The sequence below is a fragment of the Sminthopsis crassicaudata genome, chromosome 2, assembly GCF_048593235.1.
Source record: "Sminthopsis crassicaudata isolate SCR6 chromosome 2, ASM4859323v1, whole genome shotgun sequence".
NCBI lineage: Eukaryota > Metazoa > Chordata > Mammalia > Dasyuromorphia > Dasyuridae > Sminthopsis > Sminthopsis crassicaudata.
In genome coordinates, this window is record NC_133618.1 from 224,667,237 (window position 1) to 224,739,325 (window position 72,089).

The 72,089-nt window shown below is 41.3% G+C and overlaps 1 protein-coding gene across 1 annotated transcript; it reads right to left on the reverse strand.

The window, feature by feature from the left end:
* Window positions 1–16,553: 16,553 nt before the first annotated feature.
* Window positions 16,554–46,300, reverse strand: FOSL2 (FOS like 2, AP-1 transcription factor subunit). Its single transcript, XM_074288293.1, has 4 exons — window positions 45,598–46,300; window positions 32,949–33,200; window positions 21,811–21,918; window positions 16,554–17,626 (listed from the first exon to the last, which is right to left on the reverse strand). Exons 1-4 carry the CDS (start codon window positions 45,697–45,699, stop codon window positions 17,111–17,113), a joined length of 978 nt encoding a protein of 325 aa, XP_074144394.1. The 5' UTR covers window positions 45,700–46,300; the 3' UTR covers window positions 16,554–17,110.
* Window positions 46,301–72,089: the final 25,789 nt, after the last annotated feature.

Consider the following 72,089-nt stretch of genomic DNA (forward strand, 5'->3'; position numbering starts at 1 on the left):
CAATGTATCGCCTTTTTCGGTTCTGCAAGAGAATTTTTGGAACTGTTTCAGAGGCTCTCAATGCCTAGGTAGAGGGAGAAAAACCTCTGAAGGTAGGAAAGGTACAATGGAAAGAGAACCAATTTTGAATTCCTACAGTCATAATTCTTGACATCCTTTGGGGTCCTTAGGGAAATAAAGGGCTTACCCTTTGGGGGCTTCAATTTCCTCAATGGTAAAATGAGAGGATTGGATTAGGAAGTCCCTGGGGGCTGCTCCAGCTTCAGAGGTAGGGTCCTACTTTAGCAGGGGACATCTGACCCTACTGGTTCCACTGATCAGGAGAATCCCTGACCATGGAACTCAGCATGTATTCTAGCCCCTATTGAGGGACCAGTCCTAGTTAGAAGGTCAAGGGATAGAAAGTTCTTTAAAAATGAAGGAGTATGAGTGTGTATGGGGCAGGGAGATGTCCAAAAGATAAGAAGTCAATGGAAGGTTTCCACAGATCCTAGGAATTGTAGACAGTTATCTCCAAGACAACTCAGCCCAGTCACTAGTAGTCAACAAATATTTATTAAATTTCTTCTACGTGCTAGGTCCTTTGTTAAGCACTGAAGATACAAAGAAAAGCAAAAACAAAACAAAACAAAATAAAAACAAGGAAAAAAAACCAGTTCCTGCTTCCAAGGAGTTTATAGTTTAATGAGGATAATAACAACAATAACAACATAATTATAATAATAGCTGGGACTTATATATTGACTTAAGGTTTGCAAAGAGCTTTTACAAATCTTAACCCCTCTGTGGCAGCCTAACCTATCCATATAACTCAGCAGTGGTTTAATACACACATGCAGCTCCATGCTGCTCCCATGTCATTACTCTCCAATGTCCCAACACTGATAGTTAAGTCATAACACTCCCCAATAGGGCCTGATTCTTTCCAAGGAAGGAGGTTGCTATGGGTCCTTCTCCCTTGGAACGCCTCCTAGAATTGAACTGTAATGTCCTTGGCAAGCACAGGCTGTCCCACTCAAAACATGATCTCTTTACACAACACCCAGTGATGTCAATTTTTCTCAGAGCTAGAGAATATGAAATTCAGTGCAGCAAGCATTTATTAAACCATCCACTATGTGCTGGATACTAGGGACACAAAGTCCAAAATATCAGTCCCTTCCCTAAAGGAATTTACATCCTACTGGAAGTCATTGATTTTGTTTGATCATTCATTTGTTCAATGTCTCAGGCAAGCCTGGATAGTTATCCTTGTACCAAGATCTTGGGATATAGGAATATGAAAGGAGAAGGCCTGAACCCTTCAAGGAACTGTAAGGCTGGTTCATGAGGTATCAGATGGTCTCACATGAGCCCAAGACACTAAGAAACAAATTTTTGTAGGCCTTCCTTGAGGTTTTCCCAAAGGAAGACTGAATTCCAAGCTTTTTTCCCTTCTGATTGAGCCATCAATGGGTGAGGGAGACAACCTTTAAGTAACTTCTTCAGGATGTGGAAACATGTTCTTGAAAATGATGATGATGAATGTATGCTTTTTCTCAAAGCAAGAATTGTGTTTTACCTTTCTGTGAAGCCTCAGGGCTTAGAACAATGTCTGGAACCCAGTAGGTGTTAATAAATGTTCATTGACTGACTGACTTAACCAAAGGAGACAGCAGGTTGGGATAAGAGATTGAGGTCAAAATGTAGTGTAAATCTAAAATACTGAGACAACTCTTCTTCCACCTTTTTATATTTAATATCTATCTCTATATGTCTATTTCTATATCTTTATTAGATATCTATTATTATATTATATATATAGATATCTAACAAATCTAATTATATACATGATATGTATATATATATATACATATAATATAGATATATTATGTCTATCTTTGTCTATTTCAAGGGAAAGAGAGTGTGATAATGGGAGAGAGACAAGAGAGAGCAACTAGTTCTCAAACTACAGAGTAGCAGGTCCTGGAGTCAGGAAAACTCATCTTCCTTAATTTATATCTGGCCTCAGATATTTACTAGCTGTATGGGCAAGACACTTCACACTGTTTGCCTCAGTTTACTCATCTGTAAAATGAGCTGGAGAAGGAAATGACAAACCACTGCAGTATCTTTGCCCCCAAAAAACCTCAAATGGAATCACAAAATTAGACATGACTGAAAAATGATTCAAAAAGACATTTTGGGGACACAAGGAATATTGGATCAAGCCTGGAATCAAAAAGACTCATCTTTGAGAGGTAAAAAAAAAAAAAAAAAAAAGTCTCAGACATTTACTAGCTGTGTGATCCTAGGCAAGTCACTTCATCCTGCTTATCTCAGTTTCCTTATCTGTAAAAGGAGGTGGAAAAGGAAATGGTAAATTACTTTCATATCTCTGCCAAGAAAACCTCTAATGGGATTGTAAAGAGCTGGACATAACTGGAAAAATGACTAGAAAAAAGGATAGGAGAAAAATGGAAATTTTTTTATTCCCATTTAAATCATACTGGAAACTGAAATCAGCTCTGAGTTTATGACAGGACTTAGTTCTGATTTTGATGAGGCTGAGGCAGGGTTTCCCCTTTTTGGGAAAGTAGACTAGCTCCCTCTCTCCCAAGGCATCATGACATTTCAATTAAACAAGTATTTGTGAAGCAACCCCAAAGCTAAGACTGAGGGAGATGCAAATTTTAGATAAGACTGGGCCCCTATGCTCACTAAGTTTACCAAGTAAGAGATAAGGAGGATAATAATCAGAATAGTTCACACTTGAAGAACATTTTAAGGTTCATAGAAGTGCTTTGCATACATTATCTCATTCAATCTCTGCCACAATCCTAAGAAGTGAGTGCTGTTATTATTCCCATTTTACAGACAAGGAAATAAAATTCTGTGAGGTTTGGTGATTTGCCCAGGCACACAGCTGGTAAGCATCTGAGGTGGGATTAAGGGCTTCTCTCATCCAAATGCTGCAGGCCATCCCACACAGAGAACATATACATATATAATGAGCATGCAAAGTAATATGTGTTGGGTGCAACCTAGAGCTGTAAAACCAAGTGGGATCCAAAACAGGAAGGTTGCTGACAAAAGGAAACAGACAAGAGATAGCATTGAAGTTGGGCTTCAAAGGTTAGTTAGAAATTCAGTGAGGAGGGAGAGAGGTATTCCCAATAGAAAGCACAACCTAGACAAAAGTGGGAGGCTAGAAAACTCAGGTCATAGTTAATTGTAGTTGTCAAGCTTCTTTCCCTTAAATGGAACCTAAATCTGCCTTTTCTATCTTCTATCCATTATTCTTAACTTCTTCCCTCAGAGGTCTGCAGAACAAATATTTTTTTCTTTATTAATTTTTTTCTGTTCATACATATATATTAACTTTTAAAATACACATTTCTTTTTTATTAAAGCTTTTTATTTTCAAAACATATGCATAGATTATTTTCAAAATTCACCCTTGCAAACTCTTGTGTTCCAAAAATTTTCCCTCCCTTTCTTCCCACCCCCTTTCCTAGATAGTAAGTAATCCTATATATTAAATACACATTTCTTTATGAATCATATTGGAGAGAAAAATCAGAACAAAAGGGAAAAACCACAGGAGAGAAAAAAGAAATGAACATTGCATGTGTTGATTTACATTCAATCATCATAGTTCTCTTTCTGGACTCAAATGGCATTTTCTATCCAAAGTTTATTGGAATTGCCATGGATTACTGTCCTGCTGAGAAGACCCAAATCTTTCATAGCTGATCAATCACACAATCTTGCTGTTATTGTGTCCAATGTAATCCTGGTTCTGTTTGTTTTGCTCAGCATCAGTTGATGTAAACATTTCCAGGCCTTTCTAAAATCAGCTTGTGCATCATTTCTTATAGAACAATAATATTCCATTAACTTCATATACCACATCTTGTTCAGCCATTCCCCAACTGATGGGCATCTACTAGTTTTCCAACTCTTTGTTACAACAAAAAAGTTGCTACAAACATTTTTGCGTATGTAGGTCCTTTTCCCTCCCTGCAGAACAAATCTAATTCTTCTTCAAATACTTGAAACCAGCAGATTATGCCTCTTGGTCTTCTCATTCCTGGTATTTTCAACCCCTCCTCACACGGTAGGCTCTTATGGTTTGCAGACAGAGAGAAATCCATTTTGACCAGAGCAGTATGTGATAAGACTAGTAAGTTAGGGCCTGGGATACCTGGAAAAAGAAATTAAAATTTGTTTTGCAAGTAAAAGGGACCAATTGGAGATTTTTATGCAGAGGAGTAATACAACTAGATCCATGCATAAGAAAGATTATTCTGATTGTGGTAAGAAGCATAGTTCAGAAAGGGAAAATTTGTAAGGTAGAAAGACTCATTCCTTAACTGTTGCAATACCCCAAGAAGTGGTAATAAAGGTCTGTACTCCAATGATTTGTATTGAGAAAAGCAAAAAGGGATGGATGAGGAAGTGATTTCTAGGTTTTCTGACTTCAGGGCCAGGCCTACCACTAAGCCAATCTCTTTCCTGGCTCATTGTTCCAGCCATGGCCCCTAATAAAGAATTGGTATCCCCCAACTTTGTCCCTGCCAAACCCTAAAAGAGAAGTGTTAATAAACCCCAGGTGGTTTTCTATTCCCAGCCAAGCCAAGAACTTGCTATACCAAAGTGGGGCAGGAGGTAGAAGTGACTGTGGAAAGTGCTATTTTCTCTTCCTGGTACTTAGGTTCCCCAAATCTGGGAGAGGAACTATATTACTGTACCCCCATCCCAATCAACCAACTGCCTCTCTCTTGCAGAGTAGTCAGGATTCCAAAGCACAGTTCTCCTTGGTGATCCCCAGGTACTTAGGTACTTGGGCCTAGGCTGGGCCTAGGTTTTTCTAATTAATGTGTCAGGAAGTATTTATTAAAGTGCCTATTCTAAGGGTTAAATAGGTGGAAGCCAGGAAGAGGTTCAAATGTAACTTCAGACATTAGGCTGTGTGAATGACTAAGCAAATCACTTAATCCTGATCACCTTCAAAAATCAAACCAAAGGAAAACAAATGTGTATCAGGCATTGCACTAAGAAAGAGACAAGTGAGAATCCCCACCATCAGGAATTTAAGCCCTAATAGTAGAACACACTAGGGGCAAGTGAGGAATTTTGATCTAGAGTGTTACAAAGGTTATGAATGGAAGCCTAGGACAGTAGATAGTCAGCCTCATCTCTCTGGTATGCCATGTTGCTTTGAGTCCTGTTCCTGAGCAGTAACAACAGGGGGAAGTCTGGGGAAAGGGGCACATGCTGGACAGATAGCAAGTAGATTCTGGGTAGATTCTGATTTACTGGTGGCTGGCTGGCGAGGGTTGCCAACCCCAGTTTACAAAGAATTCAGAGTTGTGAGTAGGTACCTGTACAAAGTCTAGCCAGTGGATCCCAGCCTGTGAAGGCACCCCCATACATTTTCCACAACAAGACTCTTTTTGCTAGAAATCTTAATTCAATTCAAGGCAATCAAGGGTAACAAGTATTTATTAAGCACCATATTTTTTTTCCTGGCACTGTGTTAAGTGGTAGGAGTTTGAAGATTTTAAAACAGCAGCCCCTGCCCTCAAAGCACTTACAGTTTTGAGAGAAGTAAACACAAAATAAATATAAAAAGTTTCCAGAGGGAGAGCAGTCTAGGGTAGGAGACCAAAGCCTTGAAGGAATGAGGCATTCCAAAAGGAGGAGGGGAGGAAGGGAGAGTCCAGCCCAGGTTGTGAACTGCCCTTACCACATCAGGCAATAAGTTGTGACCTCTGTGCCACTTAAAAGGATGGGTTAAGGTTAGAAAGGGTGAATGATAGACTGGCTGTATTATGGATCCAGAGCTGCCAGGGACCTCAGAGGACATTTAGGTCAAACTCTCATTTTATAAGGCTATGTGAGTCCCCACCCTTATTCCTACCTTCAAGAAATGTCACCAATCAGGCCTGGCCTCATATTAATTACTCACCTTTATATAGCACTTTAAGGCTTTTTAAAACGCCCTTTCCTCAAAACACCCCTGCAAGGTAGGTAGTATTATCCTCAATTTATAAGGGATGAGGAAAACTTAGATTGATTGACACTTGTGGTTGGTAAGTATTGAAAGGCAGGATTTGAATACATATCTCCTGAATCCAGGCCCACTGAGGAGCATCCTCAATGTCAGGATCAGTCCACCACACTGACCATCCAATTGAAATGCTGAGGGCCTATTTAGCCTTCCAATTATACTTTAATTCAATAAGCATTTGTTTAACACCTATTGTGTACTAGACTAGCAAAATAAAAAAAGGGAAAAGTCTCTGTATAATAGACCTTATGGATAAGAGTAAAAATAAAAATTAATATTTGGATAGTACTCTAAGGTAGAATTATGGAGTCAGAGTCAGAAAATACCTGAGGATCAAATTCTACTTAAGCAAGGTCCCCACATATAGTGAGAACCAAAGACAAGATCTGAACACATGTTCTATGAATCTGGAGCCAGTGCCCAAATAATTTATTCTCTTCTCCTATTTTCATTGTGAATGGATATCCTTGATGCATTTGTGAATATTTCCCAAAAAGATTTTAACAGAGATTAAAAAGTAGGGATGCGGATTAATGTGGATCATTGCCAATGATCCCTCAGGAACCTTTTGGAGTAATGTGAGCACCCTACAATGTATATATTTCCATATAGGAACAAGAACTTTTAAAGAAAGGTCATGTCAGCTGCCGAGGTAGTTGTACAAAATAAGATATTGAGCCACTGAACTGATAAACTGATAAAAAATAACCCAAAACAAGAAGTGGGTGAAAGGTAACTGCAAGGACTTTGTTAATTAATTAATTAATATTAACTTCTCCTACCCAAAGGAAGAGTTTTCCACTATTTTTGAGTATGTGTTGTATAAGGGAGAGGGAACATATCAAGGAGACACATTCAAGGAGTGGACTAAGAAATCTGTTAATTTCATCACCCCCAGTTAATTCGGGGATGAGGGAGGCACCTTACACTTCAGGACAAGTTTCTTGCAAGAACTGGAAATAAATCAACTTACTTCATACACTCCTGAAACCTTTTTATCTTTGCAGCATTTTTATAACAAACAATGTGGCTTGTGATTTTTTTTTTCAATCTTTTGAAATCTTTCCCTCTCTTAGATATCTCAAGAACAGACCCTTCACAGAGTCATAGAATTTTAAAATCAGAAGAGGCCTCAGTGGGGCCAACTAGTTCAATCCTTACCTGAAAAAGAGCTCCACAGCATACATCTAGATCAGTGGCTATCCAGCCTCTACTTAAACAAGTCCAGTAATTTAGCCTAAACGTAAGGAACAGATCCCTCCTAATCAGGGCTATCCAGGAGTAGAGTGAGGTACCTCGGAAAGTGGTGAGTTCCTCCTCCATTAAGGTCCTCAGGCTCATTGAAATGACTGACACACGGTTGACGAAGAGCTGAGGGATTTTACATCTAAGGCAGTTCCCCTTCCCACCAAGAAACATGGCTCTGGGTTCAAGTGTTTGGAATACAAAAGAAGTACAGCTTTCCTTATATTTCCTAACTAATTATACTTCAATAGGAAAGCTATTGGTTTTCTTCATCACAAAAGAAATACACCAAAAAGACTCATCAGCATACATAGGTAGATACTTAAATCATGATACAATGATTTGATACAATACAATACAAAACAGGATACAATAACCAATTGCTCCTATTATACTTTCCCAAGAGATTGAGAATTAAAACATTAAAGTATGTATCATTTCATGGGATTGTAGAGCAGGTATTTCTCCTTTGCCTTGACACTGAAGTTGGTGTGAACAATTTATTCATATTCCAACTAGTGAGAAAATTAATGTTATAATGAGAAGTGGGCCTATCTTCTGGCAAGGTGGAGAATGATATGGCCTCATCTTCTGAAAATGATCATATTCCCCTTTCAGAAGATGTTTTAGAGGCTCACCTACTGTGTGGCACCTGACACCCAGATCCAGGAGTTCCCAACTTAAACTCACAAGGTTATCACTAAGGCTAGAAACTCCCATCTCAGGCTCTGTGCTCAGGAAATAGGACAGAGGAAAAAGGCAGCTAAAAACTAGAGGTAGATAGATGACGTGGCTCTCTTCAACAATGAGATGATTCAAACCAGTTCCAATTGTTTAGAGATGAAGAGAGCCACATACACCCAAAGAGAGGACTGTGGGAACTGAGTGTGAATCACAACATAGCATTTTCACTCTTTTTGTTGTTGTTTGCTTGCATTTTATTTTGTTTCTCATCTTTTTTTCTGGTTTGACTTGGTTTTTCTTGTGCAGCAAGATAATAGTATAAATATGTACACACATATTGGATTTAACATATACTCCTACCATGTTTAACATATATTGGACTATTTGTCATCTAGATGAGAGGGTGAGAAAAAGAGGGAAATTGAAACACAAGGTTTTGCAAGGGCTAATGCTGAATAATTGTCCACACATATGTTTTGAAAAATAAAAAGTTTTATTAAAGGAAAAAAATTAAAAAAAAAAAAAAGAAAAACTAGAGATAATACAAGAAACCTCTTTTTTGGGGAAGGGAACTCACATAAATCTGATCTAGACACACTCTCTCCTACTGGATCTTCAAAGGATTTTGAAGTATTAATGTTGTTCTTCAGTCATGTCCGACTCTTTATGACCTCATGAACCATACTGACCATGGGATTTTCTTAGCAAAGATACTGGATTGCTTTGCCATTTCTTTCTCTAAGTGAATTAAGGCAAACAGAATTAAGTGACTTGCTCAGGATCATACAGCTAATAAATTTCTGAGGCTTCATTTGAATTCCGATCTTCTTCACTGCAGACTCAGAGTTCTATCCACTGAATCATCTAGCTGCTTCCCAGAAATGTTATATGAGGGGCAAAGGTAAGAATTTAAAATGGAATTACCAACATAAGAAAGAATTTCTGTAATCATTTAGAAAAATCTAATCTGAATGCTCAGTTTCCTGGAACAAGGGTAGGCTAAAAAGGAAAACTAGAAATACTTTGTATGATGTTTTAAAAGTTTGAAAGACATAGTTTCTGGATAATTGATCATTTTATTAGTCATGCTAGTATATAATTAATAAAAGAGGTCAGTGACATTGTCAGATACAAACGACTCCTCATGAAATTTACTGAACATTTGCCATTGGAAAAGAAACTTGTTATAATAAGAGGTGGGCCTATTCTAATGAGGACTTGAGGTACATGATTGATCACTCAAGTCTTGGTCAAAAAGACTTATCTATATTCATATCACCCCCTTACAAAAGGGAGAATCCACATTTTCCCAGACCTGTCTAAATAAAACACAATAGAATGGAATTTACCTGAACAAAAATTTCTTTATCTTTTGAATAGATCTGAGTTCTCCCGGTCAGTATCAGCCCTACACTTACTTCAAAGGTTGCCTGAATTACCTAAAGGGGCTGATTTATGAATAAGGAAGTGGAAAGGGGGGGAATTCTGGTCCTAGTTCAATAAATACTTATTAATACAAAAGACAAATAATCATTTCTTTCATTAGCTGGGGGTATTTTTGTTGTTTTTGGTCTGTTTTTACTGTGATTGCATCCGTGATGATGGGGGCTTTTTAGAAACCTTTTCTTTAGCGAGTTACAGTGTAGCTTTTAGCAAGATTATAATGTAATCTCTTTGCCTCATAGTTCCGGGATAGTTCTCATCCCACTGAAATTAGAAAGCTCTCCGGTTCAGATCCTTCTGCTAACCCTCTGAGAACCTCAGATAGCTTTCTAGGATTTATCTATTAAGTCCTAGATTTGGTTAGGGTGGTGCATTCATATTTGCTTATTCTTCCCCTCCCTCGCCTAGGTTCAAATCCTGCTAACCCTCTTAAGAACTTCAGATAGCTTTCTAGGATTTATCTATTAAGTCCTAGATTTGCTTAGGGTGGTGCATTCACATTTGTATATTCTAGCTAGAGCCTTTTTATCAGCTTCCCCACCTTCTATATCTCTCCACTCCACTGCACTTTCCACATAGATACAAGCTTAATCTTCCTCATACACAAGTCTCATCACATCACTAACCTGCTCATAAAATTTCAATGGTTTCTTGTTCCTACCTGACTTCTTCTTAATCAGTTCAACTTTAATCCCTTCTTCTTCCTTGTCTTTTCCATCCAAAATGAACCATTTATAATCCAGTTCATGCTTTTCTCCTCCAATCCCTTGCTGTTCCCTCCTCCTAGAATGACCTTCCCCCTCCCCATCAGCCCACCTCAAATGCCCCTTTCTCCATGTAACCTTCCCAAATCACAGCATCCAGAAGCATCTCCTTTCCATACCAAAGATTAAATCACTTTGTTTGCACTACTGTGGCATTTATATGTTCTATCTTGCATCAGTATTACTGGCATTAGTATCTTATCTCTTCTCCAAGAATTTAAGGTTTTTAGGAACCAGGCCTGTGTTTATGTGCCTTTGCATTCCCCTCAATCCCTAATTTGAGACCTTCCTCCTAGCAGTAACTTAATAAACATCTTCCTGCCTATATAAATACAAGTATTTGATTGTGTACTCTAGGTATATCTCAACAATAACAACTGCCTCTTCTGAGAAAGCCCTACACTTAGATCCAATGATCTTTTCAAAGTGAAAAGCTATGAGAAGCTAGATGATACAGTGGATACAGAGAGCAATGACCTTGGATTCAAGACTTGAGTTCAAATCCAATCTCAGACACTCATTAGTTGTGTGGCTCTAAGCAAGTCACTTAACCCCATTGCTCCCCCCAAATAGTGAGTGTGGAGAGGAGAGGGGGGATTTCTAAACACTGAAAAAAATGTGGGGAGGAAGAGCAGGATAGCAGAAGATATGATCTGAGAGGGGCCTTCAGGTCCCAAACATCTTCCCTTAGTTTCATTTCTTTGCTTTTTGAAGTGAACACACACACACACACACACACACACACACACACACACACACACACACACACACACCTCTAAGCTTAAATTTAGCCTATGTTCATAGTTTTGCTAATGGCAGACCCTGCAAGGTATCCCAACTCAGATTCTTCCAGCATATAACATGCTCTCCCTCACCTCCAGCTATTATAACCCCTGGTTTCCTCCAAATTACAGCTCATGGACTACCTCCTATAAGAAGTCTTTTCGAATCCTACCCTATCTAGTTGTTAGTACTTCCTCCTTTTTTTTTTTTTTTTTCCCTGAGACAATTGGGGTTAAGTGACTTGCCCAAGGTCACATAGCTAGGAAGAGTTAAGTGTCTGAGGTCAAATTTGACCTCAGGTCCTCCTGACTTCAGGGCTGGTGCTCTAACCACTGCTCTGCCTAGCTACCCCTACTTCCTCCTTTTAAATGATTTTCTATATATCTTACATCTATTTATTTGTTCAGATGTTGTTGGAATCCCTTTGAGGGTAAGAACTATACGGGTTTTTATTTTCCTATTCTTTAGGGCTAGTACATTGTCTAGCACATGGCAGATACTAAACAAATGTTTACTGAATTGAATTGCTGAATTTTTGCTGTCTAGTTTCTAGTCCATTTATACCAAAGATAGACTACTTTACCATGGAGAAAGAATGTATAAAACAAAACAAAACAAAAAACTCTACAGGCAATACCAATGGCATGAGGAAGGATGGAAAAGAAAAAAAAAAAAACCCGACATCAAGCTCTTCAATCTTAATTAATTTTATTCTACAAAATGCTACTCAGTTTAAATTGAAAAAGCAAAAAACAAAACAAAAAACTTTTCAATATGTTCTTTCTTCCATAGCAGCAAGCTTTTTCTAACAAGCTTTCTCTTTTCTTATTTTTTTTTTTTTGTTTAGTGCAAATACTGTAGGTTTGTATTACAGTAAAATAACAAAACAAAAATCATACACTGCCAGAGATGTTTCAGGCTGAGCTAGATCCTGATCTTCACACTTACACAAAAGGCAGCCCCAGGCTCTGCCTTGGGCCTCATCTCAGGCAAAAAAAAAAAAATAATAATAATAATAATAATCACTATCAATTTAAGAAGGAAGCAAAAAATAAAAATAAAACCCCAAACTGATGCTCAAGAAATAATTCAATTTCCCATAAATCTGTATTACTCTTCTTTGACTTGTTTTGCCTTTCAGGGTCTTAAAAGCAGGCTTCATTCTCCATCAATGACATATCTCTAATACACAATGATTTATTACTTTGAACATATATCAAAATATATACAATTTCTTTCTCCTCCCCCTGCCAAAAAAAGACACCCTGAAACCTATTCTCTATACACAGACGAGTATTTTCTTTTTCACTATTAATTACCCACAAACTAGAATAAATGGAATTGGCTTTTAAATCACACAGGGAGAGAAAACAATTTCTAGGGAACAGGGCTCTGCTGGACTTCTTCCTGACCTCTGCCCCCAGAGGAATGACCATCCATTTTTAGACACAAAACCTCTTTGTACATTTTATACAAACACAAGTCACAAACTATTTTAGAAGGAAAAAAAAAGCATCATCAGCCTTAAAAAAATCTTAACAAAACAAAAACAAAAACAAAAAACCCAGAACTGAGTATTTTAATGCTTTCTTTTTATAGTCAGGTTTAGAATAACACAAAGAAAATGTAAACATTTTAATAAATAATGAAATAAATGTAGATTTCATTCTCCCTCCATCCCCCAATGTTTGACCCAAGACTTTAGGATCCTACTGTTGCTAGCATGCTAGAGGATTTGGGAAATAAAAACACACAAAATAACCTCTTTTTTAATTTTTAAGGGGGAAAAGGAGCATGGGAAGTTATTGTTAGTGGTGGTTAGATTGGGTTTTATTTGTTGGAGCAGTCTCTCTCTTTCTCTCTCATACACACACACACACACACACACACACACATATACACACACACCTGCCAATAAGATTTTGGCTTTTAAAAGAGAACTAAACAAATGATGAAGGCTACAGACAGGTTTGGTTAAGCATTTAAAATAAAATCAGCCACAAACCGTCTTGCCCTGAATTTACTACATGTCCTAGACTATTCCAAGCTAGTCTTGGACTGTACCCCCAAAGTAAAGGTGCTAAGAGAAGGAGAAACAACAATATTATCATATCATAGATTTAGAGCTTGAAGGGACCCCAGAGACCAGTTATTTTATTGTTTTGCAAATTAGGAAACTGAGGCCTAAGGAAGTTGTGACTTGTCCAAAGTTCACAAAGGTAATAATCATGACTGACTTCAAAGCCACTGTTCTTTCCAGGAGATAAAGCAAAGTAGAGGGATGAAAATTGTCAACTTCAAGAGAAGTAAGCAGAGAAGAAGGGAGAAACAAGGGAAAGGAGGAAGAGGAAGAAAATCAGAGGATCAGAGATTTGGGGTTGTGAAGGATCAGAGAGGTCATCTACTTCAAACCTCTCATCAACAGAATGTGGAAGAAGGATGGGAGGGGGAAAAAGGAGTTGAAGGGGGAAGACAAAGACAGCAGGTACTGTAATGATAACCGTTTCATTTCTGACAAACTGATTGACCATTACTATGGAACCCTAGCAGGGCACTATACTATTCCCCCAAATCTAATCTCAGGAAGAGTTAGAAAGTAAAAGGAGGAAACAGGCAATCCTGAGGGTTTCTTGTTGGCGGGGAGGGGGAAGGAGAAATACTAGCCAGCAGTAAAATCCAGGAGACCTTAGCAGCACTGACTGCTCTTCAAGAAAAAGAGAAAAAACCTTTCACATCTCTCCAGCCCACAAGCTATGGGGAAGACTGCAGCCCAAGAAGGGGCAAAGCCTTCATGGGGGCAGAAAAGAGAAGTAAGCCTTTGCTTAGCTTTGTTTTTTTCAGAGAATGACTCAAGATGGGGGACCAGAATGGATGTGCACAGCCCTCCAGGCAGGCAAAAGAAAATGTTTATTTTTTCCCCAAAAAAACAAAAACCAATCTTCTTTTCTTGGAACTGACCCTGGCAATTTTCTAAGCTTCACCTAGATCCTCCCTCTCTTCCCTGTCAGTTGGCCCTCCTCAGTTCAGCCAGAGAATAGTTTGTTCTCAGAGAGGTCAGCCAGGCAGCAGAAAGGACTGGGCGTTCCAGAACCTGGCCAAAACATGGATCGGCCTTCTCAGAAAGCTGCTCCCAGCCCAGTCTGACTCCAGACTCAAGAGCTGTCTCGTTGACCCCAATACCCTGGGAAGCCGTGAAGTCCCTGTCCCAACCAACTCAATGCGCTTTACTAGCACTAAATCCTACTTGGAGAAATATGTGTGATTCGTGTGTTAGTTGCATCAATCTCTCTGACTGTTCCCCTGGAAGGAAGTGGTCAGAAAACTGAAGATATTAATCATCACTTAGGTGCAAATTTCATCTTCCCTGAATAAAACCATTATCTTTGTGAGAGCTCCCACAGAAGAGAAGGTCCTGAGTGGAGAAGGCCTCAAGAGATAAAGGCCTTCTGAAGATGTTATATGAGTCACCTAGCTTTAGCTCACAAATGGTCCCAAAGTCAACATGGCTTTCTGCTCAATTCAACAAACATCCCTGAAGGCAAGGACTGTAATTTTTATCTTTGTACCTCCAAGACTTAATAGTGCCTGGTACTTAATAAATGTTGCCTGATTGATCTAAATGTGAAGAAAGTAAGCTCCTCCAGGTCAGGGACCCTTTTTGCTTTTCTGCTTTTGTATCCCCAAAGCCTAGTGGGTTTTCTGGCACTTAGTAGGTACTTAATAGATGCTTGTTGAATGAATAAATGAAACCCCAAGATTCATGCCTATTCATTGTCCAGGGTAGGCTCAGTGGAACAGACTTTGACCAACCTTCAGGTCAATCCTGAGCAAAGAGAGGAAGTAAAGGAGATCTTTTAAGATCAGGAAAAAAGCAGCTTCTTTTAATATATATGTATATGCATATAAAAGCAAAGGGCTCCAACTTGGATTCCAATGCAACTAGAGATGATTAACCCTTTAAGAGGAAAGCATACCTCATTCACTTTCCACCACCTCATGCTGGGTCTCGGTTGACTCAGGAAACCTTTGCTTAACAGGAAATCAGAAACCCAAAACATTCACGTTCACTTAAGGGCTCACCTTCCCAGAGCCTCCTGAGCCACCAGGAAGGAGTTTCCAACAGGGCCAGGGAATGTGGAAATGAAACTGGTTTTAAAAGCATTTTGCACTGGAGTGTTTTGTTTCAAGAAAAATGTGTATTTCAATGAGATCCCATCATCCCCCAAATCTAAGTTTTCTCATCATCGTCAGTGGCAATCACACACAGCGCCGCAGATGGAAGGGACCACTATGTCAGATTTCTAGGTGACCAATGGCTGTTGGCTGCTCAGTCTGTATTAGAGACAGCCACATGAAGCAATCTGGGCGAGAGGATGGAGCAGCTTAATGTCTCCTTGCCCACTCCAGCGTCTAATTTAGAAAACTTGCCCCCGCTGGATTTGATTTAAATGCTTAAAAAACACCACCTGATCTTTGGAGCCTAATTGCCAGCAAGTGGATGTCCTTCAAAGGAATGTCTTAGTAGGAATGGATTTAAACCAAAGAAAAACCTGCCGGGGTGGCGGATTAATTAGTTACTAGTCAGGAGGGTCAATAAGAACCAATAAGTCAATGAACCCAAAAGAGGATCTCCTACCTGAGCCTAGGACCAGAGGCTTTAGTTAGAGGAATGAAGGAAAGTGGGGGTGGGGGTCAGACAGAAGCTGTATTCTCAACGGGGAACTCTTCCTACAAGTCAGACGAGGCTCCCCACTCTCCAACAGCAGCCGGAGGAATTAGCAGTCAAGGGACTGGCCCCAGCTCAGTGACCCCCTACACATACTCATCACCCGGCTGCCTGAGCCCGAAGGCTGGGGAGAAGGGAGGCTAAAGTGGAAAAGCTCTCTCTGGGCCAGGGAGCAAACCGCCCGCGGGGACAGGAGCTGCGGTCGGAGACAAGAGAGGGCAGAAGGGCCGAGATTGGTCTGCGGGAGCTGCAAACAGCCATTCCCGCTGCTACCTCTCTCTCCCCCCCGCCCCCCATTCCCTTTTAATCCCGGGCCAAGGCTTGAGCTCGGTGTCTGCCCTCAGTGTGGGGAGGGGCCGCCCCGGCGGGGATGGGGAGAGTTGGCCCACGCTCATTAAAGCTCCGTGGGTGGCGTCACTCTGAGCGTCTGTAGGGGGAGGGTGGAGCCTGCAGAGGGCTGCCTCGATTCCCAGGGGAGGCAGGCGGGCAGGAGGGAGAAGGGTCCCCGGCCCGAGCGGAGAGGCAGTAATTATGGGAGACGCCCTGTTCGAGGCGGCAGCGGAGAGGGGGAAGCCGGTGCTGGCAACCTCCCGGCTTTGTTGGCGCTATTCCTGGGTTGGTAATTAAGCATTTTGCAAAGCCAGCTCTGACTGCACGCACACGGGGGCTGGGCTCCCATCTCCTGCCTCTGCGAGCACCTTCTTCCAGCGGCTGCATCTCCCAGCTCTGCAGAGGGTGGGAAAGGCCAGGGGGCTGCCTGTCGCAGCCCCGGGAGGCAGGGTCGGGCGAGTCTCTGGGGGAGCGTTCGGTGGCCTGTTTCCTGGCCCAGTATCCCAAGCCACACACTTCAGACTCAAGGAAAATCATTTACTCACAGCCCTACCTCCAGAAACAAATAAAGATGTTTAAGGGAGTCTCAAGTGCTGAGACCGCCCTCGTGAAATGTCCTGGAAGGGTTAGGAATAAAAAGGGAGAGAAATGGATATAAGGGGAGGAAAGCTGAACAGGAATGGTCTGAGTGGGAGGGAAGGCACCAAATGTGCCCCCCAAGGGGAAAGGAAGTCAAGGAAAGAAACCATCACTCCAAGATACAATATCAGAAGAAAGGGAAAGCAATGTCCAGACCAACTTCAGGGAGAGATGCGAGTCCACAAAACAGAGTCCTCCCAAGTTTTGAAGGTAACAGGAACGGCCCCTGGGATTAAGGAGGGAGCTCCCACTTGATCCATGGGTCTGCCCTGAGCTCCTCGGTCCTCCTCATCGCCAGAGTCCCCTTCATTCTCCCCAGAGCCAAGCTCTCCTGTAGTGTCCCTCTGTCTGCTGTCACTCATTGCCAGTGTGCTGGTCCCTAGGAAGGAGACAGTGGAGAAGGTGGAGGGTAGCTTCCCTTCATGCCCCTCCAGAGCTGGGTTACAAAGCCAGGAGAGTGGGAGAGTTCAAGGAATCTGAAGACTGGTCCCCACTGCTGCTACTTCTCCGGTGGGCCTTGGAGCAGGACTCAGAAGGGGACGCAGGGGACTCCTGCTCCAGCACGTTGGGGTAGGTAAAGACCAGGTTGGAGGTGCCCGGGGTGATGGCTGGAGTGGAGTTCACCACGATAGGGGTGTTGAGGGGCTCCTCCCCATAAAAGCCCCCAGCAATGTTGATGGGCTTAATGACGGACCGCTGGGCCTTGTCCAGGGCTGAAGAGGAGGAGGATGGGATCTCTTCTTCCAAGGGCTCTTGTTTCACCACCACAGTACCTACCCCGCCACCGGGGCGCATGGACTGCAGGCTGTGGGACGGCGGGGTCCGACGCTCTTCGGGGCTGATTTTGCACACAGGCCCGTGGGCCACCAGCATAAACTCTAGCTTCTCCTTCTCTTTCTGCAACTCAGCTATCTCCTTCTGCAACCCCGACTTCTCTTCCTCCAGCTCTTCTGTTTCCTGTTGAGAGAAGACAAATTAAGTGAAGCCAGAGGCAGGAACCTCCATTTTCCCTTCTCTGCTCTCTATATAAGACTAAAAGGACTAAAAGAGAGAGCTGAGAGGTCATTTGGCCTAATCTTTTTATTTTACAGATGAGAGGACTGAGGCCCAAAGTCACATGAGTATCAAGAATCAGGACTGAAATTCAGGCCCCTGATTCCAGAAGACCACCATACAATGCCTGACGTCCAGGCTCAGGAGTGTCCCCCAACCATTTTTGGAGAGGCACACAGCTGGGAAGTGTCATGTGCTAGTAGTAGCTACTATATCTCAAGCACTGTGTTAAGTGCCCTACAAATATTATCTCATTTGATCTTCACCACAACCCTGAGAGGGAGGCACTATTATTATTATTATTTCTACTTTTACAGTTGAGGAAACTGAGGCAAGCAGGTTAAGTGACTGGCCCAGGGTCTCTCAGCTAGGAAGTGTCTGAGGCTGGTTTTAAACTCAGGTCCTCCTGACTCCAAGGCCAGTGCTCTATCCACTGTGCCATCCACCTGCTCCACGTGGCACTAATAATTTCTCTGAATCCAGATGCAAAATCTATCAAACTTGGATACATAAAAGCTAGAAGGAACCCCATGAAGACATCTAATTTAACCTGGAACTGAACAAGACAGACCACATACTACTAGTTCTACCCTCTTTTTCCATCTTTGTCTCATAACATTCCTCTTGTGTCCTAAGACAAAGTCCATTGCTCTCTAAGCATCCTAACACACTATTCCTGATGCCTAAAATGTGTTTCCCTCCCCTCTTTTCCCATTGAATTCTTACTCATCCTTTAAACTACAATGCAAATGCACTTCCTCCATGAAGCCTACCCTGCTCTCCCCATGGGTAATGATAGCTCCCCAAGATCTCATATAGCACTTTGTTTGCAACCTTCAAATGAACTTGTCATGTCACTATTCCAATTTTCTGCATTTGTACTTTACAAGGCTAATATCTTACTAGATTATAAATTCCCATCATAAAGAATTAGGCTGGATAATCTTGATGTTCTTCTGTGTTCTACCTCTGTTATCCTTTATTTTATGATCCTATGTTTCAATTAAGCTTAGTTCCTCTCTCAGGGCCTAGCCCACAGTAAGTACTTAATTAAAGTCCTTAGGTTGAAGGAACAAACATATAAACGAATAACAATACCCCACCTCACCACCTTGGACCCAAAGTTAAGAATTCTAAAACATTTGGAAGATAAGATACTTCTGGTCTCTATAGTCGGATCCAGGTTAGCACACAACATGCAGAAAAGCGTATTTGGAAAATGTTGTCTCCTAAAATAATCACTGGATATTCATTGCCCATATGTGGGAATGCTGAATGAGGTCATAGAATCATGTCTTAGATATGGAAGAAGTCTCATAGGACCTCCAATCCAATCTTCTCATGTTACAGATGAGGAAACTGAGGGTGTTCAACTTTCCCAAGATAATATTAGCAATATACATCACAGAGGAATCTCCAGTTCAATGTCCCAAGGTGCATCACCAGCTCAGCAGATTTAAAATGAGAACTGGAAATCCAGAATCTCTTGGAAATCTCCCCTTTTCTTTCTATGCTCCATTCCTCCCTCCCAACTGCTATCCTCAAACCCAAACTCGACTTTTCATTCAGGCAGCTGACATTTAAAAACCAATATATCCAAAACAGAACTCATCTTCTAGAATTAGTAATATGTACATGAATTGTCTTAGCTAGGCAGTGCAGCAGATAGAGTGCTGAGCCTAGAGTCTGGAAAACTGAGTTCAAATTTAGTCTCAGAACCTTAGCTGAGAGACCCTGGGCAAGTCACTTTATCCATTTGCCTCAGTTTCCTCAACTGTAAAATGGAAACAATAATAGTGCCTATCTCTCAGGGTTGTTTGAGGATTAAATGAGATAATACTTGCAAGGCATTTAACGCAGTGCCTGGCATATAGTAGGTACTATATGAATACTTTTTTTTTTTTCAAAAGAGTACCATCTTTATTTGACATGGAAAGGTTTATGCAGAACAAAACAGTGAAGAAAGCACTGCCAAAAGAACATATATGAATACTTATACTCTTCCCTTTCTCTTCATTTCTTCTCCAATTCCACCAAAACAGAGCTCAAGATTTAGGGGGTGAATGTTTGTTCTTCACTTTTAAAAGTAGATCATATAACCAGATAAGGTATACCAAGAAATTTCTGAGGGAGTAAATATCAATCTACTGTTCTCTCTACACGCTGCCCCCCACCCCTCCTACCCAATGCAATCTCATATTTAAGGAAGAGTGGTAGACAAGAGTCACAAAGCAGGATGTGAAGGAAAGTTACAGGAGAAAAGAAAAGTTTCCATCTCCCTCAAGAGCTTGACAAGCGTCATGGGCTTATGAGAGGTTTCCTGTGGAGGATGTGGCCGAGGGAACTGTGAGGGGAAGGGAGGAGCGAGGTGTTATGGCCTTAAAGAAAAACATGGGGACTTTGTAAGGTTTTAGTCTAGGCTTTGGAGGGACAGGATTTTCTAAGGATCAGGAGAATATAAACTTTTTGAGGGCAGAAACTGTTTTGTTTTGGTCTTTGCAGCCTCAGTCCCTAGCAGGTGTTTAATTAATATTTGTAAAATTGAATCGATGGGGACTCAGGAGACAAGAGACACCAGGGCTTAAATCCCACTCTTGATAATTACTACCCGTGACCTTTGGGAAAGTGGCTAATCTCTCTGGCCCTCAGTCTTCTTATATGTAAAACCATGACCCTAAGGTTCCTGCCAGCTCTACATGTATGCTTTTATGAATTCAGTGAATTAGGTTTAATGGGGAAAGACATGGTTGCAAAGTGGAAAATTTTCAAACACCAATAAAAATACTGTCTATATACCAAGATAAAAACTAATCACTTCTGCTTCCCATGTGTCCTTGAGCAAACTACACAAATTCCTGTGAGCCTCAGTTTCCTCATATATCAAATTGGGGTTTACACTCAATGACTTCTGAATCTTCAAGCTCTGGAGCATCAATCAAATGATCCTAAATTACATGTTTTCATTCTTACCTCTTCACTTTTTCCACCCCTCCCCACCCATTTCTGTGGATACTATTATCATGGATTTGCCCAATCACATAAGAGTTTACAAAAAAAAAAAAAAAAAAAAAAAAAAAAAAGTATCCTTGTGCAATCTCTGACAATAGCCCCACTATCTAATCTTGTAAATTCAACACTATAGAATTCACTTGGGAAAGAGTCATTATTGAAAGGCGCCAAGGACTCCAGGAAGAGATAGGGTATTATAGGAGGGAGATGAAATCCTAGATTTGGACTCTGGACATGGGTTTACAATCTGATTCTCCCACTTCTTAGCTCTGTCATTCTGAACAAGTGCCTTCTACTCTCTGTATCTAGGCTTTCTTATCTGAAATGAGGGGATTGAACTCCATGAACTGCCTGGTCCCTTCCTTTGTTTCCTGGCAAACTAAAAGAGAATTGTTCATGTAGAAGGTGGTATCTCTGATACCAAAAGAGATGTGCCCAAGATGCACTCTCCTTCCCATAGACATTTTGGAATGAGGCTAGAAGGATTTGGGCCCAATGCAGATCCTCTATTCTCTCTATTTTGGGGGTTGAGTTAAGAGGCTCTTTAGCTAGGATGATGTTGAGACTGGTCAGACCAAGGGTCAGGGAGGGAAAGGTCATGGACACCCAAGAGCTTGGGGTGATTAAGGAGCTAGAGAGAGTGACTCACAAGGACAGAATGAAAGAGCCAAGACCACAGAGAAAGGCTCATTTGACATGGTGTGTGGTGAGGTTAGGAAGTTCATGCCAGCAAAGGACATGAAGAATATAAGGTGCACAGTCATAGAATATGACTCATCTTTGTCAAAAATGGAACCCAGACTAGGGAGTTTAGGGAAAATATCTTTTTTAAAGATAGAGCTCTAAGAGAGAGGTAGTCCCTAATGCATGTGGTATTTAAAAATGGAGGGACCTGAGTTCTGGAGAGTGGGCTGCCTGTGGCAGACCAGGCTTACACTGGCTCTTGAAGGCCAGAAGTTTTCATATTAGGGCAGATCCCTGCCATCACCTGCTTTTAGGATTGAGGGATTCTAGAGGTTAGAGAGGGCACGGTGTCGGAGCAAAGCCTAGAGCCCTTCACTACAAGCCATAGTTCTTACCGCTTGCAGCTTCTCAGTCAGCTCCCGGCGACGGTTGCGGCATTTGGCTGCAGCAAGCTTGTTCCGCTCTCTCCGAATTCTTCGCTTCTCTTCTTCTTCAGGAGATAGCTGGATGTGTGGACAGAAAGGAGAGGAGAAAATAAACAAGAGACAAACAGTAAGAACTGAGCCAATCTTTAGATTGCTTTTTTCAGAAGGCAACATTTTAAACCAGCTCAGATTGTAATTGTAATCTGGGGATGAGATAGAAGTTGTATAGGAAGGAAGCTAGCCTGGGGTAAAGAAGGGAGAGAGATTTCACTTCAGATGTGGTTCAAGCTGCTTTCACAGTTAGGAGTGAGTAGCTCAGTGAGCAAAGACACATGAAGGAGGAGATGGCCAATACTGACGAAGAGAACAGGGTCTGCTCTCTCTGAGGCAGAAATGTACACTGGGACTTGCCAGATGTGGCAAGATGACATATTTTGTCATGTCAGCCCCTGATTCTTTGCCAAGAACAAAGAGTAAAAGCTGGGAATGCATACTGGAAAGATTTCCACTTCTTGCCTGGCCTGACCCCACCTATATAAAGCAGCTTCTTCCAAACTCTAACTAATTATCCCTCCCAGCACCTATGTCATCCCTGGATTCATTATCCCCATTTGGCAGATGAGGAACCCAACCCTGGAGCTCCTGAAGAAGCAACAATAACAGGAGTCTCTCCCAGTTCCAGTGGGGTCCAGGATGATATATTGGGACAGTCAGAGGGGATCTTGTGGCACTACTAACACTTAAACCTTCCTTAGACCCTCACCTGAGTGGATCTGTCACTGGCACTGAAGGAAGTCCTGGAAATGAATGATCCAATTCCAATGAAGCTATGTGGAAGAGTGGGGAAAGAGCTTTGGGTTTGGAATCAGTCAGAGGCAATGGGAACTAGATCCATGATTCAATTACTGCACACAGATTAATGTTTCTAAGATGTTGAGGTGATGAAGTGGATAGAGCAACAGGCTGGCAAATCTAACCTCATACACTTATTAACTAAGTCTCTGGGCGAGTCACTCACCTGGCTTGCCTCAGTTTCCCCATCTGTGAAATGAGCTAGAGAAGGAAATGGCCGACCACTCTAGTCTCTTTTAGTCTCTGCCAAAAAAACTGCCAATGTGGTTATAAAGAGTTGGAAATGACTAAACAACAAATTTCATTAACATAATAATAATAATAATAATGGTAATACTAATAATAGCTGACATTTATATACTTCTTTAAAGATGACAAACTGCTTTGCATGTATTATCTTACTTAATCAACAAATATTCACTGAGTAAAATGCTCTGCTAAGGTTCCAGGCACTGTTGGGAGGTTACTTTCAAGGAATCAACATTCCACAACTCATGATCTCTAAGGGAAAGCCTGAATCATCTCCACTGGGCACTGGATGTGTGAGGCTGTTGCCCACCCCTAGGAAGCAGCTGGAATCAATGGATGTAGGATAGCACCCATTCTGACAGCCATCCCTTTGACTTCTTAGACAGCTAGTGTATCATCTTTCCACTTTCCAAAAAGAAGTGGGTGGACCACAGAAGCAGAATCATGTATACGCTGTCAGACACTCAAACTGTTTTTCTTCATCATGGCAAAAGGTTTGATGGGAAAAGGGAAGAGGAACATTTATAGAAACGACTGTGATCTAAAAGCATTCAATACCCCTTTTGTTGTTGATTTGATCAAGAATATAAGCTCCTTGTGTACAGGGAATTCGTTTTGACTTTGTATTCCCAGAATGTACAGGATTTTGCATATATTTGTTTCTTCATAAATGTTTGTTGATTGAGTGACCATGCTAAATGGAACATCTGGCTCAAGGCTCAATTCCCAGAGAGTTAAGAATAAAAATAGAAAAGCCTGTGTCCCCACAACTGACTGGATTCTTCATTCTAGGGTCCCCTCAACAAGATCGACCAATGCATCAAAGGACCTAGCCAACTAACTGATGATCCCATACAACAAATTCAATTTATCAGACATTTAATGAGCTTCTGCTATATGCCAGGCACTGCAACAGGCACACAAAGACAATTCTGCTTCTCTTTACCTGAAGCTTACATTCTACTGCTCAGCCTATGACCCATATGTATGATCTTAAAATCCTCACTCAGGTGAAGTACTGTTGGTACTAGACTGCATCCCCCTTTAAGCAAAAATGTGAGGTCACTGCCTGGACCTAAAGGCACTCTGGGGGTACAGAGGAAGGTGAAGAGTGAAACACCCAGTGTGAGGAGGAGAGAAGAGATAATACTAACATCCCCAGAAGCCCCTGGGATCCCTTGTCCACTGAAGCTTCCTCAGACATAGGGCTTGAGGGGATGCTTTCTGACTTGACTCTCTGGCTCTCTACCTACAGGGGCAGCAGATTGTGCAGTGGGTAGGGCACCAGGCCTGGAGGCAGGATACCTAAGTTCAAATCCAATCGCAGATCTTTAATGGCTGCATGACCCTGGGAAAGGCACTAAAACTTGTTTGCCTCAGTTTTCTCATCTGTAAAACAAGCTGGAGAAGGAAATAACAAACCACTCCAGCATCTTTGCCAAGAAAACACCAAATGGGGTCACCAAGAGTCAGACATGATTGAAATGAATGAACAATAACAACAAACTTTGACTAGGGTTTGCTATGACTAAACTGTGCTCCAACTCCTACTTTCCACTTATAATTTTGCTTCTGTCAAAGTAGCAAAAATTTTAAAGCAAAAAATTCATCCCTTAGCAGGCAATCCAATGATGAGCCTCTCCAAATAAACTGCCAATGGTGTCTAACAAAAATGATGATAATAAAAATAGTAATAGTTATAATGTCTTATATACCCCAGCTCAGAGGCTCATAGATGTACAGTAGAAGGAACTTTAGTTTTCTAATCTAATCCTTCCCTTCTTTGTACAGATGAGAAGACTGAGACACAGGGATGCAAAGGAACCTGCTCACAGCCACTTAGCCAACAAGTGATAGGATATGAGTTCAAATCCTGACTTCCAAACCAAAGCTCTTTCTATTGTACCACACTGCCTCCTCTGTGTTTAGAGCATCTTAAAGTTTTCTATCAAGGGCTTCTCATCTGAGGTCACTCCAACCCTACCAGGCAGGTCTTATTATCCCTATTTTATAGACAAAGATATTAAGGCCAAGTTAAGTCAAATGACACAATCGAAACCAGATCTAACTCCCAGGTGGGTTTTTTTCCCTATGTGGTATGACCATTTGGAATTTTTCCCCAGCCATCATTCTTTTGGTCTCTCGGATTCACAACCTCAGTGATATCCTAAAACACCCTGTTATCCTACACACCCAATCAGCTACCAGATCTTGTTGATTCTATTTGTTGTTCTCCCCTCTCTCAATGGATACAGCCGCATCTTAGTACAAGCCTTTATCATCTCTCACCTGAATCATTCTAACAACCCCTTAATGGATGCCCCTCCTCTCCTATCCATCTTCCATGAAGCTGCCAATGTAATTTTTCTCAAGGGAAGGACTGAATTAAAAATAAAACTCTTCTCTCTGACCTTTAGAGTTCTCTAAAACCTAGTCCCCTAAGGACTGCCCTCTGTTCAAATTTCTCTTTTTTCTCTTCTTCACACAATACTCTATATATCCTTTCTCAATGCTTTACAATGACCATCTTTTATATTTATCAAGGCTCTCCTACCATATCTTTGCCTCACTTTCTTGCAGACGCAACTCACATATTTGGATATATATATATCCATATACATATGGATATATGATAGATATAATGTGTATGACACATACACATGGATGATTATTATTACCATTAGAAGAGGATCCTGGCATTGTGGATAGAGGCAGGAAGACGAGTTCAAATCCTATTCCAACACTGGCCATGAGATCCTGAGAAAATCATTTAAACTTTCTTGGCCTCTCTGAGACCATTAACTACAGAACTGTTGGGATGTATTGTTGTATAGTAGGAATTCTTGGGAGTTCCCTTTACCAGTGAAATCATAGGTCTAGTCCTAAACAAATTATTACTATTACTTTTATTATCATAAGTAGTACCATGTTCTTTTATGTGTTATCTGAGCACCATCCTAGCTAAGCTTAGAAAAGCTTGTCACCAGACTGGATGTAGGATGAGGTTTTAATTTTTACCACACCAAGTGTCAAAGACCACCTACTAAGTAAGAGAGAAGTTACCATCTGGGTTAGGAACAACATAATACACCCTTGAAATGCTTGAATTCAAGCCCCATGTAGGTCCAATATTGGTAGCATCTTCACCATTGTTTCAGTCCTTCCCTTCCCCACATCCCTAGATCCTAGAAAAAGTTTGGCCCAGAGGTCTCCATGCCTGCTCCCAAGCTCTCCACCCTCCCCTTCCCAAATCCCAATCTTGGGAGGTATATGGCAAGTTGTGGGAACTGTCAACATGGGAAGTATCCAGGGAACATGAGATCAACAGAGCGTGTGTGTGTCAGCACTAGAGCCCTACCCACCCACACACTGCACGCACCCTTCCCTCAGAGCCCCAGGCCTCTGGAAGACAGGCTCTTGGAACACAAGCAGGTGCTAGGCCCATCTTCTGCTGAAGCGTTCCTCCCCCCAGGTCATAGGATCACAGGACACTAGCCAGAGAACTGGAAGGAACTTTAGCCCAACCAGTAAACTGCAAGTTAGAGAAAAATATTCAACGAATAAATAGTAGAAATGAATTTGAACTCAGGTCTTCTGACTTCAGATTCAATATTCCTCCCATGGTGCCAGCAAGAGGGTCTGGGAATTTTGTTAATGAAGCTGACTTATCCATTTCTTCCAGGTGTTTGTCATGCTTTTAAGAAAGAGAGACTCACTGAGCTCTAGGATAGAACTGCATTTCCTTTGCTATGGATTCCCTTTCATGCTTCCTGCAGTGATCAAGAGGAAACTGAGTCTAGTGAAAGAATTATTTACTTTGAGGCAAGAAAGCCTTATGAGTTGCAAGGAAATGGAAAAGAGTATGGGAAAGGACAGGCATGACAAGTTAGCATCATTTAGGACAAGATAGGACAGGAAAGAACAGGACGGGATAACAGAGGATAGGACAGGATAGGATAAAGTAGGGCAGGGCAGCATAAGATAGGATAGAATAGGATAAGATAGGATAGAATAGGATGGGACAGGACAGGACAGGATAGGACAGGATAGAATAGAAAAATAGATAAAATAGACGATTCTGGAGCCAGAGAACCTGATTCAAATCCCACTTCAGACTGCACACCATATGGGTGAACCTGAATAAGTCATTTAATCTTTCTAAGCCTTTTTCGTAAAATGAGGAATTTGGACTATATGGTCTCTAGAACCCTTCCTGGTCCCAGATCTTTGATCCTAAAATAGAATTACAAAGTTGTAAAGGATCCAAGTGATCACCTAACACAGCCATGTTATTTTCCACCAACAGAATGTAAGCTCCTTAAATACTTTGCTTTTGACTTTATATCTACGGCACCTGGAACCTACAAATACTCAATAAATTCTTGCTGGATGAAAGAAGATAATCCTCTCACTTAACAGATGAGGAAATTGAGGCTCCATTAAATGCAGAGAATTGTCCAATGTCACCACCTAGTTAGTGACAGATCTGGGACCACAGCCCAGGTCTCCTGCCTACCGCTTCAATATTTCTGTTCTTCTTGAAAAATGATGGTTCTGAGTTCCAAGTTCATGATGGATCATCAGAAAATGTCTCTTGTTCTTTTCCTTCCTCTCACAAACAAATAAAAGCCTCCTGCCAGATCGTCCTGGGGTATTAGTGTGAGTTAGGCATCACTCAGAGAGGAAGCAAATGCTATTCAGCATCTTCCCGCCGTGGTTCCTTGCAGCCCCAAAGAGTCAATGCCTCTCCCAGGGTGCCTGACTCACCCTGGGGTCATTTATGTCCTGGGAGAGTCTAGCTCACCAACGGCTGTAAAATCTTTTGAGGTTCGTGGAGAAAAGCACATTAATAGGAGACATTATTATGACTGCTGATCCTGAAGGATGGCTCAATTACAAGAGACCTCATTGGAAACATCAGGGCACTGAGTGAATGAAGTCTGATTAATATTAGCTGCCCTGTCTGACTTGCACAGTGGTTAATCACTGCAACAGACAGTGTCCCAGATTAGTTGAGGGCTCCCCTGACATCATTCTCATGGAATGACTTCCATCTTCCTTTTTTCTTTCCCCTTTGGGTTTTGGGGGTTTTCCAACTCTGCCTCAAGTCTCTCAGTTCCAGCACAACATTTGACCCTACTTAATACCAAAGAAATTTTAGCTTCTTGGAGAAGGAACAGCAGCAAAGCAGCACAAGGAGAAGCTCCTGTCATACAGCCACTGCCGGGAGGACCTGCAGATATTCACAGTTTGGTATAGAAGATTAGCAGTCTATGTGGTAGATCTGGATTTAGATCATTCCCAAGGTTGCCACTAATTAGTTTTGTGTGAAATTAAGTAAATTATTTAATCTCTCAGATTTTCCCCTGTCTCTCTGTCTTGGTGTGTTTGTCTCTGTTTCTCTCTTTCTGTCTCAGGCTCTGTGTTTTTATGTCTCCCTGTGTGTCTTTCTGTCTCTCTCTTTGTCTTTCTGTCTGTCTCTCTGTGTCTCTGTCTCTTCTCTCTCACTCCAGGATTCTTCATCAGTAAAATGAAAGGGTTGATTCTTGGTCCTAGAGAATACAAGCCCTTTCAGTAGAGTTGGTGGACTACACATACAAAAAGACATATACACTGTCACTTTTTGCTATCTGTTCCCCTTTGTTACAAGAGAGTTCAATGTGAGAAAGGTATAATGGAAAATGACTAGCAGTTTTTAAAAAAACATCAATTATTTTTAAAAACTAAAATGAAGGGATTGGACAGATTATAGAAATACAGAAAATCTAAGCTCAAAAGGCTCTAAAGCCACAAAATACAATCTGAACAAGGATCCCTGCCTACCACATCGCTAAGAAGTTTTCATCCAAGACTTTGATTAAGACCTTTAGTTAGGGAGAACTCACTACCTCCAAAAGTGAGGGGAAACACACTATTTTTCAAACCCACCTATCCTACTTTTGGATATCTCTAACAGCTAGCTCTAATTTACTTCCACTAAATTAACACTTCCTTCACTAGAATTTCTCCTCTTTGCTTCCAGTTTTTGGGCTAACAAGTCTATGGTTTTTCTTCTAACAAAGACAGCTATCATGTACCAACCCCCACACCCCAGTCAAGTTCTTGTCATCTTCTCCCTCAATCCCTATCAGTTTTTTCAAACTAGACCCCATAAAGCCTAATCTTGAGATCCTTGACTATCCTAATTACCCTTTTAGGAATGTCCATTCTAAAATGTGTCTTTGGGGATCTACTTTGCAAAGATACTAGAGTAATTAGCCATTTCCTGGTCAAAGGATATGAACAGACTATTTTCAGATGATGAAATTAAAACTATTTCCACTCATATGAAAGTGTTCCAAATCACTATTGATCAGAGAAATGCAAATTAAGACAACTCTGAGATACCACTACACCTGTCAGATTGGCTAAGATGACAGGAACAAATAACTGGAAAACGAATGGACGCCCATCAATTGGAGAATGGTTGGGTAAATTGTGGTATATGAATGTTATGGAATATTATTGTTCTGTAAGAAATGACCAGCAGGGTGAATACAGAGAGGCTTGGAGAGACTTACATCAACTGATGCTGAGTGAAATGAGCAGAACTAGGGGATCATTATACACTTCAACAATGATACTGTATGAGGATGTATGCTGATGGAAGTGGATATCTTCAACATAGAGAAGAGCTAATCCAATTACAATTGATCAATGATGGACAGAATCAGCTACATCCAGAAAAGGAACACTGGGAAATGAGTGTAAACTGTGAGCTTTTTTGTTTGTTTGTTTTGTTTTGTTTCTCTTCCCAGATTATTTTTATCTTCCGAATACAATCCTTCCTTTGCAACAACAACAACAACAACAAAATTCGGTTCTGCACATATATATTGTACCTAGGATATACTATAACATATTTAATATGTATAGGAATGACTGCCATCTAGGAGAGGGGGTGGAGGGAAGGAGGGGAAAAACTCAGAACAGAAAACAGAAGGGAGTACAAGGGATAATGTTGTAAAAAAAAAAAAAAATTACCTATGCATATGTACTGTCAAAGAAAATGTTATAATTATAAAAATTAATAAAAAATAAAAAAATTTTAAAAAGTAATTAGCCATTTCCTTTTCCAGCTCATTTTACCAATGAGGAAACTGAGATAAACAGGATTAAGTGACTTAACACAGCTAGTAAGTATCTGAGGCCAGATTTGAATTCAGGAAAATTCACCTTCCTGACTCCTTGCATTCTAATCACTGCACTATCTAGCTGCTCTCTCCATAACTTGGTGCCTCAGGAGAATGCTGGTCTCTTGGGAGGAACAAGCTCTATAACTCCAACAATACTGAAACTATCAATGATAATGGCCTGGTGAACACTATTCCCTTCTCAATGAATGGACAGATTCGTAAGCTGCTCAAGATAAAGGACTGGAGCTGCTCCTCCTCTAAGAGGACTAATAGAGTGGGCCTCTCAAGAAGTACTGGTGAGCCAGGTGTGGATCACTGCCCTAGCCTGCTGATCCTCATGCCTGGAAGGAATCTTCACTTCATCTCTGCCTTAGGATCTCTTTCTTCCTTCAGGGTTTAGCTCAGATATCACCTCTTCTGTCCAGCCTTTCTGATCCCCGCCCTAGCTGGAGATGCATTTCTCTCTCCTTTCGCCCATCTTCCTCTCTCCTTCCCTCCCCCCCCCATCTCTCTTCTTCCATCTCCCTCTCCTTCCTAATTAATTTGTAATTACTTATTCAGGTATATGTTATTTTAGGTGGCTGAGCAGATAGAGTTCTGGGTCTGGAGTTAAGAAGACTGGAATTCCAATCCAGACTCAGACACCTACTATGTGATCCTGACCAGTCATTTAACCTTATTTGCTTTAATTCACTGGAGAAGAGAATAGTAAACTACCTAAGTATCTTTGCCAAGAAAACTCCATGGACAGTATGTTTAATGGGGTCATGAAGAGTAGAACTCAACTGAATGACTAAACAATAAAAATGTTATATTTCCCTCAAAGAATATAAGGTTCCTGAGCATAGCCACTGTTTCATTTCTGGCTTCATATCTCTAGTATCTAGCATCAACAAAACATTATCAGTGCTTAAGAAATATTTGTTGGAAAAGAATATTCCTCATAGTTGTATACTGCTTTTAAGTTGGCAAAGCATTTTAGGAGCAGCTAATTATCATGGTAAATAGAGTATGGGGCCTGGAGTCAGAAAGACTTGACACTAGCTGTGTGTTTCTTCTGTTTCCTCAACTTTAAAATGGGTATCATAACAGCACCTACCTCTCCCAGGATTGTTGTAAGCATCATAAAAGATATTTGTAAAGTACTTAGTCCAGTACCTAGCACGTAGCTATTGTTTGTCTTTGTTCTTGAAGAGGACTTGACACCAGGGAGGTGATGTCATGATATATAAATGAACTGGATTTAAGTGAGGGAGGCTTTTGCAAAGTCACCTGCCTCACTTTCCCCTCCTGAGACATCTGTGTCTAGTGGCCAGGTATAAGTCAAGATGGCTGAAGATGGCCCTGGACTAGCACATAGTAGACAATTAGTAAATGCTTGTTTCCTTATTTCCTTTTATATACGTTTTCTTACTTGGTCTTTACAATGACCCTGTGAGGTAGATGCTATTTTAGTCCCCTTTTAGAAATGAGAAAACTGGAGATAAAGAGACTGAGTTGCCTACAATCACATACAACTAATGGAAGGCAAGATTTGATTCTAAACCTATTGCAAAATCTAATACTATCCACTACACTATCCTACCTCTAGCATTAATTGAATTGAAAAGATTTTTTTCTTTGATCATAACATTATATCTTCAGAGTTAAAAGGTAAGTCAAAGACTAGCTAGTCCAAAGGCATCATTTTACAGATGGGGAAACTGAGACCCCTTGAGATTAAGTGGATTACTCAAAGGGTAGTAAATAGCAAATGTGAAATTTGAATCTAGATTCTCTATAGTCAGGATTCTCTATTATATTTTACTATTAGAAAATTCAGCAGTAGAAAAAGCACTGGGTGAGAAATCAGGGGAGCAAGGATCAAATCCCTATTCTAACACTACCTGTGTCTCATCAAGCAAGTCACTTCCCTCAGTGGACCCATAAAATTGCAGGGATTGAGACTAGATGACTTCTCAGTCCCCTTCCAGCCACAGTACCAGATCCAACTCTGGATCCTAGTAAACAATGTGTTACCCCCAACCTGTGCCTCCTTTTCCTTTGTAACATGGAAAACTTGATGCTAACCCCATTCATAAGGATATTTAGAAAGCAGCTCATAAAACTTCCTGACACACACTTTGAAAGTTCTATAAGAGCTCCATAAATGCTCAATAGAAACCATTTCCTGGATCCTCCAGGGGCGTGGAGATACCACAGGGCTTTGCCCTCCATATACCACCTCTGACAACGACAATCTGGGTGACTTGTGCAAGCAAATAATTTCCTCAGGCCTCAGTTTCTCCAACTGTAAAATTAATGGTTTGTGCCTCCTCTTTCACAAAGTATGATATTAAGGCTCCAGAGGCCATCTAATCTAATCCCTTGATTTTATAAATGAGAAATATAAAGCCCAGGAAGATTATCCAGGATGCCTCAAAAATAGAGTTTAAACCAAAGTCCTGTGCTTCCAGAGCTAGTGCTCTTTCCATTCTATCAAGGACACGACTGACAACTTCATAAGTATAAAGTGCTATTCTTCTGCCTCATATTCCAAGAAATTAAGATGCAATAATAATAATAACAATAATATCCAAATCTGTGGGTTTTGCTCTAATTTACAGACTAAGAAAGCACAGCTGGATTTGAAATGAAATGACTTGTTAACTGGATTAGCTAATAAATGTCAGAGGCTGGATTCAAACCCAAATTCTATAATAATTCTCCCTCCTGGGCAAGAACTTGCCAGTAAGGTGCGCCTCTCGCCGCCCCCTTCTCCAGCTCTGCAGAGAAATGCCAGCCCTGCCCCGATCTCCCACGAGCCCTCAAGGGTCATTTCCCAAGCCTTACCTGCTCATCTCTCCTTCTCCTGCCCACAGTGGTGCCGATGGTTTTGATGACCCCAGGCCTCGCCAGTGTCATGTGTCCTGGGACGGAGGCTAAGCCTGGCAGCGGGCTGTAGGGGTGTGAGCGGGTGTACGGATTGGACATGGAGGTGATGACTGTGGGCTGCACCATCCACTGGAGGTCCTGACTAGTGGTAATGGCATTGATAGTGGGGATGAAGGCACTGCCAGATCCTGGCATATCTACCCGGAATTTCTGAGGGAAACAAAAAAGAGACACACACAATGAATCGAAATGAAAAGCAAATCTGAGCAAAGGTAGCAAGCAGAAACAGCCAGAAGGAGGCCGGACCAAAGAGGGACCGGCCCAGAGGCTTCAGACAAAGTCTGCTGCACCCATGACGCAAAGGAATCCTTCCTGGGCACGAGTCTTTCCATTCCAGTTTGCAGCCCAACTATAGGAATGTGACAGAGAAGTAAGGCTGTCAACACATCCAAAGCTGACTTTTAAAATAGATGCAGCAGCCCATCAGTATGCACACAACCAGGCACTCTCTGCACCTCACCCATGCAAGCTGTCGTGGTATTCAGCAGAAGGGCCTCCTGCCTGGGTGTTCAGAGTCTTGGGATTCACAGCTGTCAATCACTCCTTAGGTGCATCCATCCAATCTATCCATGCATCTCTCTCTCCATCCTTCTAGGGGTTATTTGGGAGAGTCTTTTACTGAGACTTCATAGGTATAAAATGTTCTTTGTCTCCTATCTCATCTCCAAGAAATGCAGTCGACAATAAAAAATTCAAATCTGTGATTTCATCAGTGTAGGAAACTCCCAGTGTGGGAAAAATCTTTCTATTGATACAAACTGGCAATTTATAGTCTTAGAATGGGGGTTTTGAAAGAAGTACAAATTCATTATTCCAGAATGTTTAGAAGAGTACTTTTTGTCTCTATCCTACCCCTGCCATATCACATTGTAAAGCTTTTTTTGTGTATAGTATACTTTATGAAGAAATCTATTTTTAAAATAAGGGAAACAACATAGGTCCCGATTACAGGAAAAATTCAACAACCTTCAGAGATACAGCTGGAAAAGGAGAAATTACAGTATCATAGAATTTAGAAGCAGAAGTGGTCTTAGAACCCTGGTATCTTCTAGTCAGGGAGCAGAGGCCCAGAGTCCTGAAGTTTCTAGCCTTTAGAGATGAAGAATAAGCAGAAAACCACACGCTCCTAGGGTTTCCACCGAAATCTCTGTGTATTTCTAACCTATAGAATCTCTAACAATAGAAGTTAGCTTGAAGGAGGAAGAAATTATTTCACCTTTGCCAGTGTCCTCCATATACAACACACTACCATGAATATAGTAAGTACATAATAAATACTCATTGATTGACCAATTCATCTGGGAGATAAACAAAATATAACACACCTACAATCTGACATCCTGCTCTGTCATTATATCAGCTTATTCTGGCAACTAGCCTGACGCTACCAAAGATCTTCATAGCATTCTTGGGTTGGATTAAGACAGCCCACAACTTAGAAATATCGATTCTTTTCAGGACTCAATAATTCACTGGTGACCATGGCATCCTTGAGAGACAGAGACAGAGTCACAGAGAGAGACAGAGAGAAACAAAGAGAAAGAGACAGAGAAAGGAGAGACAGAGAGAAGGAAAGAGAGAAAATAAGAGAGAGAGAGAAAGAGACACAGAGAGCGAGTGAGCATGGTATGGCCAGAGGTAACAGAATCACCTACCACTACAACTCCTCTCATAGATGCCGTAAAAATCATCTATCAACTCTTCTTTGGTTCCTTCAGTGGAAATGGAGATCTTGGAGATAGCAAGTGGGGACAGAATGTTTTCATTTTAAAATAAGGAGCTATAAGGCTTAAAGAATGCTAACCTTGAGGCAGCTAGTGACATAGCAGACACAGGGATGCTGAACTCAGGAAGACAAGGGTCTAAATCCTGCCTTAGTGAAGATAACCAATGTGATTTAGAGGAAAGAGCAATGGCCTTGGAGTCAGAGAACCTCTGTGCAAATCTTCCTGTGCTACTTGCTACCTTGGGCAAGCCATTTAACTATCCTTCTATCTCCATAGACAACTAGATGTCTTTGAGTAGAATGTGGTTGTTCCAAGGACCCCCTCTTTTAGCATTCTATAAAAAATACTGCCCCTATGATGGATTTTGAATTGTACTTTCAAGGGCAACAATGACAAGGTTTGAGATGACTTATTCAGTTATCTATATTGTCTACTAAATGCTAGACACCAGGTTTTCAAACTAAAAATGAAACAGTTCCTGTCTTCAAGGAGCTTACATAATGCATATAGAGCTAAATATAAATGTGCAAAATATGTTCAAAATGAACAAAGTTTCAAACAACAGGGAAGGCACCAATCACTGAGGAAATCAAGGACTACATGTAGGGGATGACACAAGCTGAATCTGGAAGGGATCTGCCTGGAAAGAAGGAAAAGAAAGGGCAGGAAGCCAAGTGCATATTATGCTCCACTGAGAGAACAGCTAAGCCAGTGGGGAGAGGTCATGTTTGGAGGGAATAAGTGAGTGAGTCTATGTGTATATGGATGTGTGTGACTGTGTTCAACTTAGAGCACTCACAGTTCTACCCTTCTTAGGCTCATAGGAGCTGAAAGGAACCCCAGAAGTCATTTCCTCTAACCCTTTCAATTTACAGAAGATGAAGAAATTGAGGTTCAGAGGAGACTTGCCCAAAATTGCATCAATAGTCATTTGTGTTATTATGTCACAAAGCAAACAACTCTTGGGAAAACTGCTTTCAGTCTTTCTCCTTCTGAAGGAAATACCCCAAATTTACATTCTATTTCTCTACTTTTAACTGAATGTTCTTAGAGTCCAGAGTAAGCACAAAAATCTTGGTTTGGAGTCCTCCGGAGATAAGTGGTTCTATAATTTGATCTGAGCCCTCTTGAGCTCAGAGGAACAATAAGTTTTGAGGAATGCAAAGTGTACTCCACTTTCTTATGAAGGGAACTCCCAGGTCCAAATATTGAACTCCTGGAAAAAAACAGAGATTGGACAACAGAGGCAAAAGGCCCCCAAGAAAAGCTTGGCTAAACTTGCTGCTGGCACTTTAGTTTGCTTTGTAGACAGCAGGTCTACTAAATGTATTCCAGAGATCTCGTTCGCCAGATTCCTTACAGCAATTGGTCCTGTCTAGACAAAACAAGCCAGCAGTAAAAACAAGGTTGTAGGTAATGAGGGCCTCTGAAATGCTTGTATACCTTGTTTCAGACAGGAGGTAAATCCATCTGGATAACACCCTGGCACAGAATTGCAAGAAAAGCCATGTCCTATCCCCAGAGGGGTCTGGGGCCCTGATAAAGAATGCTTTTGTCTCTAAGGAGCCTTTCTGGGAGACGCACAAAAGTCTAAATTAGATCTGGCAGATGTGCCATGTCCCAGCTCTGAAAGCATTATTCAGGAAGTTACAATAATGCAGGAGACAAGTGGTGAGATTGGCAGTTTGTGGTCCCTGAAATGATCCTGGCATCCCTCTGTGCAAACATGACCCTAGAATTAGGTCAATAATGTCACACTAAGAATAAATCATGCATCCCCCAAAACAGAACACTTAAGGAAGGCTCCTGGTCCTTCACATTCAATATTCATAAAAAGCATTTATTAAATTCCCTCCATGTACCAAGGCACTGTGCCTTGTACACTAACGGGAAATGCTATAGTGGGAAAGGAACCTAAAGTAAAACCTGAATGAATAGACTAGTGGAATTGACAAGAGCATATACTAAGTGCTGCAACTAGAAATGCAGAAGGATCTTATTTTTGTCTTTGTACTATCAGTGGTTAGCACATCAGAGGCACTTAATAAATGTTTATTGAATTGAGATGATTTCAGCTGAACTGGTTTCTGGGGATGCCTTCGACCACATGGAGACCCTCCTTTGGACAGACCTGGGGATGCCAGGGAATTCTAATGTGCCATTTGTGCCCAGACATGTGCCATTGTCCAGCTCAAAGATTAAATCATTTGCAACAATCAGTCAATAAACACATTAAGTACCTACTATGTTTTGGGCACTGTGTGAAGTGCTATACACAAGGCACCATACCCCTGGGATACCCTGGCAGTTTCCAGGTGGGTTAGAAGTCTCAGAAAAAGATAAGGGAGTATCTATTGAGGACCTGTGAAATTTTGGAGAAACTATATCCCCAGAATCAAGAAAGAAATAAAGAAAAACCAAGCTTTTGTGTACCCCAAAGGCCATGTTGTCCTGGTTCCTTTCCCTAAGTTTCTTAAGATTTCAGACTAAATGAAGGAAATTAAAGCATTCATTGGTCAAAAGCCCCATTCCCGCTGTTTCATCTTCAGGCTCCAGAGGCCTTAATAAACTCCTAGGTAGACCAGTATCCAAAAGACATCCTGGCAGGGTGTTGGCTGAAAATACTGGGCTCAGACCCACCTCCACCTCCACCCAAACCGCGTATGGAAATGACATCACTGGGCCTATTGTCAGCAGCTGAGGATGTACAGTAAAGCAACCAGACAGGTCACTGCAGTCCAAAAGATGAAGAGCAAGTCTGAGCCTTGGGGAAAGCTATGTTTCTGAGAACACACACTACTTACTACCTTGGATTCAGACATGGATATTTGTATCTCGCTCTTTCTCTGTCTCCCCACCCCCAGCCCTCTTTGTCCCTCTTTCTGTCTCTGTCTGTCTGTCCGTCTCTTCCTCCCCCCACCACAACCACAGGAAGTCAGACTTGATAGCTGTCTCTAAGTATCTGAAGGACTGTCATGTGAAAGAGATTAGATTTGTCCAGTCTGAAAGAACTTCCTAACAATTAGAGCTGTCTTCCAGTGTGCTTCCAGGTGACTACAAAGCCTTTAGGAAGAAGCTGAATGAGTACTTGGACTCCTGATCAGCTATGGATTGGACTTCTGAGTTCCTTCCCAATTAGGGAGACTGAGGAATTCTAAGATCTGGAATCCAGTATCTCAGTAGTCAATTTAATTCCAAATTCTGAGTTTGCTTTAAACAGTGAATGCCTTTAACATCTTATTTAAGTATTGACAAAGGATTAGAATTTGATATTCTATTTGAAATAAACAAATGATCTATTTCAGATAAAGTCATCTGAGCTGGTCAAAAAAGGCACCAGAAATGGAAATCCAAGGCAGCCGATCTTGTTCCAACCCCATTTTTTTGGGCATTTCATAATTGGAATAGCATTCTTTCAAATAGGATTCTGAAATTGGGGTTGTGGAGTCTTTTAAAAAATTTAAAAATTTAAAAAATTTTCTACTTTTATATAATTGATTTCCTTTGTACTCATATGTACTTCATTTTATGTACTTAAACATTGCTCTGAAGAGTCCATAGGTTTCATCAGATTGCCAACACGCATCTCCCCTCCCCCACCAAGAAAAAAAAAAATAAAGGGAAAAAAAAGTCAGAAATCCCTGGATCATAAACTTATAAATTTGGAGCTAAATGACCTCCAGAAGAGGATATAAATCTGAGTGAGTAGCAGACTTCTTCCCATTAATGCCATGATGTCCCTGAGTGTTTTCTTAGCAAAGCTCCCAGTCTCCTCCTGATATTACAGGGTTAGGTAGTGTTTCCTCTCCCACAGATCCTTCTCCGGCTCCCTAAGGTGGTCAGAACAAACTTCTTCTATCTTCATGGAAGATGAATGAGGTAAGATAAGTATAAGGTTCTGAAGGATAAGGAGGAATTTCTCAGATATCTTTTCATTTTCCTTGCTTTGTTAAAAACAAAAAGTCCTTGAAAAAGTTCTGGGTAAATCTAGATCCAAATGTTTTCTAGTTATCTTTTTTTCCCTCAGATGACAAATTATACATAATAGATAGATGAAATTCTGTCCATTCATCCCTGACAGAATAAAAGCCGCTTGAGGACAGGGACTATTTGATTTTTTTTCTCTGAGTCCCTAGCAGTTAGCACAATAGTCAGCATATGTTATTTGATAAAGGCTTATTGATTGAATGATTGGAATGCCCTACCCTATATTCAATCCTCCATTGGATTTTCATCTATCTGAAGAACTTCCATTCATCTCACAGGGAAGTATATTTTGTCTCAAACCAATCTCTTTTCCTAGATGGAACATAAGCTTCGTGAGACAGAGACTGTTTGATTTTTGTCTTTGAATCCCAGGTATCTAGTACAGTGCCTGACACATAGCAGGTACTTTATTAAATTTATATTAAATAAAATTGAACTACATTATCCTACTTAACAATTATTAAATTGAACTACATTATCCTACTTAACAATTAACAAGCAAACCCTCTGATCTTAGGAAAAGCTATTCCATCTTTCTTCTGAAATTTCTAAAATTGAAATATGTGGACTTTAAATATTTTCTACTGCAATATAATTGATTTCCTTTGTACTCTTTGCCATCTTGGAAAGGCATGGAAAAAAAGGGGAGGGGGAATCTGCAATAATTTAAAATTATAAAAGCATGAATGAATCTGGATGTTGGAAGAGATAAGGCACATCTAATCCAATCCCTTCATTTTACAGATCAAGAAACTGAGGCTTAGAAAAGTGAATTAATTTGCTCAAGGTCACACAAATAGTAGCAAGCTGCAGAATTGGGATTTGAATCTAGGTCTTTGCCTCCTTCCTGGATACAAGAATTTGTGAGTTACTTCTTCCTGGGACCCAGAGACAAAAATAAAATTGTCTCTGTCCTCAAGCAGCTTTTATTCTGTCAGGATGAATGGATAGATTTTGTCTATTTGCTCTGTGTAATTTGCCAATTGAGGGAAAGAAAGGTAACATTTAAGTAGATTTACCCAGAACTTTTTTTGTAGACTTTATTTTTAACAAAGCAAAAAAATGAAAAGATACCTGAGGAATTCTGGGTGACATATTTAGTGGCAAGTTAATTCCATGCATAGCTATCAGAATGAAAGATCATAGCATCATTGACTTAAGAATTGTCAGGTAGCTAGCAAGTCATCCAATCAACTCCTTCATTTGACATATGAAGAAACAAAGTGAGGGGAAGTTGCCCCAAATTACACTCATATTATTTCCATTATATTCCACTTTTCTATCACCATTTGAGGAGACTAAGAAATTATTTGATGTTTAAAAAAAGAAAGGAGGATACTAATATTAGGCCTAAACCTAGGAACCACTAGTTTTTGAGTAAGTTTAATGATCATTGTGATGATGTGCAAATTCCTTCTTTCAGGGTTCCTTCTTCCTAAAGATTCTGTAAAAAGAAAACCATAGGAAGATGCTTTGGATAGAGGTCTTTCTAAAAACAAAACCTAGTATTGAGTGATTAAACTCCCTATCATTTAGAGAAGGCACTGAGCTTGGGCGAGGGCAGGGCTGAGACTATATTCTCTACTCAAATCAAATCAACAAGCATTCAAGTAAGCATCCACTCTGTGTCACTGATCCTAAAACAGTTCCATTTTTAACTGATAAATATCCATCTTTTCTTCTTTTTTGAGCATAGTGGCAAATCCTGCCACGTTGTATGTAGGTCTGGCAAACAGCAGGGAGGACCAAGAAAATCTGTATACTGTATTTTTTCTCTCCAAACCCAACAAATTAAAATTGCTACTAAGTCAAAGGAGTATGGGGTTACCGAATGGATGGTTACTGCCATCACACACAAAATGTATGTGGCAAGATTATCAAGACAAGCATGTTAGGTACCATCTATATCCAAGTCCTGTGAAGAGAGGGAAGGCGCAAAACAGAGATAAATAACATACAGCACCTCCCCTTTAGGAGCTAACATTCCACTAGAATTAGCATGTACACATGCAAATGAGCACTGCCTTTTAAAGTGGGATGGTTGACTTAGAGTTGAACAGTATCTTAGAGGTCAATTAGTCCAAATCCCACATTTTAACAAACCAGGAAACTGAGACCCAGAGAAATTAAAGGTGGCTAAGGGTACACATGTATTAAGTGATAAAGCCGGGATTTGAACCCAAGTTCCTCTGACCCCAAACCTAGAGCCCTTTCCATTAGAAGAGGCTATCTCCTAAAGAAAATATACATTTACCTCCACAACATTACTACTTCTTTGGTCTATCATTTTTCTAGCCGAAGTTCCGTTTTTGACAAGAGACTGTTATATCTTGAAAATTCTCCTTCTTCACCAGCTTCCAAAGGCTGGAGACCATAATCAAAGATAAAATCCACCCTCAGAGGCTAAGGATTGACTGCTGCTCCCCTTCTCCTGCACTCCCCCTACTCCATCCCATGGAGATCATCCAAAAGAAGGCTCTGCATGTTACATGAAACAAGACGGCATCAGTAGACTAAGAGTACCGCCTCCCCAAAAGGACTACTCTGGCAATCACACCAGGACGTCAAAGCTCTGAACTGCCACGTAGAGAAGCGATCTCCTTGCTTTACAATCATGCGTCTTATACCAGTAAGATGGTGTTCAACAGGAGGGAAGTCAAGTAATGAAAAATAATTAGGATTTCCGTCTGGAAGCCCGAAACCTCACTCATCCATTTCTAGACAGTTACATTTATCTTCTGAGAGGAGTGGGAGGGGGGGAACCAAGTCATATTGATAAAAGTAAATATGATTCCCACCAAGAATCAACAGGAACAGCCCCAATCCCTTGGATAACATTGTTATCATGTCCTGATTTATAACATCTTTCTGATCAAAGCCCAAACAATGCACCTCCATCATCAAATTCATGGGGGGGGGGAAATTTCTATGTTCCTATTTAAGTGTCATTAGGAGAGTAACCAAGGAAAATGAATAACAGCACCCATATACATTTTGGTAACCCAAAAGAGAAAACCATCCCTGCTCCAACCAGGTGCATTCAAACTAATGAATACCTTTTTCATTAGGAGATACAGTTCAAACAGAAAACAGTTTCCCAATTAAGGACAGATTAAGCATATTGGTATTTATCTCCCTCTAAAAAGCAGACCACAAGAAAGACTAAAAGTCAACTTAAAGATTGGGATTCCAAGGAAGACAATTCTGGGGACATTCTTAAGAGTGCCCCCTAGGGGGCACTCAAGAAGTACGGCTGGAGATGTCTTGGGAATCTCAGTCATTTCTGGTAAAGTTGTTTGAACTTAGGAATGTCCCAGCCTGGTACTGTTGGTAAAGTTCACTCCCAGAGAATATTGTGTGTGTGCGTGCAAGCATGGGCTGGGGAGGCTGAGGGGGAGGAGGAAAAGGGTAGGAGACTGATTCTAGTATTCCTTGATAGAAAAACAGAATTATAGTGCCCTTGATTTATTATCTCAGGTTATCTGAGAAATGGTCAACCTTGGAAAAGTTCTGGCTTTTTGTTTTTGTTGTCTTTTATGTGTGTGTGTTTTAATAAAGAGGGGCCCAGCTGATGAAAACAAGTTATGAAATAACCTATGTTTGTGTAACTGGCTAGATTGCGTAATGCTCCCTCCCAGAGACCGTAAGTGTTGAGAAGAGAGGCAGAGAAGGCATACAGATCTGGGAGGTGTTTTCCTAGGAAAGGGAGGAAGAAGAAGAAGAAGAAAAAAAATCCCCTAAAATGTATATATAAAGAAAACTTGGGGAGTGGGGAGAGAGACAAAGAATCACAGACAAACAATTTTGGGAATAAAACCATGAACTGGAGCAGGAAATATTTTTCATGCTTCAAGTTCCAGCCACATTCAAGACTAAAAGCTTTTTTAAAAAAAAGTTCTCTGGAAAAAAATGTCACTCTGCCGCATGGTCCTGTGCTAAGTCAGCCTAAGCCCTTTGAAGGAGATGGGTGGAAAAAGATTGCTGTTTTGTTAAGGCAAAATGTTTGTGCTACCAGGAAGGTTTGATCTCCAAGAAGCAAGGGACTAGGAAAATGTGGCTGGGGGCGGGAGGAGAATAAATTGGAAAGGAACCACCCAATTCAGTTGATCTGGTCTGTTGAGACTTCTATAAAGGGGGCAGTTGTCCATCCTCTTCCCACCATTCATGTCCCAGACTAAAGGAAACCAGGGGAAATAAAGTGATGGCGGGCTCTCTGGCCTACAGTCATTTGCCTTGAGCCTTGCCAGCCTGTGTCTCTGAAAGGGCCCTAGCACCTACTTGTGAAATAACTAAGGCCAGCCCAACAACCACTCCCTACCTTCAATACAGTTTTGCACAGAAGCTACAACCATGATGGAAAAAACCCGAATGACCAAACCAAAAATAAAAAAAATTTAAAAGGAAAAAGAAAGAACATACAAATCCTCCAGAACTATAAAAGGAGAGGGTGGCTCCAGAGCTTGTCTAATGCCCGAATTACCTTGAAAATCTCTCTAGTTTGAAAGGCGCCTCAGACTTCGGATGGCTGAGCAAAACTGGCAGGCCATATGAGAGAAGCAGTATACCAGGTTATTATCAATTGCAAAACCTTCATGTGTTACAGCATGCTAGGAATTAGCCAACACTTGCTTGCTGTTTAGCTAATGAGTCTCCATTATGCTCGGCTGGAGTCATTTCTCTTCCTCCTTCCTATTGCTGTTTCCCTGTTGCATTCTGATCCACAATAGGGCATTGCTTCAATTAATATTGTGGGCTCCAAGGCCTCAGTGACACACATTAACCAACTGGGAACAATTCTTTAACTGCCCCAACTTCTTATCCCATCCCAACTAGATCAGAAATAAGTTTCAGCAAAGTGATTGTAATACTGAAAATGACTGTTTCCCACTCAAATGACAATAAAAGCAGATAGATGAGAAATGAGGAAAAGTCAAATGGATAGGATTCCAAGGTGGTCTGCTCTAGAGCTGAGTGAATTTAAGATTGAGGGGAGAGGAGGGAAGGCAGAGAGAACAAATGATTAGTCTAGAAGCAGAAATAGGTGTGAAATCAATGGCTCCTTTTTGACAAGGATATAAACCTATGTAGCTTTTCCCAGTGAAATCTGTTTAATTCTATTGGACTTAAGTAAGAAAATTGAGTGCTCACATTCAGAATACTATACAATCTAGGGAAGGAATGTGAGGGGAGGGGGGTATTGGCTGTTGTTTTGAAAAGAGGAAAAGTAGAATTAGAGATCTAAGGATGGGTCTCCTAAGGAGTGGAATGTTGCTAATTCTGAATATCATTTTGTAATAAAATATTCTTTCACAGGAATAAAAAAAAAAAATGTGTTTCCACTCTTCTCCTCCAAATCCAAGATAGAGTTCTCTCAACCTTCTTTCTGAATTGTTTTCTACAACTCCTTCCGAATAGATAGATAGATCTCAAATCAGAAAGTGGTTTGGATGGCAACTTCTGACCTGTAGCAACTCTTCGGAAACATATGTAAACCCAGGGAAGTAGAGGCTACTCTGAATTTTGGTGGGCCTTTTGAGTTAACGCAATACATAAAACAAGCCCATACATGTAAAGGTCTGTGAGAAGATGATAATACTCCATGGGCCCCCTCACCACCACTATCTTTCTGGTTTTTATAGGCAAGCACAGCTCCATATACACAATTGTTCTGATTTCAAACCAGTTGAACTACTTTAAAAAATATACCGACTTGCTTTTTCAGCTCCAAGTACCACCCAAAAACCAGAGAGCACTCTGCCACAACAGCTCCTTTCCCCTACTTTTTTCTTCATTGTCTCTCTTCAATAAAGCTTTGTTGCACACAAAAAGGTCCACTTAGAGGTCTTTTCTGGAAAGAAGTCTCTACAGAGGAGGTGAGAAGTGAGAGAGGCTGAAGGTGAGAGTGGACCCCTCCAAAGGTGGGCAGGTAGGGACTGAATCCCTTTGGCAAAAACTGCTTTAGGGAACGGCTAGTTAGCAGAGGATGGGTCAGACTTTGATGATGAGCCTTTCACTCCTGCCATGCCCTGGACCTCTAACCATTTACCCTCACTCACCTAGGCATATAACCTAATAGAACCCCATCTCAAAAGCTAAAAGGAGTCCATCCGGGTTATCTAGTTCCATCTTTTCATTCAGATGTAAATCTGAAAACAAGACCCAGAATAGTAAAGTTACCTGTCCCATGCCACAAAAACACAAAGTGCAACGTGGGATTTGAACCCAGCTCCCAATCCCCACTCTTTCCTCTATAGTATAGTGCTCCCCAACTAGAGGTAGTTCAGAGAATATTCCGACCCTCTCTCGTCAGAAGGTCTCTCTACAGTACGGTGAATGGGAGGGGAGGGTATCAAAGATTTCATACCATGGGTATCAAGCAATGGCTTCTGGGGAAAGTGGATGTTTTCCAGCCTTTCCTGTCCATCTATGGGGATTCTGGGGGCAACGGAAGAAGAAAACGCCAAGAAGCCAGCAAGCTAGCCCTGAGATAACTACATTTTATGTAAAGGTCTTGGAGAAGCATACAATTCCATGAGGAAAGAGTTGGGATGAGGGAGTAGGTGGGAAGTCATTGTCAGCATTTCACACTACGAGCTCCCTCTATTTTCACAGTGGGGGTGGGGGGGAGGCAAGGAGGTAGGAAAGGTTCGAATAAACGAGACCCTGAGCAACGCTTTCGGTTGCGGTTCTTTGCCCAAAGACAAAAAAGAAAGGTAGTTAAAAAAAAAAAAAAAAAAAAAGGCTTTCTGGGAGAGGGAAGGGAGGGAAAGAGGAAAAGAAAGGTCTCGATCCCCGCCAGGTGCATTCAGGAAGCCAGCAAGTGTCCTGCTTACCTGCTGGCCGCCGCCGCCGCTGGAATAAGACTCGGCGTGCGCTGGAGAGCCGCTGCTGCCCCGGGACGAGGTGTCAAAGTTCCCGGGATAATCCTGGTACATGATCCGCGGTGGGAGCCCGAGAGGAAACAGGGTGTTTGTGTTCCCCCACCCTCTTCTTCCTCCTCCTCCTCCTTCTCCTCCTCCCCGCCTCGCACTTGCTGGAGCGCTCTAGCCCCTGACGATCTCCTCTCCCGGTAGTCTCGGTATTTTTAAACCCTTCCCACCCCCCACCCCCAGGCCGAGTGCTTCCAAACGCTCCCGGGGGGGGGACGAAGAGGCGAGTAGTCGGCTGCGCTGAGTCCCGGACTGGCGCGCTCAGAACTTCTGCCCGGCACCAGCTGGCCGCCTGGCCTTTCTCTCTCTCTCTCTCTCCCCAAAGTCCGACCCTCCCTTCGGGCCCTCCCACTCGCCCTCCCCCTCTCAACCCGAGAGCGGGCAGTTGGGGGCGGGGGGAACCTGGAACCTAGTGGAAGGGGAACGGAATCGATGTCCGCAAAGAAAAATGGGGCAGGGAGAATAAAGAGAAAAAAATAAGCCTAGACAACAAACTAGTGAGCCCCGCCAGTGGGAGTCAAAGACATTCAGCAAAAAAGGTTCGCTTTTAAGAAACTTCTGCGGCTATTTCCTCCTTTTAAAAAAAAAAAAAAAAAAAAAAAAAAAGGTTGAGAATAAACTTCCTGTGGATCGGATAGCCGCCGGAGTTTCAGTCGCTCGGACACTTGACAAAAAGATAATAATCTGAAAAAAAAATGCTTTGAAAAACAAAAAGCCCAAAACCAAAAACCTTCCCCACTCGCCCGAAGGATCCCCTCGAACTCCACCCAAAAGGAGGGAAAATCTTTTTCCTTTGAATGGACACCGAGCAAAGCCTGGTCCCTCCTGCCGGAGTCCTCCCGGCTGCGGAGTGTCAAGCTCAAGAAAGAGCGAGCGGAGCCCTCCTGCCTTTGAGAGTAGAGCTGCGCTCTCCTGTAATTAGGGATCCTGACACTGGTTTCCCTGCCCTGTCTCCGGCACGCGAGAGGTGGCGGTGGGGCTCTTTTTTTCTCTCTCTCCCTCTTCTTTTCTGTCTTTCTCTTTCCTGGTTGCAACTGCAATTCCCCCTCCCCGCCTCGCCCTCTCCCCGTCTCGATGGGTCTCTCTTTCTCTCTTTAGCTCTCTCCCGATGGAGCGCTCCGAGCCCCAGAGCTCTGCCTGCCTGGGATGACTCAGTGCAATGGCATTAGTTCAACTCCACACTCTTTATTATCCAGCCCCTTGTACCATGTGGATCTTTCACTCACGTCAACCCCAGCTCACCAAACCCCACCTTGCGGGGTGGAGCGGGAGGGTAGGGGAAGGGAGGGGAAGAAAGGGGAGGGAGGAAGAGAGAGGAGGAAGAAAGAAGAGGCTTCTTTCTCTCTATCCCTTCCTCAGCTAAAGGGCACTTGACACCAGTCCGACACCTTGGAATGAGGAAAGAAGGAAAGAGATGGCGGGGGGCGCAGAGGCTGGGGAAAGGGGCTGAAAGGGGGACAGGGCACGCCCCGAGCGGGAGCTTCTCTCTCCCCCTCCTGAAGTGGAACGCACCGGAGTGGATTTCTGGCACTTCTCCCCACCCCCACCCTCACCCCCCCCCTTCTCCCCCCCGTGCTCGCTTTGGTCTGTTCCATTGGCGCACTTTGCCAAAGATGGTCATTTGCGTTGCAGGACGTGAGTGCGGGTTTCCTTGGTTAGGGTGACGTGGTGGGAGAGGGATTCCCTCGCTCCCTAGCTTAAAGAGGCTTCAGAACTCCACTTAAAGGGGAACAGGGGCGGGAGAGCAGAGAGAGGGGCCTCGTCGGGCCAGGTTTCGGCTTAGCCTTTCTATTCTTTTCTTGTTTTAATTACAGTGACAAAGGACACTTAGGGAACGTTGTGAGGCGCGGCCGAGGGATCTGCCTGGTGCCTGGCTGCCTGCCGTGCTCAGGGACACTGAGAGGTGGAGGTCCAAAGACCAAAGCCTGGTGCAGCCCTGGGTGGGGCCGGAGACTGGCTCACGCTGGCGCTCCCGGAGCGCTGTACTTGGCCCCGGAGAAACGCCGTAGAGTCCGGTTGCCGGGTTGAGTGAAGCCAGCTGCTTGCAGCTGGATTGATTGCTTCCTAGGATCCTCAAAGACGGAATGAATGGTTCTAATGACATCCCTGTTGCTTCCGTGCAGCACTATTAGAACGCTTCTGTTACGTGTTAATAATACGTCATAAGCAAATCCCAAACTATAATTGATGGGGGGGGGAGTAAAAGGAGGGGTCACGTCCTCATCTCTCTTCTCCAACCAGCTAGATGGTGGGAGCCCGGGCTCCGGCCAAAGTTCTCGCCCATCCCTGGGCCTGAAAGCTGTGGTTCGGTGGAAAGCGAACGTTTCTAGTCAGCATCTCAGTTATTCGAATCCCAGACCTGCCGCTGATTGGTTGTGTGGCCTTGGACGTGTCCTGTCACTTTTTCCCCCATTTAAAGTCTCTTTCATTCCGTGATCAAGTGGGGTAGTTGGAAAGGCTCAGCACGGCGCCTGGCACATAATAGATTCCCTAGTTTGTGACTGTCTTTTCGTCATTATGTTTCTTTATTTGTGCAAGGTGTACGGTGGGGGAGGAGACTGACTTCACAAAGCTGGGGCCCTGGAGCTCCGGGTCCCAAGCATTCTCTAAAACGCCGGGTCGGGGACATTTAAGCCTTTCCCCAGCCGCGGAAACCGAGGAATGCGGCCCTGCGCTCTCCTAGGGCTGTTGTTTACATTTCTAACGCACATTTAGTCCCTACCGAGGCCAGCTTGGGGCGGGCCCGGCTGTGTCTCTGCCCCTGACCCAGCCAGCTCGGAGAGAGTGCTTCTTTTCCCCTCCTACCCAACCTAGCGTACGCTCGGAAGGAGGCGATCCAGATCTCGGAGCTTGCAGGGGGAGGAGGAGGAGAGATGTCAGCGACAGTGGAAACAAAGGTTTAGGGGTTTGCTCGTGTTTTGTTTCTTCTTGTGTTTGGTTTGGCTTTTTGGCCTCGCTGGCTTATTTATTTATGTAACTTTCCCAGAAGGATGAGTAAATGCAGATCTTTGACGCAAAACGGATCAGATCCTTCACCGGCAGCAAACCCCGAAAGCTCAGGGCGGGGGGATGGGGGAAGCGGAGAAAGAACCATCACGATTTTTTCCACTCACCTCCCCGCCCTCGTTCCCCTCCTGACACCAGCGCCTAGTTTACCCGCGGGTAGCTGTTGCAGATTTTGACTTCCCACCCATACCTTACCAAATTTATGGGGGTTTGGGGAGGAGGAAGAGCGAAGGAAAAGCAGGAGACCGAGGCTGCCCTAGCGGCCAAACAGTTGTCGGATCCCCTCCCCAGTCCGGCTGGAGAGCCGGCAGAGCAAGATCACTTTTAGTTTTGCTTTAGTTTTCCGATTCTTCGAGATAGAAGATGCTTCCCCGTGGGATCCCCGCCTCCACCTCCACGTTCAAAAAGCCTGATGTTGCGAGCCTCACCCACACACCCTTTCCAGTCATACCTGGGAGGGAGAAAACTTCCTCTCAGGCTACAGCCGGGGAGCTTGGCCGAGCACTTGAGCTGGACGCTCTGAGCCCCCTGACTAAATTTAACCGTTCCTCCCAGGCGTTGTCTCTCAAGCCCATCCTCTGCTTCCATCGTACGCACCCCACTCCCCTGTCCTGTTCCTTTCTTGTGGGTTCTAGTCAAGGTGGGGAGTCCCAGACACATCTAAAGAGCATCATGGAACCAGTACAAGCAACCCCTTTGTCCCTCCGCTACAACTCCGATGGAAAGCTTTCTTTGGCTCCCCAAGGCTTAATACTTAAGAAAAGCCCAAACTCCACGACCTTGGTGTAGCTATCCTGTTTTCAGACTCACATCCTTCTGCTCCCCCACACGACTTTGTCACTGCAGACAGACTGAGTCTCACTTTGCACTTTACCACACCTGTTCTTTTGCTGGTGCCCTTCCTTGCCACTGCTCCCCACCCACCCACCCCGTCTAGGACTGATCATCCCAACCATAAGGGAAGCCATCTCAACTCGGACCCTGTAGTCCCTTTATGGCACTAAGGGAATGTTGCCTTGTTATTTTAGTTATTTGTATACTGTAAAGGAACACATTGCATGAATTTGATTCAACCTATTTAATACATGATAAGCAGATCATACTTTAATTCCACAGATTGTTCATCATTTAGAAGGTTGTTGTGAAATTTAAAAGAAACAATAGAGCTACAAACTTTAAAAGGTTATGTAAACATGAGCTATTATTAGAACATTGTTCCTATAATCATATTGCCATGAATATAGCATTTTATAAATGTTACTACATTTGCTCCTTTCAATAACTCTGGGAGGTACTTTTACAGGCGTTATTAACCCCATTTTACAGATAACAGGTTCAAAGAGTTTAAGTGAACGTGCCTAAAGTCACATAGCTAGAAAATACCAGATGTAGGATTTGAAATCATATTTTCTTGCCTTCAAATCCAATACTCTATTTGCTATTCTTTACTTCCTTTCATGGTTCCCAAAACATTGTTTCACTAAACAAAACATTGTATGTTTCTAAAATCAATTAAGCACTTTAGTTGCAAGTAGACTTCTATAAGACTTTCTGCTCTGATAGATTGTAAAATTCTTAGGGGTAACAATTGTCTTGTTCTTTTTTTTTTTTTTTTTTTTTTTTTTTTTTGATTCTTCACAACTCCTAACCAGTTCAGAAAGTACTCAATAAATTTGTCAAATGAATGAATGAATAAATCCTTCTTTAATTTCCAGGTGAAGAAGTGTATAGGCTAAAGAGTAAAGAACACTGAGAAAGGGTGACTTCTCATCAACTTTCTTCAATTGACCTAAAGCCAGGGAATCAGAATGGTACACCTGGAAGGTCCTTTGCAAATCACTTTGCCCTTCACACTTTAGAAATGGGGAAACTGAAATCCAGAGAAAGGAGTTGATTTGTCTTTTGTCACACAGTGAGTCAAGAAGAGCTGGAACTAGGACCCAAATCTGACATGTTGATTTTACTGACTTTTGTCACTCTCACTGAAGACTAGATTAACTCAGTTGTCCACCCAGGGTAACATTTGGTCTCTGGCAAGAACACCAAGGAGTAGTCTATGATAGAACATGACAGTTGTTTTTCCTAATGTAGATCTTAGAAACATGGCCCAAGCATGCCTTCGTCTTCTTAATAATAAAATCTCATCCTTTTATCATCCCTGAATTTCTCTCCTTCCTTTTTGAAGTTATATATGTTTTTCTTTTTTTTTTTTTTACCAAAAGGGAAAGCTTTCTTTCAGAGAAAGGCTTCATGAATTATGGAGGACTGCCTTAATCTGTTCTAAGTCTTCAGGTTCTAAGGAGGAGAGTAAGGTTTCTCAAAAAGCTAGTGTCCAGGTTTGATGCATTTGTCTTTTACTCCAAGTTTATTCCTAATTTGATGCGTGGAATTTAAGTATCATATTAAGATTTAAAAATAGAAGGAAATTTAGAGATCACCTAACCAACTTAGGTCTCATTTTACAGATGTAGAATGAGGTGAAGGGAGTCACTTTAAGTGATTAAAAAAAATTAAATAAAGCATTTTAAAATTTATTTAATATTTTTATTTTCTCTAGTTAACATGTAAAATAATTTTTTTTACATTTGTTTTTGAAACTTTTAGTTAAAATGTGAACGAATCCAACCATTCTGGAGAGCAGTTTGGAACTATGCTCAAAAAGTTATCAAACTGTGCATCCCCTTTGACCCAGCAGTGCTACTACTGGGCTTATATCCCAAAGAAATACTAAAGAAGGGAAAGGGACTTATATGTGCCAAAATGTTTGTGGCAGCCCTCTTTGTAGTGGCAAGAAACTGGAAACTGAGTGGATGCTCATCAATTGGAGAATGGTTGAGTAAATTATAGTATATGAATATTATGGAATGTTACTGTTCTATAAGAAACAAGCAACAGGATGATTTCAGAGAGGCCTGGAGAGACTTACAGGAACTGATGCTAAGTGAAATGAGCAGAACCAGGGTAACAACAAGACTATACAAAGGTCAGTTTTGATGGACATGGTTCTCTTCAACAATGAGATGATTCAAACCAGTTCCAATTGTTCAGTAATGAAGATAAGTCATCTACACCCAGAGAGAGAACAATGGGAAATGAATGTGGACCACAACATAGCATTTTCATTCTTTCTATTATTGTTTGCTTGACTTTTTATTTTCCTTCTCAGGTTTTTTTTTTTTCTTTCTTTCTAGATCTGATTTTTCTTGTGCATCAAGATAATTGTATAAATATGTATACAGATACTGGATTTAACATATATTTTAACATATATAACACATATTGGACTATCTGCCATCTAGGGGAAAGGGTAGGGGGAAGGTGGGGGAAATTTGGAACAGAAGGTTTTGTTGCATATGTTTTGTAAAGAAAAAGCTATACTAATAATAAAAAATTAAAATTAAAAAAAAACTGAGTTTCAGACTTCCCTATTCTTCTCACCCTCCCCCAATTGAGAAGGCATATGTGAAGTTATATAAAACATTTCTATAAAAGTTTTGTTGCAAAGGAAAAACATAGATTTCCCCCCCCCCAAAAAAAAACAACCCTCAAGAAAAAAAAAGTAAAAGAGATATGCTTTAATCTGTATTCAGACAATCTTTCTCTTGTTATGTGGCCATATTTTTCATCATAAATCCTTCAGAGTAGTTTTGAATCATTGTATTGCTGAGAATAGCAAAGTCATTCAAGTTGATCATCCTACAACATTGCTATTACTTTGTACATAGGACATTTCACTTTGCTTGAATTCAGGGAAGACTTTCTAGGTTTTTCTGAGAATATCCTACTCATCATTTTCCATAGAGCAATAATGAGATAAAGAAATTTAAATGGTTTTGGAATTTTTTGTTTTAATATATCCTTCATTTCTAAATATATCCTTCCCCTCTCCCTCACCCTGAGAATCCTTTTACTCTGAGAACAAGAAAAAAAGTTCAGCCAAAAAAAACAAAAACAAAAACAAAACCAATACATCAACCAACCAAGTCTGACAGTATATATCATATTCCACATTTCATAGTCACCACCTGTTCAAAAAATAAGAGGAGTGAGGCTGAAATTCTTTTCTCATCTCTTTCCTCTTCTGGACCTAGCTTGGTCATTTTAATTGCACAAGATTCTGTTTAATTTTAATAATCCTTTCAATTTCCATTGTTGAAATCATTGTATAAATTGCTTTCCTTATATTAAGGAGTTGTGACAATATCAGATTTTGAATTAGAGGTAGATTAAAATTCTAGATCTGCTTTTTGACTTCTTAAAGAGGAGATTCTTTGTCTCAATTGCTACCTAGCTTTAATCACTGGATGCAGCCTCAGTCAAACTGAGACCTGTTGAAGACTTTACTTAAAGTAAAATGGCCTGCATCCAGGGTCATGTCCAATCATCCTGATCTATTTCTGCTCACTGGACCCAGATGGTTCTGAGGGGGAAAGTGAGGCAGGTGACCTTGTCCAGTCCTCCCTCACCTCAATCCAATTCACTTGCATGTCATGACATCCCCTCCCTGATGTCATGGTTCTCTTCCAGAAAAAGGGACAAACAACTACAACAATATCTTGAGAAAATCATTTTACTTCTGTAAGAGTCTGTTTCTTTATCTATAAAATGAATAGGTTGCTTTAAATTACCTCTCAGATCCCTTCTACCCCTAATCTAAAATCCTATGATTTTATGACGATGAGGACATGATAGCTGCCTTCCAGAGCAAAGAGGGCTATCTCACCACTTGTTCTAATTGATCTAAGGACAGCACAACAAACGATAGAAAGGAGTTGCCTAGATTTCAAATTTAGACTTGACTGGAAAAACTTTCCACTAAATTGATGTTCAGTCAAGTCAGACACTTTTGTGAACTCGAATGGGGTTTTCTTGAACAGAATACTGGAAGGGTTTGTCATTTCCTTCTTCAGTAAATTAAAACAAACAGTTAAAAAGTGTTTGGATTTACATTGAATTTGAATTCAGATCTTCCTAACTCCAGGCCCAGCACTCTATCTCCTGACCCATCTATCTAGCTGCCTCAAAAATTAGGATTATACAAAAGCAGAAAGGGATGTTTTAGGCTTTCAGTACCCAGAAGTTTTCAAGCAAAAGCTAAATTGCCAATTGACAGGTATATTCTCATTCTTATAAGAACTAGACCTCAAAGGTTCTTTACTGTCTCTTATTTACTATGATTTGCCACAGGTAGTACTAATGGCCAAGTCCATATCTCAGATAAATTGTCAGAAGCTCAGAGGTTAGTGACTTCAAAGTGCAAGTGCTCTTTCTAGGAATCCAGATAAAGAGGACATTTTTAAAAAATGATAACTTTTAGGGCAATGATAATATTTAAACACTGAAATTTTCCCAAGATCAGATGGTGTAAGTTGATACAAGTATATTTAAATTAGACGCAAAACCTCCCACAAACCATATGCAAACAAGGTCCTTTTGACAATGTGGATGGATGGGCTTAGAGTGGAAAGAGGGGATTTCTTTACAAAGATTTTTTTTAAATGTCTGATGCATCTCTGTGATAAATAAACAGCCACAATATCCAGAAATATCTTTATGAGTCAAGAACAAAAATCACGCATGGTTGGAATGTTTGCCGTGTCCAGAGAAGAGGAACAGGAGAAAAATTCCTCTCAGTTCCCTTTCTAGAGATAGATCAGTATATACAGGGGAAAGACAGCGGATTAGGAAGCTGGAGCCTTGAGCTCCAGCCTCAACTACAACTAATGACTGACCTTGAGCACATTCCCCAACTCCCTTTAGAACTTCTTAGCTTTCTCACCCTTAAAGACCTGTGATTTAACTGACACAAGGTATTCCCATGTGAAGAAACTCCTTATCATTATACACTTACAACAACAATATTATATGATGATCAATTCTGATAGACGTAGCCCTCTTCAACAATGAGATGAACCAAATCAATTTCAATAGAGCAGTAATGAATTGAACCAGCTACACCCAGGGAAAGAACTCTGGGAGATGACTATGAACCACTACATAGAATTCCCAATCCCTTTATTTTTGTCCGCCTGCATTTTTGATTTTCTTCACAGGCTAATTGTACACTATTTCAAAGTCCAAGTCTTTTTGAATAGCAAAATAACTGTTTGGACATGTATACTAATATTGTATTTAATTTATACTTTAACAAATTTAACATATATTGGTCAACCTCCCATCTGGGGAGGGGGAAAATTGGAATAAAAGGTTGGGCAATTGTCAATGCTGAAAAATTACCCATGCATATAACTTGTAAATAAAAAGCTATAATAAATTTTAAAAAAGAAATTCCTTCTACTACTAAGGTACCTTCTCAGCAACTCATAGTCTTAGACATTGTTCTGTCATTTCAGTTGTATCAACTCTTTGAGACCCCATTTTGGGGTTTTCTTGGCAAAGACAAATAGAGTGATTTGCCATTTCCTTCTCCAGCTCATTTTATAGATGAGGAAACCGAGGCAAATAGAGTTAAGTGACTTGTCCAGGATACACAGCTTGTAAGTGTCTGAGGCCAGATTTGAACTCAGGAAGGTTTCCTGAGTCCAGGTCCAGGTCTCTATAACCTAGCTGCCCATATGGTCTTAGAGAACCGCCTAAAGTAGTTAAGTTCAAGATAACACAGCTATCATAGGCATTTAGCCCAGAATGTCCTTCCTCTGTTCTAAGGATATCTCTCTATCCATTACAATAGACATATGAAACATGGGGATTCTAGCTGAGGCCCATAACCCTCCTGAGTGTGGCTCAAACCAAATTAAAATGTGGTTCCTATCTGATTTTAATGTGTTGATACATTAATTTTAAAAAAGAAACTTCTGATTTTCTAAGTCAATATACTATCCATGGGAGCCTTATATATTATTCAGAGATCCCTGTTTCTATTTGACAGCACCCTACATCTCACATGTTATAGAGAAAATAATGCATGCCATGCTAATGTTACAGAATTCTGAGGGCAATAGAGGGGATAAAATAAGGGGGAGCCTTTTGACTGACATGGTATAGGGAAAAGAGCTTTTTGGCTGATGTGGTACAGGGAAAGAGCTAACTCTGGATTCAGAGGACTTTGTGATCAAAATCCTATTTCTGCCACTTATTACCTTAAGGGAAATTTTGCTTCAATTTACTCATCTGTAAAATGGGCATGGGGGAGAAGGGGGGAAAAAGGATTGGACTAGATAGCCTCTGAATCCCCTTCCAACTCCAGATCTGTGATTCTATGTTTCTGTATTCAACTAGCACCTTCTACACTTAATAGCTGTATAATCTTCAACAGATTATTAAACTTCTCTAGATCTCCATTTTTCTACATGTAAAATGAAAAATGTTGGACCAATGGCCTCTTAGGGCCCTTCTTGTTCTGAATCTGTGAGTTCTAAAGCCTTTTCTAGCCATAGAAATCTATGAGCTTTAACACCAAAAAACCCAGCTATTTTTGTTCTGTAGATTATTTTGCTAGCATTGGCTCTCCTGGGATTGGACACCTGCAGGGAATAGAGTTCTGGAGTGATGAGTTTACAGTTGTGGGTCAATGGGCTATCCCCTCTGGAACCAGCAGCCAATCATCATTTCCTCCTCTCACCACACCACGTGCTCCCTCCCCTTACCCCAGGCAAATTTAGAAACTCTCTGGTACTTTGGCTTCCTTGTCCTCAGAAAAGAGTAAATCTCACCATTTCCTGCCAGTGATTCTTTAGTACATGCGAGAAGAGAATAAGCTGTTCAAGGAAGGAAGGAAGAAAGGAAGGAAAGTAAGCAGGAAGACACAACTCACAAACGTTTTTTAAGATGATGAAATAGGAAATCCAATTCAATCTAACTAGCATCTATTCCCATCTACTAACTATGGGGAAGTGACTATGCAAGACACTAGCAAATACAAAGATTAAAAAAATATATATCCCTACCTTCAAGAAGCTTAAAATCTAGGGAATAAGAAATGTCTATAAATAACTCTGATGGGGTTAAAGGAGAATTCCAGAGAAAGTGCAATGAGAATTTATTGTCTATTTATGTGTCCATGGGAAAGTAGCCTGGCTGCCCAGTGTTCTGAACTCTGCCCCTTGGGCTGGGCTAATCTGGGGAAGTTGCATCAGGATCATGTTTTTACTACTTTGAGGTACACGGATATTTTCACTTTATCACTGATCTCCTTATGGGAGCTAGGTATTGAGCAGGGAGACATTTCCGATTTTCCAAATGGTTGGATCAATTCGATATTCCACCAATAGTATATCAGCATGCCTATCTTTTCCAATGATAGCTTCTCCAGAACTGACTTTTTTTTGTTTAAGAGATTTTTTTTTTCTCTATTTTCTAGGTAAGGAGTGAAATCTGAGGTTTGTTATTATTGTTGTTTTTAAATTTTCATTTCTCTGATTGTTTATGATTTAGAGCAATACATGATAAGGTTGTTACATTTTACAATCTTGCTTTTGAGAACTGTTCCTATGGATAGGCAGTATGTAGAGTGGGAAGATGTCACATATGAAGTCAGACAACCTAGATTTAAATTGTTTCTATACTCTTTACTGTCCGATCACTTAAATTCAATGAGTGCCAATTTCTTTATTTGTATATGACCACTTGCATTTTTAGGTATATGAATTTTGTATCCCATCTCCTTTGACAATTCTTTGGAGAATGATTCTTATATGATTCTTGGTCTAATATTATAGAATTAGGAACATGAAGAAGTCTAGGGATGCTATGCTTTAGAATTAGGGAAAAAAAGAAGAAAGGACTTCTAAAGTAGTAAGGGCTCTTGAAGGGGCCTGTGTACCCTGTGTCAGGACCAAATAATAGTCAGAACTCATGTGGTGGTTTTGAGGTTTTGTTTTGTTTTTTGTATTTTTAGTTCCAAATTCCCGCCCCTCCCCCTTTAAGTCTCTCCATCCATTGAGATGGCAAGCAATATGATACCCATTGTACATGTGAAGTCATGCAAAACATATTTCCATATTAGCCACATTGGGGGAAAAAAAGGCAAAACAAAGTGAAAAAATATGTTCTGAGTGCAAACTGAAGCATATATTTTTTTTCCTCATTCTTTCCACTTTTCTTGTATGTTTATAGCTCTTGTTTACCCAATAAAAAGTAAGCTCCTTGAAGTCAGGTAGTGGATTATTGTATTCCCTAGGGCTGATGGTAGACACAAAATAAATTTATGGGATTAAATTGAATTGAATTTCAAAAACAGACCTTCTTCTCCTAGACACTGACTAGATTTTAAGCCAGAACAGAAGGTAGACATTACTCGTGCCCCCTAACCATGCCTTGGTGCCTAGAGGTGTGCTTCTAAGTCCTTACTGGAGCCAATAACTATAGGGCATAAATATGGGCAAATACAAGGTCTATTGTTAGGGACACTGATTACAGCCTGAACTGCTGGACTGGGCTGGGCATTCCTACAGTATCTCCTTTACTTATTTTCATTAGCAAAAGGCAAACATTCCCACCCTAGCAATTAGGAGTCCACTCCCTCACTGTTGTATAGCTTATCACTGGGAAAGGCTGAGGCTGGGGTGGAGTGATTCTGCCCCAAGAGCTAACTACCTAGAATATTTTTAGCCTGGGACAGGAGGGACCTCAGGTTAGACTTAAGGAAAAACTTCCTGCTCAGAAATAATTCAGAGACACAGCCACTGAATAGTGGGATGTAAGCTTCTAGAGGGCAGGGATCATTTCATTTTTAGCTTTGAATTTCTCAGCACCTTTGACAGTTCTGAGCACACTGTAGGCATTAGATAAATGCTTGTAGAACAATGCTGCATTGTTGGTGGTGGTCAGTTGGTCTGTGGACCATATTGTCCATTGCATTTTCTTGGTTAGGATCCTGGAGTGATTTGCCATTTCTTTTTCCAGTGGATTAAGGCAAACAAGTAAAGTGACTTTTTCAGGGTTGCACAACTAATAGAAATCTGAGGTTGTATTTGAACTCATATTTTCCTGACTTTAGGCCACAGAGCCAATTGGCTGTTCCAAGATAATTTTCTGTCCCTTTAAAATCCGTTCCTTCCTGAAGTCAAAGGGTTGAATTTGGTGTCTTTGTTAGGTTCCTCCCATCTTGAAAGTTGCAAATTAAATTCCACATCCAAATATCCCTTTCCCTCTCTTCACACCCAGAGTTGAATCCAGTATCACTTTCCTTCCCTATTCATCAATGTGCTTTCTTTCCCAGTCCTACCTTCAGGCTCAGGTGCACTAGAATGGCCCAAGGGATTCAGATCTGAGCAGTGCTTAGCCACTTGTTCAGATAAAGACTTCTAAATCCCAAGAGTCCAAGCTCTTGCCATGTTCTGCCTTGAGCCGCCCAGCGGAAACTCTACCTTCCTCTTCTTCCTTCCTCCTACAGTCCCTATGGACCCAAGGCACATCGGCTGACCTAATCCCTACGACCACGTCCTGCCTCCAGGAAGAGAAGAGGGTCTCCCTGGGGGCAATTAGCCTACCAACTAGCTGCAGATAAAGGTTGTCCATATGGGACTGTTTCATTTTCCAGATAACAGAAACTCATCTTCCAAAGTTGCCTGCCTTTTCCTCACAATAAACTAAGGTATAGAGCAGAAAATGGGACACTCCTCCCCTGAAAAAAAGAACAAAGCTAGCTCACTTCAGTTCTACTTAAGATTTATTAAATTCTGTGTGCACCTCAATCTAGAGCTTAGATATAGTCTCAGAGACCAAATATTCCAACCTACTCATTTGAGAGATGAGAAAAGTAACACCTAGAGAAATTAAATGACTTGACCAAAGTCTCATCGGCAGGATTTGAACCCAGGCCTTCCGATTCTGGAACAAGAGTTCTTTCTACTCTATCCTGCTGAATTCTAATAGGGACCTCAGAAGGTTCTTCCAGCTTGCATCTATGTTCCTATAATTTGTACACGGACATGCATGCAAAACTAGTAGAAATTCTCTTAGGGAGATCAAAGAAAGAGAAAAAGGTCCTATATGTACAAAAATAATTTTAGCAACTTCATTTGCAATGGCCAAGAACTGGAAACTGAGGGAGGTGTCCACCTACTGGGGAACAGCTGAACGAGTTATAGTATATGACTGTGGTGGGGTCCTGGTGAGCTGTAAGAAATGATGAAGAGGAGGACTTCAGAGAAGCCCCAAAAGACTTATGAGTGAAATAAGCAGAACCAAGGTTTCAATTTGTGCAATAACAACAATGTGGTGACTGTTGTTCAGTCGTGTCCGGCTCTTCCTTTCCCTGTTTTTGGCAATTTCTTGGCAAACAGGCTTAAGTGAGTTGCTCAGGGTCACACAGATAGCAGGTGTCCGGACAGATTTGAACTCACGATGAATTTTCTGACTCCAGCCCTGGTGCTCCGTGCACAATGGCGCCATCTAGCTTCCCCCAACAATGTGATAAAGACAACCAACCCAGGAAGGCTCATGATGAAACAGGTAGAAACAGCAGAGAGGTAATGGACTCAGAGCGCAGATTAAGAGTTCTTTTTGGACATGACTAATGCTGGGATTTGTTTTGCTTGACTATATGTATTTGTAATAAGGGATTTTACATTTCTTGCTTTCTTTATGGGCATGGGGAGGTGGAAGGAAGAGAAGACAGATCTTTGAAAAAATTAATTAAAAAGGGAAATTAATTCTTGGGCTTTCTGCTCTATATGCTGTCTTTGATCAGTTTTGGGGTTTTCTTTGGAGGGGGTTTAATAGCATCAAAAAAATAAAAAAGTTATTTAAATCGTCTCTCTAAAAGGGTACATTTTTTGACTTGATTATCAGAAGACTCATGCCCAGGCCTCTCCTGCAGGTTGGAAAGAATATTACATTATAGGCTGCAGAAAGACCAGGGCAGCATTTCATTGGAAAGACAAGTGGAAGCAGCTCAATGAGGGGAAAATCACCTCTCAGAATCCTGCCACCACTATTGTCTCTCAAAACCCAGGGGGCCTCTTTTACATGGATCTGTTCTGGACACTTTCCACTGGGTTTCAGGCTGGGGCCACGCAGGTTTCTTACCTAGATCTACCACCTGCTTTAGGCTACTGGGTTATCCAGCCCTCGATGACAACTGGATTAGAGATTTAGGTTTAGAAGTGAGATCTCAGAAGATTAAAGTTTGAAGGGGCAGGAACCTTGATGACTTGCCCAGAGAGTGACAGATTTGAAACCAGTTTCTTTGGCTTTCAAGGCCAGACTTTGCTCTGCACCAGATGGCTAGTTAGAGAAGGGGTCTGCTCTGTCTTTGAGGGGCATTTCAGAGGGACTGAGCAGGTTTCTCTGGTGTGTATGCACACACACACACACACACACACACACACACACACACACACACTCTTCCCCTTTCAGCACATAAGCTGAATGCCGCACACACGCTGTTCTCTCTAAAGTTCATGCGTGCACGTCTACACAAACTCTCTCTTTGGTAACCTAGAAGCTGTTGAAAGACAAGAGATAACATGCCCGCCTGTCTCGTCTACTCTTGCCCCCAGTCCCAGGCAAATTAGGACCAGCCCAAGTTGCAGGGCAAAAGAACATCAATTACCAGGAAAACCCGACCCTACATTTTAGAGGTCTTTTATTTTGGGGAGAAGCTCTGAAAGGAAGTACCTTCCTTCCTTCATGAGATCCCCCAAATCCTGCCCCATTCCACCCCCTCTAGCCTGAATTTTTAAACATCTATTCACCATTCTCCCAGTCCAGGACCTTGAACTTTCATGAAGAATGTGTGCATGTAGCTGGACAAATCAGTACTCTGGCCATTACTCTTTCCTTTTTGTAAAAATAAAGAGATAAATAAATACATCAGATTGTCAGAAAAGCTGAACCCAGCAGCAGATAAACGGCTGGCACCTCTTGCAAACATCTGTCTTGGGGAGATTGGCCACCATAGCTGTCTTCAGCTTCCCAGAGACAGAAACATCCCTTATCTTGTACCATCCGTGTGATAGCTGACAGATCAGCCAGAGTCCCGGTTCTGCCAGAATCTTAGGGCTTCTCACCCCTTCTCCCTCCAAAGCTTGAGGCCTCAGCTGGGAGGTGGTGCTGTGGGCCCACCTGCTTGCCTCTGAAGGCAGTTTAATTTTCACTTATGCAAGAGTCGGGCAGAGACAGGAATGCAGCCAGAGCCTGTAACTTTTTACTGTTTCCCCATCCCCCAATTCTTGAGAAACCAAAAAAAAAAAAAAAAAAAAAAAAAGGTCAGAAAACACCTTTGTAAAGGAACATTTGAGGTTTTGTAAATATTTTGGTTTTTGGAGTCTTGTTTTTCCTAAGTCTGGTGAGGTGAACCTTTCCTTGACCTGGCCCACAGTCTCATGGACCTGGTGCTTGAAGGGACCTTGGGGCCCATAGTCTGACTACCCTACCCCATCTCAATTTTTCCGCTGAGGAAATTTGAGGGTAGGGATAAAGTGACTTGTTTAAGGTCATGTGGCTAGAAAGAGACAGAGAACTTGAAGGCAAGTCCCGCGAGTCCCCAGCTAGAGTTCTTTCCCACTGTACCAAGAGCCTCTAAGGCAGATTAAGGGTGAAGTCCTTTCTATCTTCAGATGCTTTAGTTCCTTCCCTCCCTCACTGCCTTAATTTCAGGCTCAACTGTGTGCATTTAGGGCTTAATTAAACTCTTGTCTGGCTTCAAGAAGAGACATTTTTTGCCTGAGGGAGTTCCCTGCTGTACATTGTGGGGGTGGGCAGGCCTGAGCAGGCACTCAGGTGACTGAACACCTGACAGGAGGAAAAAAAAATTCAGATACCTCCTGGACCCAAGGAAAACCTTCTAGAGAAGAAAAAGAAAAGGGCGACAAGCCCTCCAAAAAGCTTCTGTATGTGGCAAATCAGAGATGGAGAGCATCCAGCAGCTCCTGGATACATACATACACACACAGAGGACTTGTCCTGGTGTCTCATTTAATTATCTCCCGGGTCACTCTGTCCAGGTCACCCTGTTCTTTAAACCTCACCCAGCCCTCATGAACTCCAGCCTAGGGCATCTCCACCCTAGTCTCTCCCGCCCAGCTTCTTTGCAATCTTGGCTAACTCCATCCAAAGGGTGTACTTTGTCTCATTAGCAAGGCCAGATTTGTCCTTTGACTGCTGGGACCAAGTCCTCGTCTGGGTACCTCCCAAAATACAAGCTACTTCCTCTCCTGGAAGAGGAAGTGTGGCCAGGCTGTAGTTCCATTGAATCAGGACGCTGCTGAGATTGGGACTCAGACATCGTGTCCCCTCTCCTGACTCTCTCTCTCCCCCATCTCACTTTTAAACAAGTATTTATTAAGCTCCTACTATGTTCCAGGCACTGTGCTAAGGGCTGAGATTACACGGATGAAAATAAAATCATTCATTTTCAAGGACGTTACTATATTCTACTGAATGAAACAGCATGTTTATAGATAAGTAGATACAAGATAATTTGAAGAAGAAGAGAACATTTTGTCAACTAGGGGCATCTGGAAAGGCTCTCCATAGAAGACAACCCCTGAACTGAGCCTTGAAGGCAGGTAGAGACTTTAAGAAAGGAAAATGGACTGTGTTCTGTGTATGAAGAAGAAGCCTTCCCTATACAGGGAAAAACACTGAGGTGGAAGAAGGAATCCTTTCTGAATTTGGGGAGCATCTAGGAGACCAGTTTGGCTAGAAAATGGAGCGATATGAAATATCTGTAAAGGCAGGCTTGAGCTAGACCGTGGAGAGTTTAAATGCCAGGCTAAGAAGCTGCTATTTTATCCTAGAGGCGATGGGGTGGTGTCTCCTCTGGCACAGTGAAGTAGAGACTTGCTTTATTTCTTCAGGGCAGGGACCTTTCTCCACAAACAGGGCAGGCTCTTGGCAAAAGCACTGGCAGAGTTCTGGATGTTTTCTCAATTCCCCTCCCTCCCACCTCAGCCTTGTGCTGTGGAGGCAGCAGCAATTCTCTGGGACTCAGGTGAGCTAGTACCTTCCTCTGGCTCAGGCAGAGATGGGCCTATGTGCTGGGCCAAGCCACCTGCCTGGCCCTGTTTAATAGTCTCACACATTCAAGGAACCTCTGGGGTTAGCTTTGCCCAGATAAGGAAATTGAGACCAAGAGAAGGTAGGTTCAGGGTCACACAGATACTGTGACAGAGTCAGGATTTGAAACCTGGTCCTTTGATTCTATATTTCATCACACACTAAGCTTAGAATGCATCCCCTTCTTGTTCAGAACCCTGGCTTGTAAGGCAGTCAGTAATTAATCAGCAAACATTTAGATAGCTACTACATAAGGTAATCATCGGCCTCTCCTTGTCCATTATAATGGCATCTGAATTACTTTCCATTCCTCGAGTCTCTCTTCTCTTGAATCCATCTTCCATCTGTCTGCCCACATGATCTTCCTAAAGCAAAGGTCTGACGATCATGTCAATCCTGTACTCTATAAAATTCAGTGACTCACAATTATTCTTGAGATCAAATACAAATTCCTTTATTTGGCATTGAAAGCCTTTCATAACCTGGCTCCTCCCTAACTTTCTAGTCTTATTATGTGATACTCCCCTTCACACAACCTTATGGTCCAGCCAAGCTGGACTTCTGCTGTATCTCTCACACAATATTTTAATAGTATTTTATATTTTCCAATTAAATATAGAGGCAATTTTTAACATTCCTTTTTAAAAGATTTTGCATTCCAAATTTTTTCCTCCCTTTCCCTTCCTTACGACAGTAAGCAATTTAATATAACTTATATATGTACAATCATGTAAAACATATCTTCCTATTAGTCATATTGTGAAAGAAGAAACAGATGAAAAGAAAAAAACGTGACAAAAGGAAAGTGAAAATAATGATTGGCATTCAGTCTCTATCAATTCCTTCCCTGGAGATGGATAGCATTTTCCATCATGAGTCCTTTGAGATTGTCTTGGATCACTGTTTTGCTGACAAGAGCTAAGTTGTTCATTGTTAATCATTGCACAATGTTATTGCCTCACATACAATATTCCATCTTCTGCCTCCACAGGCCACCCCCATGCTTGGGACACTCTCCTTCTCTCTCCCCCGTCTCGGAATCCTTTATTTCCTCAAGCTCAACTCAAGAGCCACCTCCCCTATGAGGCCTTTACTGTTTGCGCCTCCCCCGCTCCCAAATCACCTGATTTTATTTTGTGTGCATTATATATGGTTGTTGTTTTTCATCTTCAAGGAGGACCAAAATGATATCACTACGTTGGGGTCAAAGTACAGTGTGTCTGGCTGTGGCTAATCAGAACAATATTCAGAACTATAAAAGCTCACAAGACTTTGCCACGGATCATGCACAAATAGTCTCAATGTACTCGTTTATAATAATGATATATATGCTTTTATATATATAATCATATATATTTCTATATACAAATATACACTTATGTATATTTACATTGTCTCTTTATGGAATATAAGCTCATGGAAGGAAGGAACTCTTTCATTTTTGTCTTTATATACTCAGAGCTTAGTACCATGCCTTGCAGAGAGTAAGTCCCTTTTGCTTACTTGCTTGAGACATAATGGACTAGACTTCTCCTGGCCATCATAAGCTCAATGTGTCCATTCTCTTCCTTATCTCTTCCCCAAAATCTACCCCCTTTCCAGATTTTCCTCTTTCTGTCAAGGTACCTTCAACCTTTAAGTTGCTCAGGGTCACATAAGATTGTTCCCTTTCACTCACATGGCCAGATAGTTGCCAGTTGTGTCTCGCCATTTCTGTCTCCACACTCTGCCTCTCCACTCTCAGGATTAAGACCCTGCCCCCTCTCAGCAGAACCATCACACAGCCTCCTACTTGTTCTCCCTGCCTTTCCTCTCCCATCCTTCACTCGGCTGCCAATGGAATTTTTCCTGAAGCGCAGATCTGACTGTGTCATTCCCTCCAAGGCCGCCCTATTATCCTGAAGGATCAAATATATCACCTCCTCAGATTGGTATTTAAAGCCCTCCAAAACTGGCCCTGCCCTACCTGTGAGTCCTTATTACACATGACTCTCCTTCCAGGCAACCTAAACTTCCAGCTGCTCTTCACACGCTAGCCTTCATTTCTTGTCTCCAAGAGAAGACAATATTTTAGCTGAACTTTACAGCTTGAAGGAAGCTAAGGATTCTAAGAAAGAAAGATAAAGATGGAGATTCTTCAGGCATGGAGAATAGCCAGGGGAAAGACTTGGAGACTTTAAATGACTATTTTATACAAAATGCTGCTGTTACTGTGTACAATGTTCTCCTAGTTGTGTTCATTTCAGTTTGCATCAGTTTATGTAAGTTTTTCTAGGTTTTTCTAAAACAAGCCTGCTCATCATTTCTTATAGCACAATAACATTCCATTATACAGAACATATTTAGCCATTCCTCAACTGATAGACATCCCATCAATTCCCAAACCTTTGCCAGATGGTCAGTCTTTTACCCCATTCCCAGGGCCCTTGAGGCACTCCAGGATGACTCTCCCACTGGGTGGATAAGATTGTTCACAAATTACAAACTATTCAGTGAAACAAAAGTGTTAAATCATAAATTTTTTACAGATTTTGGAAATCAGCAGGGTCCATATAATCCACTCTCTTCTTTTTACAGGAAGGGAAACAGAGCCATCATGGAAAAGGCGCTAAGTTATACATTTCATTAGTGGCAAAATTAGGACTTGAACTTGCAGGTCCAAATTTCTAGTCTAGTACTTTCTTTACCAGCCTTGTCTCTCTATAAAATTACTTTTCTTTTCAACTAATAGATTTTTTTAAAAAAATTAAAATCTTCTGTTTATATTTCTTCTGGATTTGACTATCTCCGCCGCCCGCCCCCCACACACACACACAAAGGGCCAATGACCAGAGCAAAAAACAAATTTTTTAATTTGGTAAGGAAGTGAGAAAGAAAACAAGCATCAAGTGTCCACGGTGTGCCAAGCCCCATGCTAAGTTTACAAATATTAGTTCATTTGATCTTCACTACAATCTTAAGAGGTCAGTGCTATTGTGACACATATTTTATGAGTGAAGAAACTGAAGCAGACAGGAGTTAAGGGACTTGCCCAGGATCACACTGCTAGGAAGTATCTGAGGTTGGATTTAAATTCAGGTCTTTCTGATTCTAGGTCAAGTACTCAGCAAAAAAAAACAATGAAAGGGGAGGGCACTTCTAATTTTTCCTCTTTGGGGTTCAGTTTTGAAATTTGTAGTTTATACTATTTCATGGTGATTTTTCTCTCTATTTATGTTATTGGAGTTTTGGTTTAGTTTGCTTTCTGGGTTTTGCTTGCTTCAGTTCATGTAGATCTTTCCACATGTCTTTGAGTGGTCATTTCTAAACAGCCACAATTTGCTCAGCCATTTCCCTGATGATGAGTATCCATTTTGTTCTCAGTTTTTTGCTACCATGAAAAGTTCTGCTATAATATGTAACACAGTAGTGCTTTTCCTTTTTGTCAATGATCTCCTTGAGATGTATGGCAGGGTCACTTTAAAAAATAATTTTTAATTCATATTTTATAATATCACCTAAATTTCTCTTGTATCTTTTTCCTTACCCCACCTAGAGAACTATCCTACATAATAATTCTTTTAAAAGAAAAAAAGAAGAGGGACTTAATCAGCAAAGATGATCAATATATAGACAAAAAACCTAAAAATATATGGCAAAGATTTGCAAATTGAGGAGATGACATCAATTAGGGAATGGCTAAACAAATTGTGTGTAATGGAATGATATTATGCTATAATAGTGGACTTGAGAGTTTTTGCAGGTGGGATCTCAACCATCTCCACACACAGGGCCCTTCATGATGTTAGCAACACTAACACTGAGCAGTATGTGCACTATTGCTAAGAGACATGACTGTTGGAAGGTACTCCAGCAGCAGGCTCCTATCTAGGTCCCTAAAGACATTGCTGCTTGGACTTTAGGAACCTGAACTATCTGACCATCTTTACAGAGACCAGGGACTCCAAGTCTAGTCCTTGCTGTGCCCGTTGACTTGCTGTGTGGCCTGGAGCCAGTCTCCTAGTTTCCCCACCAGTAAAATGAGACTAATCATCCTTAGCCTCCCGTACTGGGGTGTTGTGAGAATTAATTAAGGTTTATAAAATGCTTTGAGATCTGTGGATGAAAGGCCCTGGAGAAGAGCAGAGTATTATTATCCGTTATTATTATTGTTATTATTCCATCCAAGGATCTCAAAGCCCCTTATAGACACTAATTAGTACCTTGAAGGGATGTTTTGAGGATGATTAGACCCATTTCACATATGGGAAAACCTAAGCTGAGGGAGAAGCCAAGTCAGACCAGGTCATGAGTTAAAAATAGCAAAGACAGGAATCAAATCAGGATTCTTCTCTCTGAAGGTTTCTCCCTCTCCAAGCCCAGACCCTTCCTGTGTTTGAACAAAACTGCTAGCAAAGGGGCTAGAGAACTAGAAGAGTTCTTTACAAACATCCCAGAGCCCCTGACTCCTCTGATTCTACCATTCCATGAAGCTTTCCTCCCAAACCCCACTAGCAACTGTCTGTCTGCTGATGATAATTAATTTTTATCTTCTACTCTTGCTTCTTCATTTATTGACTCTCAGTCAAAAAAATTCAAGATGGGAGGAATTATTTTCTAGGACGATCTTAAGATTTCTAGGTTAAGGAAATCGCCTGCACAGATTGTCCATGTCTCATTCCTTTTCAGACTTTGGATTTTCTCCATCATCCTCACCTCTCTCCTTTTCCTCTTCTTTTCAGCCTAAAGAAGGAAGATCTGAGTTCAAATTTAGCCCCACTTACTAGCTGTGTGACCCTAGGAGTCATTGCCTCAGTTTCCTCACATGTAAAATGAGCTGGAGAAGGAAAGGGCAAACCATTCCAATTTCTTTGCCAGGAAAATCCCATAGACTGCAGTGGGTGGGCTATACTAAATGTTCATAGGATCACTAGGAATTGAACAAGACTGAATGACCAGATAACACATGATAGCTGATCTTTCAAAATATCTAATGTTCACTCAACCAAGTGATCAGAAGCTGGGATCAAGCTTGTGGTAGGGGAAGCCACCTAAGGCCACTAAGACCTAGACTAGCCTTGGAGAATCCTATAATGTTAGAGTGCTCAGTTGGACAGGAGAGGATGGGATGATGTAGTGGAGAGGGTATTGTCCAGGGACTCTAGACTCAATTCTTTCCTCAGATATTTAACATCTATGAGGCAACTAAGTAGTGAAGTGACTAGACCTGAGTTCAAATCTAATTTCAAGCCATTTCCTGGCTGTATGACCCTGTACAACTAACGACCCCTATCAGTCTCAGTCTCCTCAACTAAAATGAAAATATTAATAATTTACCTTCTAGGGCTATTTTAAGGATTAAATAAGATAATAATTGTAAATTACTTAATATAGCACCTAGAAGTTAAAAAATGCTTGTTTCCCTCCCTCCTGTGTGATCATGAATATATCACTTGTTTTCTCAGAAAATGGGGTTAACAATATTTATAAGGCCACGTGAGGAAACAGTCTTTGCTTGCAAACATTAAGTCAACATAGAAACATGAGATACTATTAATAGAGCAGAAAGGAACCTTACTAATCATCTTCTTCTCCCCCCACCCAGTTCATTTTATAGATAAAACAATGAAAAGAACACTAGATCTGAGGACCTGGGTTCAAGTCCTGCCTCTGATATTTACTATCATTGTAATCTTGGCCAAGATACTTAACCTCTAAGGGCCTTAGTTTCCTTATTTATAAAATGAGGGGTTTGGACTCCATGGCTTCTGAGATTCTTTCAATTTCTAGAATTAGTATCCTGTAACAACTCAAACACTAATTAGACCCTCTTATAAAGCAACTCCTTTTCTTCAGGGAAATAATTGGGAGACCCTTTCTCTATGAAGCCAGCTGGGCTGCTCATATGGACTGTGCCATGTAGGAGAGCCTGCTAAAGAAAAAAAAAAAAAGCAAAGGGCTTAGAAGTAGTCATGGAGAACTGGCAAGAAGGCTTGATTCCAGGGGCATAAAATAAAATCAATCAATTCACTCAACCATGGACAAGCTTATTCACAGTCAATAATCAGTGCAAGTGAAATAATATGATTTGCCTAAAGTCACTTGGCTAGTAGGTAGCAGAGCTAGTTTGATTCTCATTCTAGTGCTCCTCCAAGGGCACCATGCTGTCTGCCTTCTTCCATAAACAGATTTGCAGAGTTTGTTCATAATAGATTAGTTGATTGCCAATATCAAAAACAGCATAATTAGAAGACAATGGGGCATAAGACAACATGGATAGAGGCAGGAATAAGGAACAGAATGTAGAGCCCTGCCTAGAATAGGAGGCAGTTAAATATGGCAGAGAAGCTTAAATAAAGCTTCAGTCAATAAGGTACTAGATGATGTAGTAATAGAGAGGATAAAAGACTCATCTTTCTGAGTTCAAATGTGGTCTCAGACACTTAAAAGCTGTATGACCCTAAGTAAGTCAGTTAACTCTATTTGTCTCAGTTTTCTCATCTATAAAATGACCTAGAGTAGGAAATGGCAAGCTACTTTGCTGAGAAAATCCACAAAAGGTTCACAAAAAATAGGACATAGCTGAAAATGGCTCAACAACAAAATATAGCAGAAAGAATCTTGGCTTCCAGTCTCTGCTCCTCTGCTCCTAATTAGCAGAAGCATAATTATAAAGAAAATGCAATCATTCTGAATGTTAGACCAAACATTAAACCAATATAGACCTCAATCTCCCAACCTATAAAATCAATTGTTCTAGCCTGAGCACCAAGGAAAGATAGAGAAGAAAGAGGAGGGCCAGTCATTATTTTTGAAGAACTTACAATAGAACAGGAAGACTGACCAGCGCAGAGTTGAGGAATGATGGAGGAAATGAGTAATGGATGATATCACCAAGGGGTTTCTGGAACTCCATGTATGAGAGCTCCAAATTTAAATCTTACCCACATTATCCGGCAGACAAGGAAGCTTGACTTGATCTAGCTTCTTAACATAGACCTCCAAATCCACTTCCAAAGTGATTTGACTCAGTCAATTTATTAAATGATTTTTATGTCCTAGGTTCTTTGGGCCTCTAGTCTTGGAAGGCAAAAAAGGAGTGATGAATATTTTGAATCCTATTAAAAGTGTTGCAAAACTGTAATACCAGAAGGAAGAAAGAACTTGCTCAAAGTCTAAAAGGAAAAGGAACAATAGACCAAAGGGGAGAGAAGAGAAGATGTTAAGAGACTACCAGATGGTCTTGAACAGTTAAGAACAAGAAACTATAAGTTTCTTAGCTTGACTAATAGGTATAGAATGACATTCTTCCTTCCTTCCTCCACTATCTCAACTCTTCACTATGTTTTTCTATGTTAAATGCAGAAAGCACTGAATTTGGAATCAGAAGCTTATAGATTTGAACATAGGCTAACTTATTACCCATGACCATGAGCTTTATTTCTCCATGTCTCAGTTTCTTCATCTGTAAACTGATGGGAGGGTATGGAGTCACGATGGCAGAGAATAGGCAGGACGTTGCCTGAGCTCTTTCTAGCTTTCCTCAGAATCAACAATAGATCAAGCCTCTGAACAGATTTAGGAGTGATAGAACCCACAAACATTCAAAGTGCAATAATTTTCCAGCTTAATATATCTTGAAAGGACTTCAGGAAAGGTCTATTTCAATTGGGCAGGGGGGGGGAACAAGGTCCAACATAGGCTTGATGTGGAGAGGTCAGGTGCAGGGAAGCCTAGAGGTTCTTAGCCAAAACATAGTCAAAATACTCTGTTCCAATCAGAAGGCCAGATCAACAGACCAGCTGTGAAACCTCCAACACAACAGAAAGCAAATTGTGAGCCCCTGAACCCCAGCATAACAGATGGGACTTGGCTAAGCCACTCAGTTCAGGAAGCCTGCAGCACCAGTCATTTAGGGATAGAGCCCCTATCTCCCTGTAGAGAAAGCTCAGGACCTAAGTGCAGACCTTAACCTTTAAAAATGAACAAAAAAAGCAAAAAGAGCTTTGACCAAGAGTGAATGAGAAATCAAGAATCAGTCAAAATTTTAAAAATGAAAAAAAATTTTAAAATGTAAAATATCTCATTGGAAAAGCAACTAATCTGGAAAATAGATCTAGGAGAATCTAAGAATAATTGGAATATCTGAAAGCCATGATGAAAAAAGGAGCCTCCACAATATCTTTCAAGAAATCAAGGAAAATTGCCTTGATATCCTAGAAGAGAGGGTAAAATAGTCATTGAAAGAATTCCCTGATCACCTCCTGAAAGAGACTCCAAAATGAAAATCCCAAGGAATATTGTAGCTAAATTTTAGAATTGTCAGATCAAAGAGAAAATACTTCAAGTAGCCAGAAAGAAAAATTCAAATATCAAGGAACTACAATCAGGATTTCATAAGACCTAGCAGCTTCCTAGAATATGATATTCTGGAAGGCAAAGGAGCT

Coding starts and splice junctions, on each gene's coding strand:
- FOSL2 (XM_074288293.1), bottom strand. CDS start 45,699: ATGTACCAGGATTATCCCGGGAACTTTGACACCTCGTCCCGGGGCAGC. Junction 33,201..45,597: donor GCGGCGGCGGCGGCCAGCAG/GTAAGCAGGACA, acceptor TGTTTCCCTCAG/AAATTCCGGGTAGATATGCC. Junction 21,919..32,948: donor GGAGAAGGAGAGATGAGCAG/GTAAGGCTTGGG, acceptor CCACACATCCAG/CTATCTCCTGAAGAAGAAGA.